The sequence below is a fragment of the Impatiens glandulifera genome, chromosome 1 (assembly GCF_907164915.1).
Source record: "Impatiens glandulifera chromosome 1, dImpGla2.1, whole genome shotgun sequence".
NCBI lineage: Eukaryota > Viridiplantae > Streptophyta > Magnoliopsida > Ericales > Balsaminaceae > Impatiens > Impatiens glandulifera.
Window position 1 is genome coordinate 37,115,353 of NC_061862.1, and position 71,081 is coordinate 37,186,433.

At 32.3% G+C, this 71,081-nt stretch overlaps 9 protein-coding genes and 2 non-coding genes across 13 annotated transcripts; 6 read left to right on the forward strand and 5 right to left on the reverse strand.

The window, feature by feature from the left end:
* The first annotated feature begins 16,974 nt into the window (after positions 1-16,974).
* Positions 16,975-19,713, forward strand: LOC124924787 (L-tryptophan--pyruvate aminotransferase 1-like). Its single transcript, XM_047464781.1, has 5 exons — positions 16,975-17,075; positions 18,344-18,647; positions 18,738-19,021; positions 19,109-19,401; positions 19,496-19,713. The coding sequence occupies exons 1-5, from the start codon at positions 16,975-16,977 to the stop codon at positions 19,711-19,713; spliced, it is 1,200 nt and encodes a 399-aa protein (XP_047320737.1).
* Positions 19,714-20,728: 1,015 nt separating this feature from the next.
* Positions 20,729-21,753, forward strand: LOC124924797 (peroxidase 1-like). Its single transcript, XM_047464791.1, has 3 exons — positions 20,729-20,905; positions 20,977-21,165; positions 21,535-21,753. The coding sequence occupies exons 1-3, from the start codon at positions 20,729-20,731 to the stop codon at positions 21,751-21,753; spliced, it is 585 nt and encodes a 194-aa protein (XP_047320747.1).
* Positions 21,754-24,092: 2,339 nt separating this feature from the next.
* On the forward strand, positions 24,093-27,148 carry LOC124922128 (glutamate--glyoxylate aminotransferase 2-like). The gene is made up of 14 exons (XM_047462855.1): positions 24,093-24,247; positions 24,379-24,572; positions 24,649-24,714; positions 24,792-24,909; positions 25,008-25,089; positions 25,194-25,281; positions 25,353-25,511; positions 25,616-25,789; positions 25,883-26,014; positions 26,115-26,180; positions 26,286-26,350; positions 26,421-26,512; positions 26,587-26,743; positions 26,866-27,148. Exons 2-14 carry the CDS (start codon positions 24,456-24,458, stop codon positions 26,993-26,995), a joined length of 1,446 nt encoding a protein of 481 aa, XP_047318811.1. The 5' UTR covers positions 24,093-24,247; positions 24,379-24,455; the 3' UTR covers positions 26,996-27,148.
* Positions 27,149-27,277: 129 nt separating this feature from the next.
* On the forward strand, positions 27,278-28,753 carry LOC124922130 (peroxidase 5-like). The gene is made up of 2 exons (XM_047462857.1): positions 27,278-27,661; positions 27,740-28,753. Exons 1-2 carry the CDS (start codon positions 27,410-27,412, stop codon positions 28,634-28,636), a joined length of 1,149 nt encoding a protein of 382 aa, XP_047318813.1. The 5' UTR covers positions 27,278-27,409; the 3' UTR covers positions 28,637-28,753.
* A 35-nt stretch (positions 28,754-28,788) lies between these two features.
* On the reverse strand, positions 28,789-30,814 carry LOC124922131 (protein POOR HOMOLOGOUS SYNAPSIS 1). Its single transcript, XM_047462858.1, has 8 exons — positions 30,547-30,814; positions 30,002-30,118; positions 29,811-29,876; positions 29,631-29,722; positions 29,301-29,500; positions 29,173-29,222; positions 29,065-29,092; positions 28,789-28,938 (listed from the first exon to the last, which is right to left on the reverse strand). The coding sequence occupies exons 1-8, from the start codon at positions 30,808-30,810 to the stop codon at positions 28,880-28,882; spliced, it is 876 nt and encodes a 291-aa protein (XP_047318814.1). The 5' UTR covers positions 30,811-30,814; the 3' UTR covers positions 28,789-28,879.
* A 1,140-nt stretch (positions 30,815-31,954) lies between these two features.
* Positions 31,955-34,401, reverse strand: LOC124922129 (ribose-phosphate pyrophosphokinase 4). Its single transcript, XM_047462856.1, has 7 exons — positions 33,983-34,401; positions 33,519-33,834; positions 33,335-33,430; positions 33,088-33,156; positions 32,608-32,736; positions 32,410-32,509; positions 31,955-32,316 (listed from the first exon to the last, which is right to left on the reverse strand). The coding sequence occupies exons 1-7, from the start codon at positions 34,348-34,350 to the stop codon at positions 32,183-32,185; spliced, it is 1,212 nt and encodes a 403-aa protein (XP_047318812.1). The 5' UTR covers positions 34,351-34,401; the 3' UTR covers positions 31,955-32,182.
* An 8,546-nt stretch (positions 34,402-42,947) lies between these two features.
* LOC124922126 (glutamate--glyoxylate aminotransferase 2) lies at positions 42,948-46,440 on the forward strand. Of its 3 annotated transcripts, none has more exons than XM_047462853.1 (14): positions 42,948-43,198; positions 43,642-43,831; positions 43,913-43,978; positions 44,070-44,187; positions 44,286-44,367; positions 44,459-44,546; positions 44,621-44,779; positions 44,874-45,047; positions 45,141-45,272; positions 45,373-45,438; positions 45,542-45,606; positions 45,677-45,768; positions 45,846-46,002; positions 46,146-46,440. In XM_047462853.1, the coding sequence occupies exons 2-14, from the start codon at positions 43,715-43,717 to the stop codon at positions 46,273-46,275; spliced, it is 1,446 nt and encodes a 481-aa protein (XP_047318809.1). In that variant the 5' UTR covers positions 42,948-43,198; positions 43,642-43,714; the 3' UTR covers positions 46,276-46,440. The 3 variants fall into 3 exon arrangements, with proteins under 3 accessions (XP_047318809.1, XP_047318808.1, XP_047318810.1); XM_047462852.1 differs by having other exon boundaries at positions 43,697-43,831; XM_047462854.1 differs by having other exon boundaries at positions 42,948-43,181; positions 43,697-43,831.
* Positions 46,441-46,795: 355 nt separating this feature from the next.
* LOC124922756 (cyclin-dependent protein kinase inhibitor SMR6-like) lies at positions 46,796-47,504 on the forward strand. The gene has a single exon (XM_047463464.1). It carries the CDS (start codon positions 47,061-47,063, stop codon positions 47,439-47,441), a length of 381 nt encoding a protein of 126 aa, XP_047319420.1. The 5' UTR covers positions 46,796-47,060; the 3' UTR covers positions 47,442-47,504.
* A 9,955-nt stretch (positions 47,505-57,459) lies between these two features.
* Positions 57,460-57,531, reverse strand: TRNAT-UGU. The gene has a single exon. It is a non-coding gene; the product is annotated as a tRNA-Thr (tRNA).
* Positions 57,532-58,463: 932 nt separating this feature from the next.
* Positions 58,464-58,535, reverse strand: TRNAT-UGU. The gene has a single exon. It is a non-coding gene; the product is annotated as a tRNA-Thr (tRNA).
* Positions 58,536-61,113: 2,578 nt separating this feature from the next.
* LOC124920502 (60S ribosomal protein L27a-3-like) lies at positions 61,114-61,773 on the reverse strand. Its single transcript, XM_047461001.1, has one exon. The coding sequence runs from the start codon at positions 61,707-61,709 to the stop codon at positions 61,269-61,271; it is 441 nt and encodes a 146-aa protein (XP_047316957.1). The 5' UTR covers positions 61,710-61,773; the 3' UTR covers positions 61,114-61,268.
* Between the last annotated feature and the right edge of the window lie 9,308 nt (positions 61,774-71,081).

The following is a 71,081-nucleotide window of genomic DNA, read 5'->3' on the forward strand; positions in this document are numbered from 1 at the left end:
AAATGACAGAGTTCCATATTTGAAAAAAAAGATGGATATTGTTCGTATCTGTTGTTTTTGGCACAATTAGAATCCCACATCAGAAGATGATGGAAGTGAAAGAAGTTTCTTAGTGTATAAAAGAAACTATATTCACAATTAGCATAAATCCCACATCGGAAGATGATGGGAGTTGGAGAAGTTTCTTAGTGTATAAAAGAAACTCTCCCCTCTTTTGTTTATTGCACCCAAATTTGTATCTCTTCTTCCTTATTAATTGATAGCCTTAGTGCTCAGAGACGTAGGCAACATTTTGGCCGAACTCCGTTATCAAATTCTGTTAGTGTTCTTTCAGTTTGTTTTTTTCTTTTGTGTTTCTATCAAAGGTTTTTCCCAACAAGTGGTATCAGAGCCGAAGGTTCGTCCTTGGCATGGTGGAGTCTTCAAAAGGGGCGTCAACTCCTTCGTCATCCTGGACGAGGACACCAATGTCGAATTTGAAGTTTGCAGTGGAAATCTTTGATGGAACTGGGCATTTCGACATGTGGCAAGGTGAAGTTCTAGATTGTCTTTTTCAGTAGGGTATAGATGTTGCTATTGAGGTCGGAAAGCCAGATGGTATAGAAGAAAAAGAATGGAGTGTCATGAATCGGTTGGCGTGCGGAACAATTCGATCATGACTGTCTAGAGAGCAGAAGTATGTTGTGAAGAATGAAACTTCTGCACAGAAACTATGGCAAGCATTGGAGGATAAATTTCTGAAGAAGAGTGGTAAGAATAAGCTCCTTATGAAGAAGCGACTGTTCCGGTTTGATTATCAATCAGGTACTTCTATGAATGAGCATATAACTAAGTTTAATGAATTAGTAGCAGATCTGTTAAACCTTGACGTTAGGTTTGAGGATGAAGATCTTGCGTTGATGTTGCTATCGTCCCTTCCTGATGAATTTGAACACTTAGAAACAACGTTACTTCATGGGAAGGGAAATATTTCTCTTGATGCTGTAAGTTTTGCTTTATATAGTCATGAATTGAGAAAGTAGGATAAAAGAAAAAGGCAAAGTAGGTACAACAGATGAAGCATTGATGGTCAGGGACCGTCAGCAGAGCAAATCAAAAGGGAAAGGAAGAAGATCTGAAAGTAGAGTTGCCAAAGATGAATGTGCTTTCTGTCGTGAGAAAGGATATTGGAAGATTAACTGCCCAAAGTTGAAGAAGAAAGAGAAAGATTATGAAGATGCGAATGTTGCAGAAAACAAATGTGATGCAGATTCAGAATACTCTTTATCGATGTCACACACAACATCACATCCTGATGCGTGGATATTGGACTCAGCCTGCACTTATCATATGACACCAGTTCGAAAGTGGTTCTTTGACTTTAAGGAGCTAGATGGTGGAGTTGTTTACATGGGAGATGCTAATACATGTAAAATAAAGGGGATAGGTTCAATCAAGCTGAGGAATGATGACGGATCCACCAGAATTATTAGAGATGTTCGGTACATACCGAATATGAAAAAGAATCACATTTCTTTGGGGGCCTTGGAGTCGAAAGGCCTACATGTGAAATTAGAAAATGGAGTTCTTAGGGTAGAGGCAACAAAGCTATGGCATATGCGATTGGGGTATGCTGGTGAGAAATCTATGCAAACTCTTGTCAAGCAAGGATTGTTGAAAGGTACAAAAGTTTGTAAGTTAGATTTTTGTGAACATTGTATTCTGGGAAAACAAAGGCGAGTAAAATTTGGCACTACTATCCATAACACCAAGGGTATTTTGGATTATGTGCACTCAGATGTCTGGGGACCTGTCAAGACTCCTTCTCTTGGAGGTAGACATTATTTTGTTACTTTTATTGATGATTTTTCCAGAAGAGTTTGGGTGTTTACTATGAAGAACAAAGATGAAGTGTTTGAGATTTTTCTTAAATGGAAAACTCAAGTTGAAGACGAGACAGGAAGAAAGATCAAAGTTCTCCCAACTGATAATGGTGGAGAATACAAGAATGATCCATTCCAGAAGTTATGTCAAGAGTGTGGAATAGTTCGACACTTCACAGTCAGAAAAACACCACAGCAGAATGGAGTATCGGAACGTATGAACAGGACATTGGTGGAGAAAGTTCGATGTATGTTGTCTAATGCTGGGTTAGACAGGAAATTTTGGGCAGAAGCTGTGTCATACGCTCAACATTTGGTAAATCGCCTACCATCATCTGCACTTGGTGGCAAGACTCCATTAGAGGTATGGTCTGGAAAACCTGCAACTGATTATGATTCTTTGCATATTTTTGGTTCTACTGCATATTATCATGTAGTTGAATCAAAGTTGGATCCACGAGGAAAGAAGGCTCTTTTATGGGATTTAATACGGGAGTTAAAGAATATCGCCTCTGGTGTTTGGATGCAAAGAAAACCATTATCAGAAGAGATGTTACTTTTGATGATTATTCAATGTTGAATAAGGTAACACCAGACAAGATTGATTGTACTCCGCAACAGGTGGAGTTTGAGCAGATAAAGATAAGCCCAACTAGAAGTGACTCTCCGACGAAAGACGAAGAGTTAAATGTGGAAGAGGTTCTGACCCAAGAACCTTCAGAACAAAGTGAATTAATTGCTGTGAATAGGCCAAGGCGAGTTATTCAAAAACCAGGTCGGTTTGTTGACATGGCGGCCTATGCACTTCTAGTCGTAGATGATGTTCCATCCACTTTTCCAGATGTCAGTCGAAGTACTGAAAATGGAAAAAGGAGAGGTTTTATGGAAGATGAGATGCAATCTATTCAGAAGAATGAGACATGCAAGTTGACGCATCTACGAAAAGGGAAGAAGGCTATTGGTGGTAAATAGATCTTTTCTAAGAAAGAAGGATTTTCCAAAAAATTGATGTTCCCTACAAGGAAAAATTGGTAGCTAAAAACTACGCTCAGAAGGAAGGAGGTGATTATAATGAGGTACTTTCTCCTATTGTTAAACACTCTTCCATTAGAATTTTGTTGGCCTTGGTAGCGCAGATGAATTTGGAGCTAGCTCAACCAGATGTGAAGACCGCAGACATACACGGTCATTTGAACGAGAAAATCTACATTTATCAACCAGATGGATTCAATGTTGCTGATAAAGAAAATTGGGTTTGCAAGTTGAACAGATCATTGTACAGGTTGAAGCAATCGTCGAGACAATGGTACAAGCGACTTGACAAGTTTATGATGGAGCACAAGTACACAAGAAGCAGATTCAGTTCATGTGAGTATTTGCGCAAATTGCAAGATGAGTCTTACATCTATCTACTCTTGTACGTTGATGATATGTTGATAGCATCAAAGAGCCAATATGAAGTTGACAAATTGAAGGCTCAATTGGGTAAAGAGTCCGAGATGAAATACATAGGGAAAACCAAATCTAATTGTTTAGATTTGGTAAACATCTTCCGCGTTTGAGTCGGCGCTGAAGAGTGCCAATTGGAAGCACTGAAGGTTTATTTTTTAATATTGAAGATTAGTAATTGGATATTGTGCCAAGGTGGAGATTTGTTGTTTTTGGCATAATTAGAATCCCACATCAGAAGATGATGGGAGTGAAAGAAGTTTATTAGTATATAAAAGAAACTATATTCACAATTAGCATAAATCCCACATCGGAAGATGATGGGAGTTGGGGAAGTTTCTTAATGTATAAAAGAAACTCTCCCCTCTTTGGTTTATTGCACCCAAATTTTTATCTCTTCTTCCTTATTAATTGATAGCCTTAGTGCTCGGAGACGTATGCAACATTTTGGCCGAACTCCGTTATCAAATTCTGTTAGTGTTCATTCAGTTTGTTTTTTCTTTTGTGTTTCTGTCAAGGGTTTTTCCCAACAGTATCCTCTTGGTGACACGATAAAGATGACAATCCAAGGACGAAACGACGTTGTTTTGAGTGAAAACTCAAATGCGGGACACTTCGTTGGCGTTCCATCAGCATCGAAGCGTTCCATCGCATTTTAGCTAATGGTGCTAACACTCGCGTTAAATTATTCCCTACTTCGGGGATGTGCCCTTGCTTCGTTGCAGCGGGCGACACGAACAACTCTTAGGTGTTGGATGAAAATCCAACGCATATCCGATGGCTTTGGTTTTGGCTGTAGCGATCCTTCTAGATTTTGGCTACACCTGATTACAGATTTATTCATGTATTTAAACCTTAGGGGTTTTTTTGAATTTTTTTTACCGTTTTGGCTTTGTTTTTAAATCTTTTAAAATATACAAAATATTTAAAATAAATATGACATTTATTTTGTCAATTTATTTTATTTTTGTATATTTTTGAGTTAAATAAATTATTTATTTGGGATAAAATGGATACAACATTTATCCTAAATTAGTTATTTTAATCCCTTTGATTTTTTCTAAAATTAATTTGAGATTAAATGGATATAACATTTATCAAAAATTATTTTTATTTATTTTCTATGGCCATTCTCTTAATTAATTTTGGATTTAATTATTATAATAATTAATCCAATTAATCGTTTAATTAGGTTTTGGCTTAAGGTTAATTGTTTTGATTTTATTTATTAAAAAATAATCAAAATAATCATTTTAAAATTTATAAATTGGGTATGTAGATTTTTAGTGTTTACAGAGTGCCCTCTCGAATCAAGTTTGATTACAACAAACTGGTTTTGAAAAAGCAGATTCGAGTAGGACATCTAATACTAAGTTTTTCTTATCCAATTTATATTATCGAGGGTGATGGAAAGATAGAACTTGTAGCAAATTGTCATTGGAGTGACCTAGTGTTGATGTATATAGAATTCGTTGAGGGGCTTCCAAGCGTTGATCAGGGATCTTTCCTTGGTGATTATCCTAACAATGACAAGTCTTGGAATTATGTTATATAGATCTTAACAAAGTATCAATAAAATCCATAGGATAATGATATAGAGATAATCATAGGCATTTTTTGAAAACCGACTCTTATTAGACATGAATATCAAAAGATTATTCAGGATAGTCATATATAAATGGCTAATGGTTAATGTCACTTGACGTAACATAAAAGAGACATGAAAGTTTTAACAACTTTTCATGTGGGTTACTAACAAGTAACATCATTTGATCGCTGAGTTTTATCTATCCATCATTTATTGCTTTTATAAATAAATGAAATAAGTCTAAGTATAAATTAGATTGTTTGCAAATGTAGTGTCTATGGTGTTAGACTTAGAAATACGTTTTCCAAAATTTGGTCGTAATTTCCAAGCTTTATCCAAGATGAGTATTTTGTAGACATCCAAATTTTACACCATAATTGTATATTTTTAATTTTTTAAATGGTCTTAAAATAAAATTATAACTATTTATTAATATTGTTTGTTTAAATTGTGTTTGTCGATGAAAAAAATAGGTCAAATAGGGCATATGCGTCTCAAACAACACTTACATCCTTTGATCAAACATGCCCTTATCCTTAAAGAGGGATCAGATCTGAACGTGACCAAACCATCCAGACCCAACGAAAGAAACAAAGAGAAAGAGGGATCAGATGATCGCTCTAGCAATTTCAGGTAGAGATGAGGCCTAAAACAGAAGGGGAGTTGTCTTTTTGGGAAGATTTTAGGTGGACTTTCGCTTAGAGTTTCGTCAGTCGATTGAAAAGGATCCGGTGGGAGATTTTGACAGACGAACCTCATATGGCTCAAGGCGAGTGACCGTACCGAGGCGGTCTAAAGGGTATGCTCTAAAAGGAAGACATGGGACAAGAAGGATTAAAAATGAGAAAGAAGATAAGAAGAATGGGAGGCTTTCTTTGGAAGAAAAAGAAAGGGAAGAGTATTCTTCTATAGTAAGAATAATTTCGTAGGGCTGGTTTTGAATACTGGAGTTGGAAGCTCCCGTTTGATTCATGGAAGCCTCTATTTGATTCATGGATCAATTAAGACGTCTTCCTTATGTGGGTTGTAAGCCTTATAACCTTCTAACTTCTATAAATTGGGATTTAATACCAAACAAAAAATTGATTGAATGATAAGCTATCTTTTTGTATGTTTTGTCTGCCCATGTTTTGATCTCATGGTTTAGTCTATTGTTGTATACACTATTTGACAATCCTAAGTGGAAGGGAAATCATGAAACAAACTGAAAACAAAAAAAGAACTTACAATATTTCTGAATGTTTGGATGTGTTAAGGCTGCAAATGAGTCGAGCCGAGCTCAAACCAGCTTAAGCTCGAGCTCGACACGATTTAGTATTTATTAGCTCGACTTGAACTCTAACTCAAACGAGTTTATAAATTTGAGCTCAAACTCAACTCAATTGTTTACCTACAAGCTCGACTCGACTTGAAAAGTTTGAACAAAAATTAAATTTACGAATTCGAGCTCGAGCTCGAACCAAATTTATTTTCAAAATTAAAATATCAAACTTTGATGCATATTCAATATTTAAAACATGATATTTCAAAATAAAAATATGAAACAATCACAACTATTCAAAATTCCAAAACATTAAATTATCATTCCTAATCAAAATTATAAAACATAAAATTCCAAAATCAATACATAACTATATAAATTGTTTGAACATTAAATATATTAATATTTATTAACTAATATTCTTCAATAATAGCACACGTACAATTACCTGCATTCAATAATATAAATGTTTAATCTTAAAAATAATTAATATAAAAAATAAATAACTAAAATTTAATTTATTTTAAAAAATAATACCAACAACAAAATATACTTTTATTATATATTATCTCCTTAAATATTATATATAATATAATCATTATTATATCTCTAATATTTACTTTTATTATATATAACATATTAACATTTTTTTATTGGTATAATATATACTTTTATTATATATAATATATTAAAAATTTTAATTCTTTTTTTTTTTGGAAAAACAACTTACAGTAAAAATTCTTTAAAAAGGAAAAAAATCTTTCAGTATTTTCCTAGACAAGCTTAGGAAAATTTAATTCGTAACAGTCTGAAACAAATGAATTAGGGCAACTCCAACCGACACGCATAACCCATTATGCGTGCCATTTTCTCCTCCAACCCACCGGCAAAAAAACCTAATGCGAATCTCTCTTCTCTCTCTTCAGTCCAGACGCAATTATGCGTATCGACGGTTCATTATCACCATTTTGGCCATTTTTGAAGAATGATCCTTACACTTTTTTTTCTTTTTTTTTTTAACTTCTAATTCTCATGTAAATTAATCATTTAATTTATATTTTTTTACTCTTAAGATATAAAATTATATTGTTTTTTAAATGTATAATTAAATCATTAAATTTATTATACTTAAATTTTATCTAATTTATTTTATATCTATGTATCAAGTGTTTTTTTATTAATAATGTTTGTTATTATATAATATGTTTGTTTATTTAAATATATTATTGAATTATTTTATTTATTATAAATTATTGATATATAATTAATTTTATTTTAATTTTATTAAATGAATAAGAAAAGATGGGGTTAAATATGTAAAGTTGATAAATATATAGATAATATTAATAAGGTTAAAAAGTTTGTGTAAGAAAGGAATATTCTAAGAATATTCTTTTGGGTTTGGAAATAGGTTTTGGGTTGGAGATGAATTACTGTTTGATGTGACGTTTACTGTATTTTGGGTTTAAAAATGGGTTTGTGGGTTGGAGATGGTCTTACACAACACATAAACAATTGAAAGCGTTTATCTAACTAAAATATTTTCTATTCTCGTGACTTCTTTGAATGTGATTTTCCAGTTCCAGCTTAGTGTTCAGTTTTGCTTAGTCATGAGTACTTGTCTCAACGTTTGTATATTTGTGTTGCTATTGAATACTATGTCTTCCATGTCTCCTCTACACTTCTTCTTATTCTCGAGTGCACCCTTGCGTTCCTTTCTCGCCATATGTGGTAGACGATTGTACTGAAATCGCTTTTGAAATTACTTTACTTGAAACTTTCTCCATTTTCTTTGTGTATGAATTCCTTTTTTTATCTTTTTCCATTTTGTAGGGAGGATAATCATTTCCATGCTTCTGGAAAACTTTTTTCATAGCTTCGATGTGTAAAGACAGCAGCCAAATAAGTGATTTATTGTTTCTTCATTCCCTTCACACAACAGGCAACTTGGATCCGGAATTTTCATGTACTTCCTAACGCGATCTCTCGTGTTTAGTCTTTCCCAAAATGCGAGTCATAGGATGAATTGGTGTCTCGGCATAACCTTTGACGACCAGACCAGATTATCACAATCTATTATTTTCTCCTTCTCTAGGATGGTGTTCCACACTTTTCTTGAAATCATCTTCCCATTTTCCTCGGCTTTCCATCGGTATACGTCTGTTTTTTCGTTGAATTGGATGTTACTGATATGTTCTAGAATGCGTCAGCCCACCTCTATTCGTCTAAGGAGCGAATTCCAAAGCACGACTTTAATGTCTCTAACCTGTTAGCTAGGTAGTCCCGTCTGATCCTCACATTTCTAAATTCCTCTTTATTGATTAGCGGTTGGTCCTCCTACCAGAGATCATGCCAAAATAGTGTGTCTGTCGTCTCCCCAGCTAATGTCAAAATGTCTTGTAGTATTGTTTCTTAGCTTAAATATTTTCTTTAACGACCATCCCATACCTTCGCTTATTTTGGATGTCCAAACGCTTGATTTTTGTTTCATAAACTGGGTGTGGACCCACTTGATCCAGAGTGATTCTTGTTTTCTCTCGATGGCCCATAGGTGCTTATACGTCAACGTTTTATTCCATTCAACACATTTCTTGAGCCCTATGTCGCCTTCTTCCTTTGGTTTGCAAAGTGTGGTCTACTTAACATTCTTCCTACCTCTCTCGCTGCTTCCCCAAATAAAGTTTCTCATTAGCGCGTCAAGTTCTTTCATTACCTTCTTCGGGAGCACGAGTTGCTGCGACCAGTAACCGATGATTTCTATTACCACACTTTTGACCACCTCAATTCTTTCAGCGTATGTAAGTTTCTTTGCTCCCATCCAGAAATTGAGTTCTTCACTTTCTCGATTAGTGGTCTGTAGTGTGAGATTTGAATTTGTTTTGCCATGAGTGGTATGCCTAAATATCTTACCGGGAAGCTTCCTTCTACAATGCCCATAATGTTGTAGATATTTCCTTTCGTTTCCTCTCTTACTCTTCCGTAGAATGCCAAACTCTTGTTCTCGTTGATAGTCAAACCTATAACCTCGGAAAAAATGTTAGTGCAACTCTTACAATTTTTATGGAATCAACGTCAGCATGCACGAGAATGAACAAATCGTCAGCAAAGCATAAATGGGTGATCTCCTCCTCCTCACAAAATAGGTGGAAGATGTATGGGTCAATTCTTTTGGAACGTCGTAAAGACGCTCTCAAAGATTGCCATGATGACGACGAAAATGTAAGATGATAGGGGATCTCCCTGCCTCACGCCATTTTCACCATTGAAGTAGCCTTTGTGGATCCCATTAACGCTAACTACAATAAAAGTATATTATATATAAGTTTGAGCTCGAACTCGACTTGACTATTTACATACAAGCTCGACTCGACTATTTAACTATAAGTCATCGAACAAACATTATATGAGTTCGAGCTCGACTCGAATATTAAACAAGTTGGCTCGAGCTCAGCTCAAACTCGGTCAAAGTCAAGCTCAAGCCGAGCTTTGACAGAGCGGATAGCGAGCGACTTGACTCATTTGCAACCTTAGGTTGTGTAGGTTTGATATTTTTGTTTATATTGTTTCTGGTTACTCTTAAATATGATAAACACGTTCTAACTAGTATTTGAGAATGCTTAGAATGTGAGAATAGTGTTGTAAATGTATGTTCTTGAGAGTCATAATTTTTCTGTTCAGACTTGTTTTTTTTTCATGGTTTGAGTTTATGACAATGTCTAGTTTATTTTTGGAAAGTTGTAATTGTTTTTTCTGTTAGTTTAAAGTTGCACAAGGGTTTGGTTCGATTTCAAAAGAAGAAGGGATGTAATGTAGAAAGCTCGATCAACTTGGATCGACCACCCGATCGTAGAATAGGAGGGCCACCGAAAAAATCTAAGATCGACCGATGAGCTAGGGACCTTTTCTGAAGAAAAAAACAAAAAAAGACACCCTAAAATCGAACCCATGGCCTACTTACCATCTCACACCAGCCTTCATCCATGTCCCTCAACACTGTGCCATACTTTATAAAATTAATAACTTGTCAAACAACTAAGTTTTCTTCACTGTCCGAAATAAAATTAAAAAATGTAGCTCTTGGGGTTTAACCTCGGGACCTCCACCACCGTTGTCCAACATCCAACTCTCGAGCCAACCAAGTATATGTATCTCTTTCTTGAGCTTTCACCACTCACCTACATGTACTAGCAATATTCTTATTTATTTTATATTTAGGACTCATGACAATGACGTAAACGCATAACTTAGGAACATAATGATACAAAACTAGAGAATGTTTATGTTTGTATTTACATTAAGATGAATGCTCTATGATTGAATAAATAAATAAATAAGGTGTAGAATAATATTATTTTAAATGACCAAAAGTTTAAAGTAGAGACTATCGGTTGGTTGATGAACACGTGAGATATAACATTGAAGTACTTTCTCAGGTGTAACTAATAACAAAATCTTTAAAATACGTTTGAACACGCGAACTATTTTTCTTTCCTTGAGTACTTTCTCACGTGTAACTAATAACAAAATCTTTAAAATACGTTTGAACACGCGAACTATTTTTCTTTCCTTATTTTCAAGGAGTAAATTAGACGGCGACTTTAAAAAAGGCAAAAAAAACTAATATAAATTGACGTTTTTAAATGTACTATAGTCAAACTTACCATTTTAGTTCTTCGTCTCACTCAATACTCGGGAGGAAGGTAAGTTATGGGGCGCGACTATCGAGTATTAAAAATTCATTTTTGAAAATGGTCGATTTTTGGCGTTATAATATCAAAGTTTAAATTTATATATAAATATATTAAAATATTTTTTTTGTTTATTTTTTAAACTGTTATTTAGAATATTACTTTTATCCAAGAATTATATTAAAATAGTTTAAATATTAATTATAACTTATAATATAAATTAAAAAAAATAATTAATAACATTAAAAGAACAATTATCGATAATAAATAACAAAATAAGAATAAATATAACTAAGTGATGACAATAAAAATATTTTTTTAAATTGGAGCTAAAATTTGTAATTCAATTTCAATTTCTAAGTTTGGTAGATCATCTTAAATTAAAAATTGTAATTAAAATTAGAATTCAATTAAATTCAAATTATTGTGTTTTTATTATTCTCAATTCTAGTTCGAAATTGTAATTATAATTTTTTTTATGCTTTTTAAAAAAATATTATTATTTTATCATATATATCACGATTAACATTTTAAACTGATAATTTAATTTTTTTTTTATTTAGAAAGTTAAAATGTCGTACCGATATATTTTAAAAAAATATTACTAAGTTAAAATTCGAACTAATATTTTTTATTTTTATTTGTTTTTTTAAGTTAGGAAGTTAACATGTCAAACAAATATATTTTTTATTTATAAAATTAACATGTGGAACCAACATTTTTTCTTCATGAGAATTGAACTCTACACAAAAACTAAACTCTTGATGTTTGAGTTATTATAATAAGTTGTGTCAAACAAATTTCTTAATAATATAGATAATATATATATATATATATATATATATATATAATTTATTTTTATTGTATTTTTTTCAAACATAAGAATTGAAATTAAATTAAATTTTTTAAAAATTTCTTAATTCAATGACAATTATGGTGAAATTAAAATTTCAATGTCAATGACAATTTCAACTTCAATTTCAATTCGAATTCTAATTTCACTCATATAAATCGTACTCTAAATAACATAAAAAAAAAAATCAAATAAATATCAATACTTGTGATAAGAAAAAAAATATTGATCACAATTTTTTTAATCAAAATTCAAACTAATACCCACTTCAATATACAACACATCAAACCCAATGTAATCCCTATCTTGGAAGATATTTTGAATGAATCTAGATGTGTATGGAAATCGACATCATAAGTTTTCTCATCAAATATATCCCACAAAATCGTGTCTTGTTTCTCTTTACCAAATATTCTTAAATGTTTAACAAGAAGCTTGTTCTCAAACCAAGCTTGATAAAAGAAGTCTTATTTTTTATAGTTTTTAGTAGTGATTAATTGACAAAATATATATATATATATATATATATATATATATATATATATATATATATATATATATTGTGACAATTATTATTTATTTTTTAAAAACAACTTATGTCATTATATAAATCTTAAAAATAACAATAAAACATACATTTATTTTTACAATAAAAATAAAAACTGAATTAAATGCGTTAACAACTAATTTCAAATATTTTCATTATATATAATGGAGAAGTGAATTAATGTATAAATTAACTCTACTTTTCCGTTACCATGATGACATAATATTTGAAATTGGAACAGAATTAAATCACAGTCAATTGTTAAAGTCAACAATACTTTCATATTTTCTGAATGAATTATGTCATCATCAATATAATTAATTCCCCAACTAATTTTAGTGATGGAATAATTTAATTCAAAAAATATTTTTTTTATTTATCATTTTATTTAATTAAAATATTAAAATATATTAAATTTAAAGGTTGTTAGGAGTTATGTAAACAAATATTAATTTACTTAAAAAATATTAAAAAATATTGAGTATGGTAATTTGAGAATTAAATGTAAAGTTTTTATTTTGATAAAAATATTAAAAAAGTATTAATATTTAATAATATATTTTTTTTAAATAGATAATATTTAGTTATAAATTGAATGATGTCATTGACTCATTGTTATATCTATGACATAGCTTTCAGATATAGTTGAATATATATATATATATATAGCTTTCAGGATAAAACTTATTTTAATTAATTTAACCGTAAAAATCTCTAACAAATAATGGAAAATTACTAGAAAAAATAATTCAATATAAATTATGACATGACTGGTTATAAGTTATCTACATACTAACTAAAACAAATATAAAAAAAAAAAGCGCCACCAACAATTATAATAATAATAAAAAACACATACATTTTATTTTCTTTTGCCTGTCTATCTGATTTATTTTGGATTTTAATATTAATTAACAAACTAGAACAGTAAATATATTCATTAATTACACTATTCAAAATATTAATTAAAATATATTTTTTATAAAAAAATATTTTTCATTAAATTCAATTGGAATTAGTAAATAATACAAAATAACATTTAAAAAAAAGTTAAAATTAATAATTGATAAACTAGATATCAAATTGTATAAATAATTTAATAAATAAAATAAAATAAAAAATAAAAAATAAAAAATATTAATGTAATTTTTTGTGGGTCAATTCAATGAAGAGTTCCTAAACGATAAATAAGTAGAGTAAATAACTGACCAATAAAATAATATTGGAAAAATCTCTACCAAATAATTCAAATATTATTTTTAAGTATAAAATAAATAATATTGATATAAGTCAAAATTATCTAACAAACCTTATTGCTAACAAAGTCAAAACTACATAGTTCCTAATAAAAACTAAAGATATGAAAACTATTGCATTTTGGGCATGCTTTAGTATTTATATTGTTTTAATTCTCTACTTATACTATTTTATCATTAGCCTTAGAGATGAGAATAATCAGATCTAACCACTATGTTTCACAGAGAATAGGAGATTTATTTTTGGTGGTCCTATATTTCAACACAATTTATTTATGTGTGTGGTAGGTTGATTTAAGATGAATCTTTTAATAATGTGTTTCTTGTTCATATATATCACAATAAATTCAGTTTTAATCAAATAGATATGTGTTCCATTGTTTTAGTATTTGAACAAGAACTTATTGGTTCCAACATTTATTTAAGACGACAAAGAACCTTTTCTTAAAGATACCACATATGACATTCATGTTTTCCCGAAAAAAAAAAACATTTTTCTTATTTTTTTTTCACATGTATAATTAGATTATTATTAAGATTGTGATTTAAAGATTACAAATCACAAACACTTGAAAATGGAAGCTTATTCTTAAATCTAGATTGAAGATGAATCTAACATGCCAATAAATGTACTCTTGTTAAATATTTTTTTTAACATGATTTATTGGAGTACACCTTATTCTTTATACTCCAATAACTTATTTTGTAACGTATTAGGCTAAACAAGATTATTTTAAAATAGCATACTAATTATCCAAATAATCCGAATCATGTATTAATTAAGTATTAGTATTGATAGAACTTACAATTATCTAGCTGACCTTATAGTTAACAAAGTCATAACTAAGATGGATTTGTTAATAATATGTCCATTGTTTTTGCATATGATAAAGAACTTATATTGTTTTAAATGAATAAATATGTTTCCTTGTTTTATACGATACGACAAAGAACATTATTTAGGAAATACGACAAATGAAATATTCATATTTTTAAGTCAATTGATTACGTAAGGACAAAAATCTTATTGTTTTTTCTTTCACTTGTATAATTAGATTATCATTAAGATTGTGATTTAAAGATTATCAACCACAAAAATAACTTGAATAATATATTTAATTAAAATTTAGTTAGTATTGATAAAAGTCAAAGTTATCTAGTCCACGTTATTATTAAAAATGTCAATATTACTATAGTTGTCACAAAAACTAAAGAGGGGAAACCATTGCATTTTGGGCATTAATTGATATTGTTTTAATTATCTAATATATGAGTTTATCATTAAAGATGACAATTAACAAATCACTAATCAAGCCAGATAGTGGTGTCCCATAATAATCACATCAGATAGAGGTGTCCAATTCTAATATTATTTACGTTCTTGCTTATCCATAAAGAACATAATATTTATATTTTTTTGTAAGCTAAAGGTTGATCTAAGATTAATGTACATGTTAACAATATGTCCATTGTTTCTAAGTACTTAAAAAAAAAATTGTTTTTAAGTTAATAGATATATATACGTCCTTTATTTTGGTATTTGACAATTGTATTAGATAATAGTGTCCCACACTAATGATTATTGACGATCTAGCCTATCATTCACAGAGAACACGAGATTTATTTTTGTGGTAGGTTGACGTAAGATGAATTTGTTAACAATGTTCTTTATTTCCGCATACGCATACGACAAATAACTTGTCTTATCTTAAGTGAATAGATATGTGTCCCTTGTTTTAGTATTCACCAAATAACTTGTTAGTTCTCTCTTTATACGAACACGACAAAGAATCCTTTTAAAAATACGACAAATAACTTATTTATATTTTTAAGTTATGTATCAACAAAAATCTAATTTTTGTTTTCTTTCACTTGAATAATTGGATTATATTATTAAGAAGAAAATGGAGATGGATTTACCATGCCAAGAAATATATGTTTTTGTTAAATAATGATAATGAGATCACTTAATATTGTTTGTGACCATGGACTTGTTCTCAAGTCCCTTATTTCTACGAGTAATTTATTTATTGTAAAAGAGTTTAATTTGTAAAAAATTGATTAATATTACATTCATAGTTCATTTGATGTATGTGTATAATGAATGTAGACGTATTTATTTTATTAAAATCAAATGAAGATAATCAATTCTCGTTTACAAAATATGTAAATATCTAGATGTTATTGATTCTCACTTAGAATTCATCTCATTTATGTAAAAATTATTTTATTTGGTTAATTAATTGATATCAATGTCAAAGTTGATCTACTTAGAATAAATGAAAGTTTTTTTTTTTTTGTGGACGATTATAATTTATCACAACTCACGTTTAAATGAATAAATCTCTTTTAAATGATGATGTTTCATCCAAAATAATTCATTTGAAAATGACCCATCATTTTTATACATATCAAAACAAAGCTATACACTATTATATATATCAAAAGAAATAAACATCATTAAACAAAATAAGATTTGAATTTAGAGTTTAAGATTTTAGGGAGGACTTATTGTGCTATACTCACCGAAGCAAGCTAGCTGTCCCAAACAAACAAAAAGATACAAATTTGACCAAAATCAAATGTCATGTTTTGGTACAAGTTCAACAAAAAAAGTAAACATATCAATTAATGAATTACACTAAAGAAAACTCCAAAAAAAGAGACCGAGTATTTTAAGGAAAAATATATACAAAATAGTCCCTGAAGTCTTAACATTTTTCAATATTGGTCTTAGTGCCTCCTCATTTTCATACATACCACCTAACTTATCAAAAATAAAATCAATTAGTTCCAAAATTTTATCTCAAAATTTTTTTAGTTTGATTGATCTCGGAGGCTGTGCATCTCAATTTTATTATATGCAAACATTTATTTAATATATTTATGCAATTTCATAATATATTAATTATATAAGTAAGAGTATATAATATATATATATATATATATATATATATTATGCAAACATTTATTTAATATATTTATGCAATTTCATAATATATTAATTATATAAGTAAGAGTATATATAATATATATATATATATAATATATATATATATAATATATATATATAATATATATATATATAATATATATATATATATATATATATATATATATATATATTATGCAAACATTTATTTAATATATTTATGCAATTTCATAATATATTAATTATATAAGTAAGAGTATATAATATATATATATATACCAGGATAAGATAGAGCATATATGCATATATATTAAATTTAATATATATATATATATATATAAAATACTAGAGAATATAGATAGATTTTAATGAAAAGTAGTAATAAAATAAGTATATACAGTTTCCTTAATTTTTATAGATAGATTTTAAAGATTTCGTCACCTTACATGTCTATGTGTGTATATATATTTCATTATTTCTAGTTCTCATCAACATATAACACAAGAGAGAAGATCCGAACAAAAAGAAATAAAGAAAGATGGTTGGAACTGAGGAAGCAACAAGCAACAACTTGAAAAATACGACGCCAAACGAAACAATGAGGGTTCCTTCTTCGGACAAAGTTATCAACCTCGATCAGTACGAATTTCTTTCTTCAAATCTCTCTCGATCTTGTGCATGCATATACTTTTTTTGTTTAATTAGAAAATAAAAACTTTTAATTCATGATGTAAATTAATCAACAATTAAGGTTGTGTCCATTAGAATATATATATGTTTTATTTTATCTTTTCTTAAACAAAATTTGATTTTATTCACTATAGCTAGTTTAATCAAACATGCATGAAGACCTAACTAGCTAGATCTGGATGCCCAATTTATAAATCAAATCGTTAACTGGATTTATATATATATATATATATATAACATGCAATTTATAAACTCATATGTATGAATGCTTAATTAGAGTTTTTCTGGCATTTATTTTTTCATATTTCTTCATATATATCTAATTTGTTCTTGGTCAATAGAAACTTTAAATTTTTTCTTTTAAATATTATAAAACTTACAGATAATATGTTTATGTATTATACATGAATTTGGTCTTTTATATATATTTAACGTTAAAAATATATTGATATTACAAAATAATCACTCTTAAGACTCATGACATAATAATATATATAATTTCCTTAATTAATTTACTTCTAATTAATATTTGGATTTCCTCTTTTGTTTTTTATTATTAAACATTATAAATATTTTAATATAAAACCATCACTCTTAAGATTCACAGAATATTGCAGTTCCTCTTTTGTCTTTTTTTATTATTTAACTTATAAATATTTTAATATTACAAAATAATACTTTAAGTTTCACATAATTTAGTTTCATAAATTTTATTCTTTTAATAAATATAATATTTTATAAATCAACTAACAATTCCGTTCCAACCATAAACGGGTCCCACAAGTTGAAAAAATCAAATAGATAATTTAAATTAATAAATAAAACAAATCACAATAACTCATAATTCAATAAATTTAAAGACATTCATTTTAGATTTGCGTTGGTTCTTACTTTCTAACATTGAACTATATGCTTCATTTAGCATCTACATTAATTAATTAATTAATTAATTAATTAATTAATTACAGTAAATTTATAGATAATTCCAAAAAAAGTTACATAATCACATTAATTAATATTTTATATTTTATATTTTATATTTTATATATGAGAGTTCATTTATAAGCTAAACGAATCTTCATTTATTAGTAAAATTAAAGATTAATTGCATCTAACTAATCTCAGTAAGTAAATTCCAAAATAATTCCAAAAAATACAATAAGTTATACAATTATTTATTCATTTTAATTAATTCATGTAACAAAATATGATAATAGGGGAGATCCAACGGTGTACGAGGAGTACTGGCAGAGGATGGGAGATAAATGTACGGTTGTGATATCAGGATCTCAATCACTGAGTTATTTTGCAAAAAGCAAGAGCATTTGTTGGTTTCTAGAATCTGCATTGGAAGATTCCATAAGACAATTGCATCGTACGGTTGGAAATGCATCGGCTGATGATCATTACATAGTTGTCGGGACAGGCTCGACGCAACTGATCATGGCTTCCCTATATGCTCTATGCCCTCCAGATAGGGTCCAGCCCACTCATGTTGTAGCTGCAACTCCTTACTATTCGGTAATGTTTTTTTTTTCTTTCTTGTTAAATGGTTATAAAGATCCCAATTTCACAATAGAGTTGGTTTTTGGTGTAACATTAATTTTGCAGTGTTATCCCGAGATTGGTTCGTTTATGCGCTCGACATTGTACGAGTGGGCAGGCGATGCGAAAACATACAAAGGAGAGGGACCTTTTGTGGAGTTTGTTACCTTTCCAAACAATCCGGATGGAGAGATGCGGGAAGTAGCTGTTAAAGGAACAACCGAGGGGAAGTTAGTACACGATCTTGCTTACTATTGGCCGCAGTACACTCCCATCAATGTTTGTGCCAATCATGACATAATGCTCTTCACCTTGTCTAAATGTACTGGTCATGCTGGATCTCGTATCGGGTTAGTTTACTTGTCTTCCAAGTTTCAACCTTAAACTCTAAATCATATGTTTTGTGTCGTGTTTTTAATGAAATATTGTTTGAATAGATGGGCTCTTGTGAAGGATGAAGTTGTGGCAAGGAAGATGATAAAATTCATGGAGGTTACCACAATTGGTGTGTCAAAAGAGGCTCAAATTAGGGCTGCAAAGATCTTGGAAGTTGTAACCGAGAGTTGCCCTTCTCTTGGACCGGAAAATTTCTTCCAGCACTCTCGCCTGATCATGGCGGATCGCTGGAAGAGACTAAGAGAAGTTGTAAAGGAAATGGAGTTCTTTAGTCTCTTGGATTACCCAAAAAGTTATTGTAACTTTGCAAATGTGTACTCTACAACTCAACCAGGTATATATGATCTTACCTTCCTTGCAAAAATATTTAAAATAACAATGATTGCGCTATTTTTGTTCATTTTTGTTATGGTTGTTGGAATGGACAGCTTTTGCTTGGATGAAGAGCGATGAAAACAAAATAAAAGACCTCGAGAAGCATTTGAAAGGAGAAAAGATTCTGACTAGAAATGGAAATCGATTTGGGACCGAGTCGAACTATGTGAGAATAAGCATGTTGAGTACTAACGAGGATTTTAACATCTTTCTTGAGAGGATGCTGGCAATGAAGGAGACCATGGAGGCTGTCCAATACAATGGAATTTGAATATATGGGCAGTAACATATATATCTATCACTTTAATGTTTGCTATATAATATTCCTCAAACTTGCAAACTTATGTGTATCAATTAATAAGTTCTTAAGGTTATTTATCCAATTTTAAGGGTATATATGAATAATAAATATTGAACAAACTAAATGAGAAAAACCTATGTTTTTAAATCCTTGATTGTATAAAATGCCAAACTAGTTTTTAAAATCAATTTTACAACAAGATCAATTATTTATATTTTATTATGTTGTTCCATTATTGGATTAGTTTATATTACCTAATGTTGGAGGAAATATAGTAGATCTTAGTTGAGAGACTGGATGATATGATATACTTTTTTTAAGAATGAAAAAAAAAATTCATCCCACTCTCTCGATAATAAAATCACCAAATGTTGCTCGACACCTAAAGAAAAGACACTCTGACCTAACATCAGTTTCCTTGCACGTTATGTGTTGCGGTCTATCTGAGATAAAGAGCATGAGGCTAGACTGGACATCTCTAATATACTAGCATGACACAACCAATCGTCCTCTCGATCCAACTTTTAAGAATCGAACTCTGATATTTGATCTCTTAGTAACACTTTTGTCACTAGAATTACTTTAATGAGTTACACGTTCAACATAATTAAACTATAGAAATAAATGAACTTAATAGCTTTGTTGCTTGTCTTTGATTTGACTCCATTAAGATTATGTGATTTTGTATACATAATTTAGTAAACTTAAAATAGTAAATGTATATTTGGTTAAATAAAGTAACAAACAGTTGTAAATTTTGGTGGTATCTAAGTTCACTCTTTTTTGTGTCTGATGGGTGTCCTGAGTTTCCTGTGCGTTGAAACCGGTGGCAACACAAAAGAAAAGAAAGGGTGAAAATGTGCTTAATTAATTTAGAGTGTATAAGAGAGATGATGAAGATCAATTAGAGTCATATGATCAGCAAATGATAATAACAACAATAATAATGGATAAAAGATCGAGAATTGTAATAATATGGACATCAATGTTGGTTATGATCCTCCCAAGTATAATATCCTCTGCAGAAAACAACGTTCTCAGTTTAAATTACTACCAAAACTCTTGTCCTCATGCTGAAGACATCATTGCCAAGGCTGTTATCAGACATCCCGACCTCGCCCCTGGCCTCATCCGCCTCCCTTTCCACGATTGTTTTGTCAACGTATGATCACCACTTCAATTTAAGACGTTTTTAATCGATATTATTGAATTATATTACGTGATGTGATGTAGGGTTGTGATGCTTCAGTAACGTTGGATTCAACTCCCTCTGGCAGAAGAGTAGAGAAAGACTCTGGAGTAAACCTCCCATTTTTGAATGGTTTAAACGTGATAGACGAAGCAAAAGCAGAGCTGGAGGCAGAATGTCCCGAAACCGTGTCATGTGCCGACATAATTCAGTACGCCGCCCGCGACGCTGTCGCTCTGAGCGGACACTCCCACTACGATGTTGCGGGCGGGCGGCGAGACGGGACGGTTTCACTAGAGACGGACGTGGGAGCCAACATGCCTCTAACAACATGGGACGTACAAAAAATGCTTGAACTATTCAAGAGGAAAGGACTAAACGAAGAAGATTTGGTTGTCTTATCAGGGGCACATTCCGTAGGATCTGCACATTGTCCTACGTTTTACTATAGACAGCAAGATAAAGACCCCAAGTTGAGCCCAATCATTGCTGAAAAGATCAAAGCTACATGTGACAAACCAAGCTTTCAGGAAATGCTTAAGGGCACCCTGCCCTTCGATATGGCTTCACCAAACAAGCTTGATTCGGGTTTCTATGACCAGCTAATTGCAGGTCAAGGGTTGCTCGAGTCTGATCAGGTTCTGAACTTGGACCCTAGAACAGCCAACATTGTCAATAAGATGGCTTCACCTAAAGGAAGATGGAAAGAAGAGAAATTTGCAAAGGCTATGATTAAGATGGGGAAGATTGAGTTGAAGACTGGAACTCAAGGTGAGATCAGGAAACAGTGTACTCGTGTTAATTTTCAAAAACATATCTAAGAGTTCCATATCTAAAGATATATATATATATAAAGTTCAAAAACCAAATTATCATGCCCACCATCTAGATCTAGCTTAAGAATTTGAATATCAAATTAAATTGTAACTATATTATTCATTTAATAACAATTACTCGTGTCATGAGTAAGAGTAGTATTTTCATTTTCTCTTCAAGCCTTATTATTTATTCAAAAACATTTACTCTGCAACTTGTCTCACTATTTTCTCTTAAATGGTTCTATTGTACATAGCAAGTAGTATCCACAATTAATGTATGTAAAATGAGGTTTTAGGTTCCTCTAAAGTGACACGTTTGGTTATATTGGTTGAGTGTGTTTGTGGTTTAACATGTGAGACACCACGGTTCCAACCCATAATCTACATGTGAACGGAAGGAGTTACAGTATTCGGTGACGAATTTATAACCTATCTGAGGTCCTGAGTTTGAACACGTCAGACAACACATTTGTCACGTCTAGTTAAATTGATTGAATCTGTTTGCGGGTTATATGCTGTAAATTATGCAGTTATGGTTCATATTAAAACACGGATTAAAAAGGATGGGACTAAACCTAAAAAAAATGATTGACCTTGGTCGTGACATTCATTAAGAGTTAGAAGAAATCATCCATTTAATCTATTGCAATAAGATCAAAGTAAAAAAAGAAAAGCACACATTTTGTTGTCAAACCTGCCAAGATTCTTCACCCTTGAAAATGTAAGGTTCAAGGACTTTGGTTACATCTGGTAATACAGTCTTATTCTCCCCAATGCACCTAAAATAAACTTTTGGTTTTGATGGCAACCATTTCTCTATGGAATTTAGTGTTACAACGTCTGAATAGACTGAATTTGAGCAACAAACAACCATGAAAATGAGAGGCAAGCTACATTGGGTAAAACATAATGAACTTTTAATCCTTCAATATTCTTTAAGTTCTTGACCTAGGCCCTAAAATGTAGCTTTCCTTATAACAAATGAACTATTAAAGAGAGGAGATTGAGATATTTACCAGTCAAGAAAACCAGTTTTCAAAAGTTATTCATTAAGGAAGAAGAGGTAAAAAGTATCTTCCATGAACAACTTCAGACAAAACACAAAGCTTGAAATATCACTAATAACAACCCATCTTTCTGCATTTAATCAACAGAAGTATTTCCAACCAACAATTATCATATATGAACTTTATCAGCTAAAAATGTGTGTTTGAAATTTTACAACACTGAGTTACTAATTCAGATGTTCTTATTATGAATTCATGGAATGCCCACAATAAGAGGGTGGATCTATGTACAAATGATTTTCTATGTAAATGACAATAACTTCAAGACAATATCGTCGCTGAAGAGAATTAACGATAGTAAACTAGACATATTTTGTTTGTTTATTTTATATTATTATCATTTTAGTTTGACTAAATTTTAAATTCTAGCTCTGCCTTTAAATCAACAAAGGAACTTTAGGATAGCTATGAAATGAACTCATAATTAGACGGTTCGAAACTGGACGGAAAATTATATCATTATACCAGAATATGAGGTTAATTAAACGATAAAAAAATTAACAAAATTCTCCGACTACAAGACCAAATTTGTCTAAGCTATAAAGAAAATAAGTAACAAATTAAGTTAAATTAAATTGAATAGTTTTAACATTAAAATATTGTATATTTATATTATTTAAAAAAAAAGGAAAATAAAAGTTCCATAAAAAAAACCCAAAAATGAAAAAGACAAACCTCACTAGTTAAGGCTAAGGATATGCAGCTTAAACAAATTCGGTTGTCAAGATAAAGTTGATGGTAAAAATTGTTCAAATAAAATCAATATGATCTTTATTCATATGCTTTTTTTTATATATATTTACTTTTAATTAAAAAAGATCATTTATAACTTTTATTTTTATTTTTATTTTTATCCAAACTTTTGACATAGTTACAATTGTTGACAAATTTTATTTTTCATTGTTCCTTAGCCTTATTCACACTGTCATCATCGTTGGGTTCAGGCTCCCTGTCTTACATCTTGTTCTTAGGTTACATTATTGTGTGTTGTGCGGAATTTCTTTCGTTGTTAACGAGAAAAAAATATGAGAGGTTGGATGATAGAAATTGGAACCACAAAGTCAATCTAGAAGGAAATGCAAGTAGAGTGAAGACAAATAACAATTAGCTAATCAATCAATGGTATAGCTTGAATCGAAGAAGCTACACCACTCTTTTTTCTTTCACTATATTTATCCTCCAAAACCCAACAAACAAAACTAAAAAAATATCATAGGGGGGAAAAGGCCGAAATTTAATCCCTTTTTCTATTTTCAGTGGCTCTGCTCTCTCTGCTGCCACATTTAACACACAAAACCCAAACCTACCGACAGATAGTCAGACTTCCATTTCGATTTTACTCAAAGCCCATCATCACTTCCCCCAACTTCTTTGCTTCTATCTATCTGGCAGTTAATACAGCTGAGAGCCTTGCTGGTTCGACCTCTCTGGTGAGTATATTATTACATCACATCAGATTGTATTGAATCATGTTAGTCATCAAGTTTATGCTTATGATATACAAGTATGCATGCGATTGTCTGTTGTTTATCAGTAGTTTTGAAGTGGTCTGATGTATCAGATTAATTCAGAGGTCTTGAGGGTTGAAGAACTAAGTTAACAATCTTGTGGAGTCACTAGGAACATATCTGTTCAGTAATGGCCACAGGAGGACTTGATTATGAATCTTTGAATGAAAATGTGAAGAAAGTTCAATATGCTGTGCGTGGTGAGTTGTACCTTCGAGCATCTGAATTGCAGAAGGAAGGGAAGAAGGTATGTAATTAGATTTCCTGTAATGGGTGGGCTTTATCGAAATAAAAAACGATTTTATTGTCTTCTTCTCTTGCAGATCATTTTCACAAACGTTGGCAACCCCCATGCCCTTGGCCAGAAGCCTCTAACTTTCCCTCGCCAGGTTCATGATAGTTCAGAAGATAGTAATTCTTGTCGGTATTACTGACTCGAAAGATTTAACTCTTTCTATTTTTGCAGGTAGTTGCGCTTTGCCAGGCTCCATTTTTACTGGATGATCCTAATGTGGGACTAGTTTTCCCTGCTGATGCAATTGCAAGAGCTAAACATTATCTTTCATTGACCAGTGGAGGCCTAGGTGCATATGCTATTTCAGATAAGCAAAATTTGTGACAGTAAAATCTTCTAACTTGCAACATTTAAAGGTTATTTTTTCTTGATTTTCCAATGGAATAGGTGCCTACAGTGACTCAAGAGGACTTCCTGGAATTAGGAAAGAAGTTGCAGATTTTATAGAAAGGCGTGACGGACACCCAAGGTACCATAATTATGCCTATACAGCCAGCCAGCTAGCTAGTAAAATGACCATAAAATGTTGATATTGATTCATTCAGTAAGTTCCTTTGTTTATTATCAATATAGTGATCCTGAGCTCATATTCCTCACGGATGGAGCCAGCAAAGGAGTCATGCAGATGTTAAGCACTATTATCCGAGGTCCACATGATGGGGTAAGTATGTTATGTTAACTGTTATATCTCGGAAAAATAACTCTTTAATGGGTATATATTTGTGCTACCAGATTTTGGTTCCAGTTCCACAGTATCCACTCTATTCTGCTGCAATAAGCCTATTCGGTGGTTCTCTTGTTCCCTATTATTTGGAGGAGACGGAAAACTGGGGCCTCGATATAACCAACCTTCGAGAGTCAGTGGCAAGTGCTCGTTCTAAGGGAGTAACTGTAAGCACTTTTGATCTCTTTTACCCAATTTTGTTTAATATTTGAAGGGGGAGATCTTTTCAATTGTACACTAACTTCTTGTTGATGTTGTTGTGAATGATAAGGTACGAGCTATGGTGATTATAAACCCTGGAAACCCAACCGGGCAGTGTATCAGTGAGGCAAATCTGAAAGAAATCTTACACTTCTGTTATAAAGAAAAATTAGTCTTGCTTGGAGACGAAGTCTATCAACAGAACATATACCAGGACGAGCGTCCCTTTATAAGTGCAAGAAAGGTTGGTTTGTGTTTCTTGTCAGCTATAAGTAATGAATTAACAGTGAGTGTTGTCATTTTATCATACATTATTGTCTCCAATGCCAACTTGAAGGTACTATTGGACATGGGAGGTCGAATTAGCAAGGAGTTGCAGCTCGTTTCTTTTCACACAGTGTCGAAGGGATACTGGGGTGAATGTGGACAGCGTGGTGGATACTTTGAGATGACTAACATCCCACCACAGGTTGGACTTTCTTGAGATTGTTCAATTTCAATGAAAGGCGATGAGTTAATTGTTTATGTAGATATAGGCAAGAAATGACTAGTATTATATGATTCTGCAGAGTGTGGATGAAATATACAAGGTGGCATCGATATCACTCAGTCCAAATGTCCCTGGACAGATATTTGTAAGTTGGGGCATAACTACACTTCTATTGACTAACATCAGGATGTGAATCTAAATGTTCAATTTCTACATCACTTTTTTTATTTATTTAGTAAATTATTTGCAGATGGGACTGATGGTGAACCCACCCAAACCTGGAGATATTTCATATGATCAGTTTATAAGGGAAAGGTATGCAGTGTGCAGAGAGAATATGGAATTATTTATGAGGTTTCTAAATGCCTTCTTCTTTTGAAAACAGCAAAGGAATACTCGAGTCACTAAGGAAGAGAGCACACATAATGACTGATGGGTTCAACAGCTGCAAGAATGTGGTTTGCAATTTCACAGAAGGTATTGGTTAGAAAGTTTATGGTGTAAATTCGAAAGTGAGGAACCTTCTTCACTAACTAGTTATTTTCTTTCAGGTGCTATGTATTCTTTCCCACAAATTCGCTTGCCACCTAAAGCAATAGAATCTGCGAAAAAGGCTGGAAAGGTTCCGGATGTATTCTACTGTCTCAAGTTGTTGGAAGCCACTGGCATCTCCACTGTCCCTGGTTCAGGATTCGGTCAAAAAGAAGGGTAACTACTACTAAAAAATCCCACCTTATGTCTTTTCATTATATTAGCATATTCTAATCAAATTGAGGTTTTCTTGATTCTTGAATGACATTTAAGAGTGAGTCTCAATGTGTTTGTTTCAGGGTGTTTCATCTTAGGACAACCATCTTACCTGCTGAGGAAGACATGCCTGCAATCATGGACAGTTTCAAGAAGTTCAACGATGAGTTCATGTCACAATATGAAGACTTCAGAGGCTATTCAAGGATGTAAAGACGTCTTCTTCGAAACTTCCAGTCATTTGTATAATTTACTTCACTCTTGATAAAACTATTTCATTGTCACAGTCAACTCTGGACTGAAATGATGCCAACATTCTGTTAATATACTATTACCCTTCTTAAGATCTGATCTCCTTTTCAGTCTGTTCATATACATCCAAACGCTTCATAGTGACACCCCTAGGCTAAATAATATATTATTATTATTATTATTATTAAGTAAAAAGAAAAATAAAGGCCCCCCTAGGCTAAATAAAGTAATAAACAGGTCTAAATATTGCTGGTACCTAAATTCTCTCTCTGCCTGAGTTTCTGTACGTTGAAACCGGTGGGCGGCCAAATCCGTTATTTATACAATGTGCAGAGGTTATTGAATAGAAGCTGAGGAAAGGATATCTAATCAGAGATGATGGAGAAAAGATCAAGAATTCGCTATTCAATTATAATATGTATGCTCCTCCTCCTCCTCATTCCTACATCCTCAGCAACTAATAATAAAGCTCTGCAAGCATCAAAAGACCTCCGTGTTAATTTCTACCAAGAATCTTGTCCTCAGGCTGAAGACATCGTTGCCAAGGTTGTTATTTCCTCCTTCCGCAACGATCCCGCCATTGCAGCTGGCCTCATTCGCCTCGCCTTCCACGATTGCTTTGTCAATGTCAGCATCATCCACTCTATTATATCTATCTATCTATTCTTATATGCATTGATTAACTAATGAGGCCGCCCCGTGCAGGGTTGTGATGCGTCAATACTATTGGAAAAAACTCCCACCGGGGAGAAAACAGAGAGAGATTCCCCTATCAACGGTCAAAATATGAGAGGCTTAAGCGTGATAGACCAAGCAAAAAAAATGATTGAGGAAGAATGTCCAGGCATCGTGTCATGTGCGGACATCATTCAGTTTGCTGCCCGCGACAGCGTTATTATGACCGGACTGTATCACTACGACGTTCCAGGCGGCCGCAGAGATGGACTCGTGTCTCGAGAGAAGGACATCGAAGCCAACATGCCTCTAGTGGTTTGGAACGTAACGAAAATGGTTGAAATATTTAACGAGAAAGGACTAAACAACGAAGATTTGGTAGTACTCATGGGCGCACATTCAGTGGGATCTGCACATTGTCCTACATTTTACTATAGAGCGCAAAAAAACGACCCCAAATTGAGCTCCAAGATGTCTGAAAAGATGAAAGCTGCATGTAACAAGCCAAACTTTCAAGATATGTTGAATAGCTCCCTACCTTTCGATTCAGTTTCACCTAACCTGTTGGATACCGGTTTCTACAACCAGCTCATTTCAGGTGAAGCCCTGATCGAGTCTGATCAGGCATTGTCCTTGGACTCTAGAACATCCAAGATTGTCTATATGATGGCTTCACCTAATGGAAGATGGCGAGATGAGAAATTTGTCAATGCTATGGTTAAGATGGGGAACATTGAGGTCAAGACTGGAACTGAAGGTGAGATCAGGAAACATAGTCAGTATGTTAATGAACCATCTGGATCTAACGCAGATTCTGGATCTGATGCATATTCTGGATCTGACCCCGACAATGATTCCACTCCAGATATAAATATGGGACCCTTTGGCAATCTCTTCCCTGGACTCATCCCTGGGATCCCTCATTGATCTTATGCTCTTTCTGTCTTATAAACTTAACAATTAAATCAAATCAAGGATACACTACTAACACTAAATATGATCAGGATTAGATTATCTTGAATTTACTTCTAACTATTACAGTAATGCCTTGTTCAGGTCAAATTGTTAATTATCATCTTCACAAACCAAGAAAATATGAAAAAAAATATTGTTTCATTTATGTAAACTCTGTAAACCTAACAGTTGATATCTGAATACATAAAAAGCAACTTACAGTAAAAAATCATCTCCTATTTCATGCATTACCTTCTCCACTTGGCTCAATATATCTGATTAATAGCCCCCAAAAGAAAATAAACAAATTTCGAAAATTAGACCTTTGATCTGGTTATCTTTTTTAGCATTTTATTCAACTTCGCAATTGTGACTCTTATAGAAGAAAAAAGAAGACATACCTTGGAAGGAAGACTCTCCCAAATATTTCTACAGCAACAAGAAAGAAAAGAACATCATCAGATCACAAACTCTAGAAATTTATTCAATTTTAACAAACTTTAAGGTACCTTAATCTGATGTCGGAGATCATTAGATGATCCAGTTGGTTGTGCTTCAGCTGTTTCAGGTAAATGAAGGAAACATTTTACTCAAACCATGAAATTTAACTTTAGTTTACGACTCAAACTATATATACCTTGTACAATCGGGAGGTGACAACTCATCAATAATGAAGTGAAGCTTGGAGGCATTTCTCCAAATAGTCCTTCAGCATCAGGGCTTAAGATACAAGGGGAGTTATTCTGGGAAGCTTCAGAATTCGAGTTTAATTGTTTCGGATGAGTACTGGTCTCAATAGTATCAACAGAAGTCGTAAAATGCCAGTCTTCCTTAGGCCTGCGCGCAAAACAAAAGGCCAAGTTAAGATTTTCTTCTAGACTATATGAAGTATAAAAATTACAACAGGTTAAATAGAAGCATAAATCATCCTAACTACTTGAATTTGTTGCAAGGAAACCTTGTTCACCTGTAAAGACTCTCAATAGAAGGAATACACTCAGACTGAGACGAAATCTCTGGATCAATCTTGGATAAAGGAACGACACAATGAATTTTTTCCTGATAAACCAACAGAAATTGTGGATTTCAAAGGTCGGAAAAGTGTTATATTGAAAAAATCGTAAGTTAGTTCACCAATATATTAAACCTTCAAAGTGTTCATAAATGATTCTACTTCAGAACTCAGCAAAAACCGCAAGGCAAACTTCTGAAGCTGCAATAAGAATTCGTCTTACTTCTTTGTTAAGTGCTACAGGAAGACGGTAATGCTCTAAGGCAAAGTGGTTAAATCGACATGTAAAGGTCTTGAATGATGCAACTGATTGTTTAATTGCTTACCTGACCAATACAATCTTTGAAGCTTACTATAAGAACTCTGCTACCTCTAGAAGCAAATCCAGACATACATGAAACATGAGGCCAAGAGAAATGTAGTGTGTGGATGTAATGCTCTTCCTGCAATACCACAAAAAAGTCTGAACTGTCTATTCGAGAGAAGACAAATAGCAGATCTAGTCTAGACTCTTAGATATACCAAGCCGACGCCTAAAGGAAAATAAGACACGTCCAGCTTCATTAGGATAATTCAGATGCATTTCTTAAGATCGCAAAGCTAATCAGGAAGAGTACTCAGCAAATGAGAAACAAATCCTTTGTAAATGTATAGAACAGTTATATCAACTAACAAGCGAAAAAATCTCAACCAAAGCATGATTTCTTAGGCAAAGGTTCACGAAGATCTAGATCCATATGTTTCTATACTTCAATTAAGTATCTATGTAAATGAACATTAATGTATCTGAGTTCACATTTCGTGAGAATAACTAGTTCATAACTTCAACAATAAAACTGCAAACTCAGGAATTAAGTTGTTGATTACTCACAAGGATCTCGCTGCGTAATGTGATGGTGAGAACAAGTTCGGAATTGGAAGGTCGAGTGTTTAGTGCGAGTAAGGCCGTGGAAGACGAAGAGATCCAGTTTCCCAAGTGGCGACGCCTATGGACATCTCCGTATGAGGAGAGAGAGGCGTGAGAAGAGGAAAGAGGAGGATAATTGAAGAATCGTGAATAATGAACCTCCCACTGCAGGTCTTCAATGGCGGATTTTTGAATCTCGCTCTCAATAACGACCAGTTGTCCCGCCATTATTTCTGTTTGAACTATTCAGATCAGAAGGTAAATAAGGCACTGTGGCGGTGTCTTAAATAGGCGGAACACAATCGATTTCGGGACAATTTTTTATGAATGCGAGTTAATGGATTAAATCAATTTTAATTATTTTATGTACTTCAAATTTATAAATATTAAAATAATATGTCTTAACAATATATTGATTTAAATTATAAGTATAATAAATAAAATTTTAAAATATCATTTCATATAAATAATTTTGTTATTTGACAATAAAATCTATTAAAAAAATCAATAACTTACCGGTTTATCAGTTAACTGGTTTTAACTATTCTGGTTAATTGATTCTGGTTAATTGATTTTACTAGTTAAACGGTTCAGTTTTTGATTGAATTATTTTATAAATAGTTTAACCGATAAATTAATAATAATTTAATTATATATCAATATTTTATAAATTATATTAATTATTACTTTTTTTAAAATTTAGATATATTATAAATAATATTTAATATATATTAGTTATTTTTAAATTTTAAATTATAATTTGTATAGAATTAATTTTTTTAAATAATTTTAATTTATATAACTATTAATTTAAAAATAAAGACTAATATAATATGTACTATAGTATAACAGTACATAAAAAATAATAATTTTGAAAAAAAAAATTACTAAATATAAAAATATAATACTTAATTAAAAAATTGAATTATCGATTCTCGGTTAAACTCGTAACCAGTAAAAACAGAACCGATAAAATTGATACCAATATCGTCGGTTAAATCTGGTTTTACATTTTAACGGACCGACCAACCTCTCCTGCATATCAATAGTTAATAATCTATTAAAAAATCAATATCACAAAACAGTGATATAAATATATGCCCAAATCAAACTAATTTGAAAAATAATCTAAAAACATAAATCATAATCTAAACGTAATTTTTATATAGAAAATAAAACAAAAAGTTACATAAATTGTTCATAATTCAAAAATAATTTAGATAAAGATCTAAAAATAAATTTATACCAAATCAAGATAGAAAAGAAAACTAAAACATTTAATTTTTCTTGAAAACAACTAAGAGCCGCTTCCTAAATTAAAAGAAAAAAAATCTCATTTTCTTCAACATCTTTCAGAAACAAGTGGAATATCCATAAAAACTCATTTCTCCTTATTTATTATAAAGCCAAAAACTGGATGAAAACAAATTGTTTATTGTACAAAATAAACAAAATATGGTTCTTCTGCTTGGGTAATCAATTTATTAGCTACACTCATACATAAACATTTTAAGAACACTAACAATATACTTGAGGATCAAATCATAAACAACTCTCAGGCAATCTGTAGTGGGGATTGTATTATTTTATTAGTAAAAAATCAAATCTGGAGAGTAGCAGCTATAGATGCAGCAAGACTAAGAACTTCAAATGGAGCCCTGTTTTTCACCTCTTTTACTGTCTCTGGACATGAATCTGTTATCCAGAAATAACTTAATCCATTCTCAGGCGATCCTAAGCCACACAACAAACAGAGCCACCCAGAATCAGAAACATGGTAATCAGCATACATACCTTTGAATAAATACTAAACAAAAACATATATACCTCCATTATCGGGTTCAAATCGTTCGAAGGACCTGTTGGGGAAAATTCCATGTGTTACGTAAGCACTGACTTTAGCAGCTCCATGTTTTGCCAACACTTTCTAGAATAGACAAAATATAATCCAAGGGGAGAATGAATTAGGATTAAAAAAAAATCACAGATGAAAACTATTTTATGATTTCAAGACATTTGTTGTACCTGGCATTCGATAAGAGTGCCACCAGATTGTACTAAATCATCAACAATCACTACGTGACGTCCTTTAGGATCCCCCTCTTTGAGGCGCACTATTCGTTGATCGCCTTCTCTCACTTTTGCACAAACAATCTGAGTATAACACAGAAAGTAAGTGAACTAATCATACTTGAACTAAATTTTAGATTAATGAACTAAGAGCTTGTTTGATGTGGACCCATCAAATGATCAATAAAATCTTTTGGAAACTAGAATTAGGTAAAGACATGATTAAGAAGTTTATTTATGGTTTTGTATCCGAATCTGAAAACAAAATATAAAAGTCTTTCCAAACCAAGAAGAATATGAAGATGGAGATAATCAATTAGGTTCAAATAACCAACTCATTCAAAATATCATTCTCAAGAAAGAAAAAGTTCGTTAATTTGTCAAGCAGCTTGAACCAAACCAAACCAAAGACCGTTAATGATGCCAAAAGCTTACTGTTGGAAAATGTTGCAGCTGCTTGTGAAATCGCTTCCATGCACCGTCATCTGGGAAAGCAATGGATATCTAAAGAGAAATAAGAATAAGAATGACTTAAACAAGAAGGAAGTAATACGTGTATGCATCCTTTTGACCTCCAATGATTCAATTTCTTTTTCTAAATTTTCTCACTTCCATGACACTCACTCTTGTTCAAGACTCTTGCGACTTGACCTAAGATTATACAACTAATAAGAAATCTTACATTGTCAGAATCAGGGAGCTGTTGAAGCCTATTCTTAAGCAAAGGTATCCCACTCTCAAAGCATGACAAAACATTGTCACCAAAGTAGAATCTCTCCTATTGCACATCAAATTTCAAAAAGTAAAAGTGAGATGATCAAATCAATAAAAAATTTGCAAATCAGAAAAAATCAACCATGATCAACCTGCAATGCATGAATATCAAATATCACCAAGCTAGTTGGTCCTCCACTTGAAATTGGCACATTAGACAAGATTCTCGAGAGGGTAAAAGCCGTTGCAATATCTCCTTCCTCTTCTATCCGCTCCGATGTTCCAGTAGGAAAAAAGGGGAGCACTAGTGTGAATGAGGAAACAAATAACTTGGGCAGTGCATAGATGACAGAAAGTTGTTCAAAAATCACTCCTGGTGAACTAAACGAGGCAAGAAATGCTACATGTTGTCCACGAATTCCATGAGCATTTGATATGAACAAGTTGGGAAATCCATCCTCAAATGTCCTAAAACAATCACATTCGATAAAAAGCTTCATCTCCATCGCTAAAACTATATAGTAAATGCATAGAAATCTCTCCTAAGAAACAAACTTTTTCGGCAATTTCTGTAAATTTAAAGCTAAACCCATTTGCATGCATATACAAAGAATACCTCCAGGAGATGTTGCGGAGCTCAATTGCGTCGGACTCGGAGGCGATTCGTTCGGCGAGGGATTTCATTTCGTTGCAATAGAATAGACAAACCCTCTTAGCGTTCTTGAGAGAAGATGAGGTGGTCATTGTTAGAGAAGAAGAAGGTGGCTTGAGGATAATGTGAATAGGATCACTGTCCGAAACGCAATCAACTGTCCATCTCTGTGGACTAGCGAGGTTTCTAACATCGCATCGGATTCCATTGCTGGCGAAGCATCGAGGATCCAAAAATCTAAAGGATAGAGAAGAAGGAGATGAGGAATGGATGTTCAGGCCAACGGATTTTCCGGTGGTCGGAGACGGAAAGGGCACAGCTGCGGCCGACATATGATATGTAAACGGCGTCGTCTTTTCAGCAGCCGTCACTGGTTGGTATGCTAGGGAAACTGAGTTGTTAGAGTCAAAGATTGTGTAACTCGATTAAATCCCTAAATTAGTTTTTTTTTTTTTAATTATTTTTCAAATTGATATAAAATTGCTTTTTAATTTTTGGGATGCATGTAACATTTTAAAAGTAAACTTGCTTTTTGTTTTGTTCGAGTCTTTTCAAATTGGACCAATCAACCTATTATACCATATTGTGTTAAATTGAACTATTACATATTAATTAAATTAATGGCTTGCAACTGTTTTTATATTTATCTTATGTATATAATTAATAATTTAAACTAAATTAGTTAATGTTGACTCCTTAGGGTGTTATAGATAAAAGGCTCACAAATTCACAATCATGTGACCCTCAAATTTGCGTGTTATTTGATAAACAAGTGGGATAACACAATTGGAAATAGGAGGGGATAACTTTGTTGATCTTGTCTAGAGTTGGACATCTTGTCTATAAAGTCTTGGTGTAATTTGTGTCAAAACTTTCAATCGTGTTGTAATGATACTTAATTTTTAAAGTGTACGAATTGTCGAATCGAGAGATGGTCGGATTGTGGGTTGACTCGCCCATAAATTTAAAACGATTAAAAAAAATTAAAAATGTTATAGGTATGTTTCGAACTTGTAACCTAATAAAAACAAGTATAACTTTTTAACCAACTAGGCTAATAAGACTTTATATTTAAAATTAAACACCAAATTTGATGAACGCGGGACATTCTTAACAATATAAGTTCAATTTTTTAACTGGATTGTCGGGTTGAGAGCTGTGGTTAATTTGATTATATAAATGTGAGAGTAAATGGATACTTGGATCGGATTGTGGGTTGATCCTCCCATAAACTTAAAACAATTAAAAATAAAATTAAAAATTACTATATGTATGTTTTGAACTTGCAACCTAACAAAACAAGTACAACCCTTTAACCAAGTGTGATTGAGATAGTGATTTATCAAGAGCTAATAGGCCGGTATTAATTGAAAGTGATGAAAAAATATAAATTAAATATTTAATTGACCAAAGTGTGAGGTCATGATACTAAATATTAAAAAATATGAATCAGATATTTGATAATCAAAGTGAAAGTGTAATGTCACGAGATGAGAGGTTTATTAAAAAAAATATGTGCTGAGATATGTAAGAAGGTGGATTTTTTACTGAAGTGAATAAAATGTGAAATTAGAGTGTTCTATTTTTTATTTTAATATATTATTCGTGATTTATTAAGAATTTTAAACATTTAATACATATTATTATAATTTTTTGTTTAAAATTTTTATTTGTGTGGATCGCACGAGAATTTTTCTAGTTAGTATAAAAATAGTATTAACTAAAATTAAAATAATTAGCATGAATCCCGTGCATTTGCACGAATAAATATGTATATAAAATATTAATTATTTATAAATATTTAGATAAAATTAAGTTTAATCTTAAACTTAATATTAACATATATTTTATCCCTTCGGCACCCACTTAATCCCTCAAATTCAATTGACCCTCATTTTGTGACTCGCGCTTTTTCATATGCATTTTTTATCCCTTCGGCAAATCACCCACCAATTTTAGTCGACCTAAATTGATGACACACCTCTTATATCTCATCAAACTCAACTAACAACCCTCTAATTGACCCTCATTTTATGATTCACACTTTTTCATATGTCTCTTTATTCTTTCGACAAACCACCCATTAACTTTAATCTTGTGACTCACACTTTTTCATATGCCTCTATCCCTCAATAAACCACTCACCATTCTTAGTCAACAACCACTAACCACCACCAAACCTCAATCTTGTGACCTCACACTTTCAAATGTTTGTCAAACCAACCATTAATTTCAACCTCACACTCGACAAACCACCCACCACCCGACTTTCATCTCGTGACCACCACTTGACTTCCATTTCGTGACCTCACACTTTTAAATGCTCGTCAAACCAATCATTAAATCCAAACACTCTATAAAACACCCATCACCCAATTTCCATCTCGTGACCTCACACTTTCAAATGCCACTCACCACTCAACCTCCATCTTGTGACCACACACTTTCAAATTCTCGTTATACCAACCACTAATTCTGACAAATCACCTACCACCTAACATCCATCTCGTGACCACACAATTTCAAATTCTCGTTATACCAACCACTAATTCCGACAAATCACCTACCACCCGACCTTCATCTCATGACATCAGACTTTCAAATGCTCGTCATACCAACCACTAATTTCGACCTCACATTTTCAAATGTTTATCATTTGTTTAAAAGTTGTGTCACCATAATTTCGACCTCATTGAAAATATAAATTTGCATGTTTTGGGATTTGAACCCTAATCATCAGCATGGAATGTGAACACTTAAACCTCTAGACCACTTACAATTGTTGAAATAATTTTATTATTTTGTGTATGTAAATATATTTTTTATTTAATATTTATTAGCAATTAGTTAATTTTTACATTAATATCAAAATTATTTATACTCATAAAGAAAATTATATATATATATATATAATGAGAGAAAAAAATATATTTATATAAAATTAATAATGAAAAATAATATAATATATATATATAAGGTAACAAATAAATATAAAATTATTAAGGTAAGTGCATTTATAACAAAAAAATAAATGCTTATATTTTAAATTAATATTAATATAAATAATATTTTAGATGATACATGATGAGGAAATATATATATATTGTGTTTAATATTTATTATCAATTAATTAATTTTTATATTAACATAAAATTATCAATACTCATAAAAAAAATATTATATATATATATGATGAGAGAAAAAATGTATGATAAAAGATAAAATATATTTATATAAAATTAATAATGAAAAATAATATAATATATATAAGGTAATAAATAAATATAAAATTATGAAGGTATATACATTTATAAAAAAAAAAATGTTTATATCTTGAATTAATATTAATATAGATAATCTTTTATATGATATATATAGTAAGGAAATATATATATATATATGGTAATGAAAATAAATTTTAATTAAGAAAGAGAATAGGAGAGTGATGACATGGATTAAGATTAATATATATAATTAGGTAGTGTTTGGTATGCGATACTAGTTATGTAGGTATAAATTGTAAGAGGTATAAATTGTAAAGAGATATTAAGAGATATAAATTATATAGGTGGTTAATGATTGATTGAGAGTATAAAATAAGTATAAATTTTATTATTTTGTGTTTTGTTAGTGGTATAAAAATATAGTAAGAAGTGTAAAAAATTATTTTACTCTTATATTTATATAAATTATTTTTAATTATTATTTATCGTAGTTGTATTATTAATTATATTGAAATTAATAAAAAATTATATATAATTATTATATAAATGTATTTTTTAAATAAATCATATTATTATATTATTTACTTTATTATATATATAATTCTTTGTAATTTAACCTTCATAATTATATAAATACTATTCACAATATATAATGCAATAATAAACAAAATAATAAAAAAATTAGTTGAGAAAAGATGGAAGAAGATGAAGTAATGAAGATGAATAAGGATGGAAAAAAATGAGTTATAAAAACATAAATATAATAAAAACAATATACAAGGATAATAAGGTGGAATATAATTTTAATAACGGTTTATCTCATAAATGACTATTATAGTTACGAAAGGTTTATCTCATAAATGACTATTATAGTTACGAAATTGCTCAACCAAACAATTAATCAATTTTACTGTAAGTATAATTGTAGTATAGTGCTATACGAGTACTTAATATATATATATATATATATATATATTATAATATAGATTTTCATTGAAAATATAAATTCTTTTGAAACTTATTACTTTTTATATTGAAAAGAAAAGCAAACTACTTTTATGTTGTTTATCCTTTTAATTTTAAATGTGAATGGACGTGACTATGTTAGTTTACTATATTAAAAATATAATAATATTATTTTCATTCATTTTTTATTTTTATTACATATCTACATTTAATTATTGTATCATTTTCAATCAAACCTCAATACTCTCTAGTTGAGCTAGTTTAATTTTGGTTAAAAGATTTCAATTATTTTGTGCCTATACAAAACTTAATCACATTGCTATTGTCTATGTGCTGTAATTAGGTCTTCTATTATGCCTACAAGGGGATGCCCCCAAATGTTTGGCCATCTCATTTTTGTTGAATCAATCACGGTCTTATACTAGTCCAATTTTATGAAATAAAATAATTTATTATTTATTTAAAAGCAAGGTTTAATTTGAATTATTTAAATAATTTAAAGTCTTTTTCAAATATGCACTTATCAATCAAATTATCAATTATCTAAAATATCATCAACTTATTTTTGTAATAAAGTTATTCTTTTATTATTTATTAATACTATTTAATTTTTTTACTCAATTTTTCATATTTCCAATTTAAAATAATAAAACCTCTCAATTGAATGATATTTATTTCAATTAAAATTATTTCAATAAGATTCGAATTTAAACTTGAACCTCTAAAATTTAAATTTTATACATTTGAGCTTCTATATATAAGACACTTGAGCTTTTTTTCAGTCTCTCTCAACTGAGTCATGAAAGTGCTTAAACACATCTAAAACTTGATCTTTAGACTTCAAAGTATAAATCCATAACTTCCGGGAGTGATCATCAATGAATGTAACAAAATATGAGCAACCACCAAGTGTTTTTGTCTTCATAGGACCAAAAACATCGGAATGAACAAGATCAAGTATGTTCTCTCTTCTGTAGGGAGGATGGCTCTTGAAGGAAACTCTGTTTTGTTTACCTGCAAGACAATGAGAACACCTCTTCAACTAGACATCATTTACACCTGATAACACTTCCTTCTTTGACAACAAAGGCATGCCCTTTTCACTCATATGACCAAGTCTCTTATGCCATATCTCAGTCATGTCAGTATTCTCCACAGCATTAACAATGCTCTTGGAGATCTTCGATTGTACCACATATAACTTTGAACACCTTTTACCTCTTTCCACGATTAAAGAACCACAAGTGAGTTTCCACAAACCATTACCAAAGTAGTTGTTGTACCCATCATCATCAAGTAAACCTGTAGAAATCAAATTTAATCTCATATCCGGGACATGTTTTACATTTTGTAAAACCAACTCCATCCCAGTATCAAATTTCAAACAGACTTCTCCAATGCCAACAACCTTTGATAGCCCACTATTACCCATCTTGACATCCCCAAAATCACCTGGAGTGTAAGATGAATAAAAATCTCTTTGTGATGTAACATGACACGAAGCTCCACTGTCAATAACCCAACTCGCCTCATCATGTGCAAAGTTCACCAAATTATCATCACAACAAACAAAGAAATCATTAGTGATAGTATTCACTTCAACCTTGTCACTGCCATCGTCATATTTCCTTTGATTGTTGTTTTGGTTGTTGTAGTTTTTCTTCTTGTTCTCTTTCTTTGCTTGTCTGCAGAACATTACTGTGTGCCCCTTTTTACCACAATAGTAACACTCAATATTAGCATACTTCCCTTTACCAGAGCTGCTAGTACCACGCTGATTTCCTTTGTTACTCGGACTTCTACTCTGACTTCTCCCCCGCTTTTCAAAGACCAAGACATCTGATTGTGAAGAGGAACCCTGTGACTTTCTTCTCATCTCTTCATTCATAACACTGCCCTTAGCCAATTCCATGGTGATAATACCATCCGGTGCAGAGTTGGACAAGGATGCCCTAAAAGTCTCTCAAGAATCCGGTAATGTACCAAGTAGCCATAGACCTTGAATCTCATCATCAAACTTGATACCCATTCCTGAAAGCTGATTCACAATGCCCTGAAACGCATTTAAGTAATCTGTAACAGGAGTGCCATCTTTGTACTGTAACTTGATCAATTGCTTAATCAAGAACAGTTTATTGTTCCCAGTCTTCCGAGCATACAACTGTTCAAGCTTGTTCCACAAAGTACGAGTATGTGTCTCCCCAATAATATGATTCAGCACATTATCCTCCACCCATTGCCGAATATATCCACAAACCTGTCTATGCAAAATAGTCCATTCTGCATCAATTTTATTCTCAGGTTTATCAGTAGCAAAAACAGGTAAGTAATAATCTTTCACATATAGGAGATCTTCCATTTTTGCCTTCCAAACATGATAATTAGAACCATTCAAATTAATCATCCTACTTGTATTAGTTTCCATCGTTCAAACAGTTCAATTCACAAATAAGCAACCAAAGCTCTGATACCACTTTGATGGAAATGCACCACAACGGTAAACTACAAACTGCGGAATTTATCCTTCGTTTGGTAACACTTTCCCAAACTGTTTAAACTTGTGAGGAAGATAACAAATAGGTATGCACAAATGCAATCAACACAGCCCCTAAAACAGTGAGTAACACACCAAGCAAGCACACACAAACAACACAGAATTTTAGCGTGGAAAACCCCTAAATGGGTAAAAACCACGGGACACCTAGTGCCGCTTAAAATCCACTATCACCAGCAAGGGAGTAATACAAAAGTCTTCTCTAGACAATACTAGAGACATACAAATTCATAATACCCTTGAAAACATGCACATCGAGGATATAGAAACAATCAAAGAACAACAAGAAAGGAAGAATATCACCAAAAACAACTGCTACTATTCCGGCAACGAAACCCCGACCTCTAGACCTCAGAATCCGATCTCCACCGTCCAGAATGTTGGCCCAGAAGTTGTGAAGCTGCTGTCCAAAAATTAGGACGATCCAACGGTGCAAACTTCGGCAATCATCAAAATACTAAGGCTGCTGAAATTGAAGTTTTTTCCCTCTTTTCTTTCTTGATTTTCTCTCTCTTTCTTTTGCTCTTATTTCTTGCAAAAGAAGATTTCTCCCCTTTTATATTACTCCCAAACAAGTGAATCAAGTGGGGGCCCAAGATGAGCCTATTTGTTGGGCTTTTTCTCATGGACTAAGGAAACAAAAAACCCAACACGTACCTGAATTATCACTAGGTTTCAACGAAAATGTAAAGCAAAAGAACTTGAAGATTATTCACAAAATAAGGAAAGGACTTTTGGAATTTTAGAATGAGAAAGAATAAGAGGATATGATGGTGTGAAATGAATAGAGAATTAGTATATATTGCTGAGAACTAAACTTATTAATTATAATTTAGATTAAATTCACTGTTAATTTGGATTGACGGTTTGAATTTAGCGTGAAATTTATTTAATTTTATTACTCACAATCTTATTTTCATTCATTAATTGAATTAACATAATTCCAATAACAAATGCTATTAGAAAAACCGCTAGTCTAAGAATCGAATATGTCATTTATAGTCACATTTTTACACACACTTAACCCCACACCAGACATCATCCCAGAAACTAATCGAGGTTCCGTCCCTCATAGTGAATATGGATTGCTCTCGATAACTATTTCATAAAAATATATTATTTCACCCCAAATATTACATCCCACTGGGCAATTAGACTTTCTGGTGAACCATCAAGACCAATCATTACTATATGATTAACGATGCCCAAAAGACTAATCAGGTTTAGATGTAAATTTACTACACTATTTTGAGAGAAGAGTTTTATTAAAAGAAACAAAATCCCGAATACCCAGACCCCCATAATCCTTATATCGCTTGACTTTATTCCAACTAACCAAATCATCGAATGCAGAATTAAACGATCCTCAAATGAATTTACACATAATTCTCTCAATTTTCACCGTCACACTCTTGGCAAAAAACGAATAAAGACACCATATAAGTAGGCAAAGAGGTCAAAACACTCTTGTTGAGAACAAAATGACCCCCTTTCGATATCATCTTGTGTTTCTAAATTGATTGTTGACCTTCCATTTTAGTGATAATCGAGTTCTATGAGACTTTAGAATGAACTTTAACACCCAATGACATACCAAGATCGACGGGAGAATACCAATAATGAACCCAAAATATTGGCGAGCCTTATTCTTCTCCTCAACGAAATATAGTCCGAAAAAAAGATAACAAATTTACTAAGATTAACCCGTAGATCGGGAAATACACAAAATATCAAATGATATCATGAAGGTGCTTGAAATTTCTGTAAGTGGTTTGAATCATGTATAACTAATCATCGGTAAAAAGAAGTAGAAATGGAGAACGGAATCCTCCTTGCACTAAATCCACACCACTTATGTAATTTGGACACGCCAACAAAGAGTAAAATAACGACGTTTTCTATTGTTAAGGACGATAAGAATTGTAGTGAAACAAATCAATTCTTTTAAACATTTATTTGACATACTAGGAAGCCAAATAAAAAAGCCCCAACAAAAATGGGAAGACTATTAATATGGTATGGCTAAGCTAATGGTTAGAACGAAGAGTCAAATAAAAATGGTGGTTAGTATGTTGAAAGGAACTTGATGATGAGGAAGGAAAAGATAGCTTGAAGCTGCGCCACTCTTTTTTCTTCCAGCCCAGCTTATATTATCCTCTCCTCTCCAAAAGGAAATAAAAGAAAGATCCAAAAATACAAATCCATTTATACCACTTTTCAATGGCTGTAATGCTGCCCTGAACTCCTCTCAGTCCTGACACCATATTTGCATCCTTTTTACCCACTTACTTGCCCACACACAAAAGGCCTCCACTTCATTTTGGTTTTGAGAACCACACGAAGCCCACCATTCTCTTTTGCAGTTAATACAGCTCAGACAGCATCTGCGGTTCCAGATCAGAATAGACCATCTCTCCGGGTAGGGAATATTCACCGGTAAGCGTTTCATTTTCGCTACTTTAATTAATCAATCTCAATGAGACGCTTTATTCCTCTGATCGCATTCCATTTTCTTCGATATCAAAATGCGTTGATTTTATTCGATTACGACTGAATTCAAACTGGGTTTTCTGGAAAATCAATTCTTGTTGCATGTTAGTGGATGTCCACCCTGTCTGATTTGATTCACATCGTTTATCAGAAAGCTTCAACTTTTCTAAGTATTAAGAGTCTATCAAGTTGATTTAAGCTCAGATGTGTCAAATTTAAGCTGATATTGTGGAGCTCGGGATTTCATCGAATTAATATTGCTCATACACAACTGTGGATACATTTTAGACAGTGGAACTTCAACTTTTCAGACCAAAATCCAAACTAAGACACCAATATTCAGAATTTCTTAATTTTACAATAACCAAACCAATTTTTCATTAATTCAGAGGTCTTGAGGGTTGAACTCTACGTTAACAAACAAATAATCTTGTGGATCAATAGGAACATATCTGTTCAGTAATGGCCACCGGAGGACTGGATTATGAATCTTTGAATGAAAATGTGAAGAAGGTTCAATATGCTGTGCGTGGTGAGTTGTACCTTCGAGCATCTGAACTGCAGAAGGAAGGGAAGAAGGTTTGTAATTAGATTTCCTGTAATGGGTGGGCTTTCGTTCATCCAAATAAAAAACGATTTTATTGTCTTCTTCTCTTGCAGATCATTTTCACCAACGTTGGCAACCCCCATGCCCTTGGCCAGAAGCCTCTAACTTTCCCTCGCCAGGTCCATCATACTTCAGAACATAGATAGATATATAGTAATTCTTGTCGGTATTACTGACTCGAAAGATTTAACTCTTTTTCTATTTTTGCAGGTAGTTGCGCTTTGCCAGGCTCCATTTTTACTGGATGATCCTAATGTGGGACTAGTTTTCCCTGCTGATGCAATTGCAAGAGCTAAACATTATCTTTCATTGACCAGTGGAGGCCTAGGTGCATATGCTATTTCAGATAAACAAAATTTGTGACAGTAAAATCTTCTAACTTGCAACATTTAAGGGTTATTTTTTCTTGATTTTCCAATGGAATAGGTGCCTACAGTGACTCAAGAGGACTTCCTGGAATTAGGAAAGAAGTTGCAGATTTTATAGAAAGGCGTGATGGACACCCAAGGTACCATAATTAGGCCTATACAGCCAGCTAGACCTTAAAAACAGTTGATATTGATTCATTCAGTAAGTTAGTTTGTTCATCATCAATGTAGTGATCCTGAGCTCATATTCCTCACGGATGGAGCCAGCAAAGGAGTCATGCAGATGTTAAACACTATTATCCGAGGTCCACATGATGGGGTAAGTATGTTATATGTTAACTGACTTATCTCGGAAAGATAATTCTTTTAATGGGTATATATTTGTGCTGCCAGATTTTGGTTCCAGTTCCACAGTATCCACTCTATTCTGCTGCAATAAGCCTATTCGGTGGTTCTCTTGTTCCCTATTATTTGGAAGAGACGGAAAACTGGGGCCTCGATATAACCAACCTTCGAGAGTCAGTGGCAAGTGCTCGTTCTAAGGGAGTAACTGTAAGCACTTTTGATCTCTTTTACCCAATTATGTTTAATATTTGAAGGGGAAAATCTTTTCAATTGTACATTAACTTGTTGTTTTAATGATAAGGTACGAGCTATGGTGATTATAAACCCTGGAAACCCAACCGGGCAGTGTATCAGTGAGGCAAATCTGAAAGAAATCTTACACTTCTGTCATAAAGAAAAATTAGTCTTGCTTGGAGACGAAGTCTATCAACAGAACATATACCAGGACGAGCGTCCCTTTATAAGTGCAAGAAAGGTTGGTTTGTGTTTCTTGTCAGCTATAAGTAATGAATTAACAGTGAGTGTTGTCATTTTATCATACATTATTGTCTCCAATGCCAACTTGAAGGTTCTATTGGACATGGGAGGTCGAATTAGCAAGGAGTTGCAGCTCGTTTCATTTCACACAGTGTCGAAGGGATACTGGGGTGAATGTGGACAGCGTGGTGGATACTTTGAGATGACTAACATCCCACCACAGGTTCGACTCTCTTGAGATGGTTCAATTTCCATGAAAGGCGATGAGTTAATTGTTTATGTAGATATAGGCAAGAAATGACCAATATTATATGATTCTGCAGAGTGTGGATGAAATATACAAGGTGGCATCGATATCACTCAGTCCAAATGTCCCTGGACAGATATTTGTAAGTTGGGGCATAACTACGCTTCTATTGACTAACATCAGGATGTGAATCTAAATGTTCAATTTCTACATCACTTTTTATTTATTTTGTAAATTATTTGCAGATGGGACTGATGATGAACCCACCCAAACCTGGAGATATTTCATATGATCAGTTTATAAGGGAAAGGTATGCAGTGTGCAGAGAGAATATGGAATTATTTATGAGGTTTCTAAATGCCTTGTTCTTTTGAAAACAGCAAAGGTATACTCGAGTCACTAAGGAAGAGAGCACACATAATGACTGATGGTTTCAACAGCTGCAAGAATGTGGTTTGCAATTTCACAGAAGGTATTAATAACAAGAAAGTTTATGGTATAAGTTAGAAAGTGAGGAACCTTCTTCACTAACTAGTTTTTCGCTTTCAGGAGCTATGTATTCTTTCCCACAAATTCGCTTGCCACCTAAAGCAATAGAAGCTGCAAAAAAGGCTGGAAAAGTTCCAGATGTTTTCTACTGTCTCAGGCTGTTGGAAGCCACTGGCATCTCCACTGTCCCCGGTTCAGGATTCGGTCAAAAAGAAGGGTAACTACTACTAAAAAAATCCCACCTTATGTCTTTTCATGATATTAGCATATATTTAATCAAGTTGTTGTTTTCTTGATTCTTGAATGACATTTAAGAGTGAGCTCTGTATACACTACTGAGTTTCAATGTGTTTGTTTCAGGGTGTTTCATCTTAGGACAACCATCTTACCTGCTGAAGAAGACATGCCAGCTATCATGGACAGTTACAAAAAGTTCAACGACGAGTTCATGGCTCAGTATGAAGACAACAGAGGTTATTCAAGGATGTAAAGGCGTCGTAATCTTGGATGGTCTTGTTGTGGTCGAGTTACTTGTGTAATTTTAATTTCCTTTACTACTACTACTCTTGCTTGAAACTATTTCATCAATTAAAACAATACCCTACATTCTAATTAATATATCAATTACCTTCTATAATTGATCTCTTACTATTTCAAATGTAATGGTTGAAACCCCAAATAAATAAATAAACTTTATGCATGTATACTTTGGTGGGTGAGAATGATCCAAAAAGGATATATAGAAAACAACAAAAATTACATTCTTTATCTCATTTTCATTTACTTAATTATACATATTTAGTAATAGAGTCATATAGACAAAGGCAAAACGTTTACCTAATGACCAACTCCACTATATATCCCCTTGGCTTTAAACTCTTTGTTTCTCCCATAAAATGAGAAACCAATTAAGAAATTAAAACTAACCCACATTTTCATTTCCAAAAACTTGCATGTACAATTGAGTAAATTAATAAAAAAAAAAAAAAACATTTACAAGGTCAAAGGTAATTAAAGTGGGTTTCTGTTATTCTATATTATGATAAAGGGCAGCACTTCATTTGGCTTTTAACCTTCCTTTACATTAAATGGTGAGTTCTTATTCTCTTTCTGAGTGCCCATACCCGTGTGACATAATATTCAGAATATTAAACATCACTGGTTATTTAATGCTTTTTTCAAATAAAACCTTATTTATACTCTCCATAATTTCCCCCATGAACAAACATCTCTAATTTCATTCCCCTGTTTTCATTTCTTCAGCAGAATTCTCTCATGGAGTTTCATACCGATGTTGGAAACATATGGGCAATGGCTGGATTAATAATACCACACATGAGAAATGATCATGAAATACTAAAACCGACAGTTACTGTCCCATCGCCGGCGGCGGTGGTGGCGCCGGAGAAGAAAAGGAAAGACCGTGGTGATGATGATGATGATAATGATGATGATGAAGTAGTGCCCACAACGCCGCAATCGGAAGAAGCGAGGATTCCGATCAAATTGGAGTGTCCGCCGGCGCCGAAGAGGAGGAAGCCGGTGATAATATCTCAGGCTTATAGTCGCCGGCGACTATTTGTCTCTCCGCCGGACTTGAACACTGTATTTATTCCGATCCGGCGAGTTGGTGGTATGAGGATTTGCAAGATATAACCAACTTTATTTAAAAGTCTTTTCTTTTCCTTTTCCAATCCAACATCCGTTTCTACTATTTTCTTTCCCTTTTTTAGTAGATGCTACTTACTATGTATAAATTGATGTTTCATGTTCAATGAATAAACTTTAATTAGTTTTATATGTTTTTGCTGTTTTTTGCATTTGATTGTTACTTTAAAACTTACATTTTAAGTTCAATTATAATTTATTGAAACATACCAAATTAAAGTAAAAAGTTACTATAGTAAGTTATGTTTAACTTCTTTAAAATTTGAGGAAAACTTACTAACCAAACAAAGAGGATAAAAAGAAAAATGATCACTAGTTTAATTTTGTAAGAATTTTTTTCACATCAAAACTTAAGAGATCATTTAAGCAACAATCATGAAAAATATCCATAGAAAAGTGCAAAGAGTATAGTAATTAAAGCAAAAGTTGAATTAATCAAGAACAAAATCAATACATTCATACTAAAAGAGACTCCCAATAAAGAAGCGATTAGATTAACCGTTTTTCTTTTGAAAAATAATGAGTTTTGCAACTTTTTGAAATGCGACTAATTCCCGTCTACCAGTTTAACCCGTCTACCAGTTTAACCCGACAGACTTAAACCTAGGACATGAGGCTGAGGATATACACGTATTTTTGTGGTTACAATGGTGTAACTCATATAGTGAGGAATTCCAAGTTTTGTAAGGAGATCCAATGTACAACCGACAAAGTAAATCATCCTAGGTTCTTAAAAATCAATTTATTCCATTCAGAAACCCTAAAAGATCCTTGGCATACCAACCAGTTTATTGTATTCCCTATTTAAGGGATATATGTAAAAAAAGAATGTCATCTTTTACAATTATTACAGTCAAAGTAGATTATTAGATAATGGGTAAAAAAACTTTGGATCCCTTTCTTTTTACTCACTGGCCAATGGCCATGGATCTCTATCCAACCACTGAAAGTGAAAGTTTTCCAAAAGTGATGTAATGGTTTAGGAATAAAGGAAATTAACCCTTTTCCCAATGGTATGAGAGTCAATAAATAGATGATGAACGGATGGTTATAGAATAATTAATTAGATTGACTTGAGAGACATATCCCTTATTAACCTCATAAAGCTAGACTCTTTTCCCAATCTCCATATTATTATTTCTTTTCCCAATTTCCTTTGAGACTTTTGGATCAAAAATTCAAACTCAACATATAAACTAAATTGAAAAGTTATTACTTCCTAAAAAAAATATATATATACATACAAAACTAATCAAAATCATACTATGTGATTTGTCGGTTAACCAAATGTAGTGAGATAGATCTTTATGAACTAAACCTTTTTGTATTGATTTTATATTATTTCAATAATGTGCTTGAATACATGAAATTGCATTAAAATGGGGGCAAAATGCAATATATGTAGTTTATAATTTTCATGTTGATGCCACCGATAGTCCAAAATAAATCGGCAGGATCGTAGGACCCCTAACTGTATTTTCCGAATCAATCACTCTTTAGGGCTATTTATAGAAATAATAAAGAATAAAATTAAAATTAAAATTCCAACAAAATAAAATCATTATGATCTAGTCTCACACCCAAACAAGTTTGATGTTCACCGATAGTCCAAAACAAACCAGCTAGTGTGAAGACCAAATCAACGCTACTCCACAAATTCAAAATCGAAAAGTATAAATGTACGACCTAAAGATCGTCACGAGACTCGACATTTAGTATAAAAATATTTATCATAAAGAAACATGTAGGTTTTGTTAGTATTACTTGTAAAAGAAATGGTTTTGAAACTTTCTTCTTCTTGTTATATCTCTTCATTCTTATCTTCTAATTTTCTCGAGAAGAAAAAATAAAAACATTCAAACTTTCCATAATTTATATCTAATTGCCCTATAATTTTTCCACAACATAACATAGCGAAGTTATCTCTTTTCTTACAAAATCTAATCACAAAATATCTTTACTTCATCTAGTTGTCAATTACTATGACAACTACCAAAATACTTTACTTGACATATTCTACAGGTCTATAGGCCTTGCCAAGCACATTATCACATCACGATCACTTATCTTCGACTACACTTAAACATCAGAATGAGATTTAGCATCCTCACCTACATCAAAAGTTGAACTATTAGCTTATTGCTAAGTAAGCGATGTAAAATACAGCTATATATTTACTTGTGCATAATGAATCATGATAACATCTTTGTTATTTACTTTACATTTTACTTAACGTTAAGCAGTTTTAGAAGAAGTAGGAAATACATAACATAATGTGCATTCGACTAACGGAAGAAAAACATAACATGAATCCACTAAGTGGAAGAAACGTTTGCCTACTAATTTTTACCCACATTTAATGATTTTACACATACTATTATAACTTGTCTTTATTTGCTTTATAACTTAGCATAAAATTATTTTACATGAACATACAAGGCATGATAAACATAGCTTCACTCATATTACATAGCCACAACATAAGAATCACCGTTAAAACAACCCATAACTTACCTCGACCAAATCAACATTAGTATATATATATATATATATATATATATATATATATATATATATATATATATATATATATATATATATATATATATATATATATATATATATATATATATAAATACTCTCCAAGATCAACACAATATTCCAATGTAAACCAGAAATCCAAACATAAAACAAGACGAATAAGAAGAAGACACAAGATTTGATATCGGAGTTCATCCCAAATCGGACCTACGTCTCCGTCAAGCTCAGCTTGGAGCTTGATTCCACTATAGAGAAAAAATGTATCAGATTACAATCACTCACACACTATCTTTCCTTATCTTACACACCTTTCTTTGTAAAATTCTTCACTAAAATCTCTCAAGAAAAGTAATCTCACTCTCAAGAAAAAAGAAAAACAGAATACACAAAGACTTAACCACCTATCCTCTTATTAACAACATAAAATGAATGACCCAGTTTTTATAATTAATTAAACCGGACCAAAAACAGCTCAAACACCGGTTCAACCTAAAATCAACAATCTCCACCTTGGGTTATTTGATCATTCTTCAACTTCTAGTGGAATAAAAAAACTCAGATTTGCATTATTGCTTGAAGCCACCCACAGTTCAAGTTACTTCAACTCTAAGCAGTTTTAAACAATGTTTAAACTTGATTAAAGTTAACACTTTTGTTCCAACATCAGCAGGATTATCTTCTGTTCCAATTTTACCAATTGAAACTACACCTTGTGCTATCTTTTCTCGAATGAAATGATGTTTTATGTCCACATGTTTTGTTCTATCATGAAACACAGGGTTCTTGCACAAATGAAGAGAACTTTGGCTATTAGTGTAGATAGTAGCAGGCCCCTTAAACAACTTGAGTTCTTGAAGTAGACCTTGAATCCACATGGCCTCTTTTACAGCCTCTGTTGCTGCTATGTACTCAACTTCAGTGGTTGATAATGCTACCACTGATTGTAATTGGCTTTTCCAGCTGATGCAATTTCCATTTATCAGGAAATAGAAAGCAGTAGTAGATTATCTAGTGTCTTTGTCACCTGCAAAGTCTGAATCCACATATCCGATGACTATTACTTCAGGAGTATTTTTTTTCTTGTAGCATATACTTGTATCGGTTGTAGAGGCAATATATCTTAATAGCCATTTCATAGCCAGCCAATGATCCCTACCTGGATTTGCCATAAACCTGCTTAAGGTGCTGATCCCATAAGCTAAATCTGGTCTGGTACAAACCATGGAGTACATGATTGATCCAACAACACTAGAATAAGGAACTTTTTCCATATATGCTTGATCTGAACTGGTTTTCGAAGAACTTGCAGCTGTCAAAGGAAACTGATTTGTAATAGGCATTTTAGCTGGTTTGGCTCCTCTGATCCCAAACTTGTCTATTATCTTTTCAAGATAACCCTTCTGACTGAGAGTCATTAAGCCTTTCACTCGGTCTCTTACTAACCTTATGCCCAGAATTTTTCCAGCACTGCCTAAGTCCTTCATATCAAATTCTGAATTAAGGACTGTCTTCAAATTCTTTATTCTTGAGAATTCTTTGCTAATCAGTAGCATATCATCTACATAGAGTAGAAGATAGTCAGCATCTTGGATTTTCGATCATCTAAAATACAAACATGTATCGTAGCTGCTTCGGATAAACCCTTGCTAAGAAATGAAGGCATCGAATCTCAAGTACCACTATTTTGGAGATTTCTTGAGGCCATACAATGATTTTTGTAGCAGATATACCATATCTTTACCTTTCTATAATTTGAAACCCTCTGGCTGTTCCATGAAGATGGTTTCCTCCAGATTTCCATGGAGGAATGCTGTTTTGACGTCCATCTGTTCCAGTTCTAAATCAAAATGTATTACTAGTGATAGCATAATCCGAATAGTCTTGTACTTGACAACATGTGAGAAAATCTCATTATAATCAATCCCTTCTTTCTGAGAGAAACCATTTGCCACCAACCGAGCTTTGTACTTGACCCCTTCTTTTATAGTATTTCCTTCCTTGATCTTATAGATCCATTTGAATTTAATCACTAACTGTTTTTACGGTCTTGGAACAAGTATCCATGTCTGGTTAATATGTAGTGAATTCATCTCTTTTTGCATAACATTAATCCACTTCAGCTTATCCTTTGAGTTTAGTGCTTGCTTATAGTCTTCTGGCTCCACCTTACCTATTTCAACTGCAGAAACAAACGCATAAGCTAATAAATTAGTATAAGCAGAAAAACCATACCTTTGTGTGGGATTAATTTGTCTTATTTCCCGATCCCTTGTGAGTTGATAGTCGGTATCAGGTTGCCTTACTTCATCACTTTGTTCATCTGCTAACTCTGTTTCAGTGGTGGCTATTGTTGAATCATGAACTAAGACTGATGACTACACCTGATCCATGTTGCTATAACTCTCCTCCACCGAATCAGTAACTACCTGTTGTTGAGCCATCATAGAAACATAGTCAACACTTGTTCCTTGCTTGCTTGTACCTGAACCCCCTTAGGTGGTGCTAAATGTTTCTTGAGTAAGGCACACAAATTCTTCCTCATTGAAGATTACATCTCGGCTTATTATAGTTTTAAAACCACCTAATTGTTTTAACCAAATTCTGTAACCTTTTACCCCTTGAGGATAACCAAGAAACACACCCTTTAGACTTTTAGGCTCTAGTTTTCCTTCCTTTTGATGTGCATATGCAATACATCCAAAAGGTCTGAGATGGGATAAGTCTAGTGGATTTCTAGACCACATTTCTTCAGGAGTTTTAAAGTCAATTGTTGTAGAGGGACACCTATTCACCAGATAGGCTGCTGTCATTACAACTTCTCCCCAGAATGTCTTAGGCAATCCTGCCCCAAACAACATTGAACGTGACTTTTCCATCAAGGTTCGATTCATGCGCTCGGCAACACCATTCTGTTGGGGTGTGTGTCGAACTGTCCGATGTCTCTGAATTCTTTGCTCACAGTAGTAGCTATCAAATACTTCATTGAAAAATTCTAACCCGTTGTCAGTTCCCAATGTCTTCACCTTTTTATCGGTAAGATTTTCAACTAGAGTCTGCCAAACTTTGAATTTTTCAAATGCATCACTTTTATGTTTTAAAAGATATACCCAAACCTTGCGAGAATAATCATCCACAATTGAAAGGAAGTATGAGTTACCTCCTTGTGTGGGTGTTCTCTCAGGCCCCCATAAATCTGAATGAACATATACCAACACTCCCTTGGATTTGTGAATTTCGATCTTGAAAGATTGCCGATGTTGTTTTCCCAATACACAATGCTTGCAGAAATTCAACTTAGTCACCTTGTCTGAACCAAGAAGATTGCTTTTACTGAGTATATGTAATCCATTTTCACTAATATGTCCAAGCCTATGATGCCACTTTGTTGTAGTCTTGTCTTTATTTGTGACAACAAATGCAGATTGTTTTGACACTGTCCCACCAATCAAATGATATAAGCCCCCTTTTTCTTGATGCCCTGTATCACAACCTTGTTCTCTTTCATAATTCTCATCTTCCCTGAACCAGTTTGATAATTGTATCCTAAATCATCAAGCACCCCGAGAGAAATTAGATTCTATGTAAGTTGATGCACAAACCTTACATGTCTCAATGTCCTCACAACACCATTAAACATCTTGATGCTGATATCTCCAATGCCCTTTACTCGACATGTATTACTATTTCCCATCAGAATCTTGCCCCCATTTTTATCCTGAAAGTTTGATATCCAATCCTTGTTGTGAGTCATGTGGAATGTGCATCCAGAATCAAGAATCCATTCGCAATTTGCAAATTCCATTGAGGCCATTAGAACCTCTCCATAATCATGTCCATCACCATAGTTCGCTGATTCTTTGACATGTCCTGGTATTGAATTACCCCCTTGTTTCTTCTTTGATTCCCTTTGCCACAAATAGCAATTGACCTTTAGATGATCTAATTTTCCACAATGAAAACATTTTCTGGATTCCATTGATTCAGACTGGAGTGTCCTGTTATTTGGCTCCTTTGAATTGTTGTGGCTAGGACGATGTTGAGACTTCTTGGAATTCTTCCCTTTAGCCATATAGTTTTCCCCGTTTGAGCTGATCTTCTTGTCAGTTTTCAACTCCAACTCTCTCGACTTTAGGGCAGATATTACCTCTTCAAGGGTAATACTAGTTCGACCATATTTGATTGCATTCTTGACCTCCTTATATTATTCTGGAAGAGAATTGAGAATGATTATGGCATGATTCTCATTGCTCATTCCTTCATTTTCTCCAGAATTGGACAATTCAATATTGAGCTTCAAGAATTCATCAAGATTCTGTGTAAGAGTCTTATTCGGCATCATCTTATAACTGAATAGTCTCTCCTTCAAGTAAATCTTGTTGGTCAGAGACTTGGATTGAAACAACTCATCTAGACGTTTCCACATTGAAGCAGGATTTTTTTCACTATCTATCATCCTAATAACAGAATCTGATAAATGAAAAATGATTTACCTATTGCTGATTCGATCATTTCATCCTTTTGATCCTCACTGATCTCAGGTGGCCAGGCAATTGGTTCTTCTAGGGTACGCACAAGTCTCTATTGTGCAAGAAGTTCCCTAATCTTCCGCTGCCAAATTAAAAAATCGCCGTTTCCATCGAACTTGTCGATATCTATCTGCATCGTCGTAGTTGGATGCCAAAGAAATACCTTATTTGCAGAATCCTTCGTTGAGTTCTTACTTGACTCTTGTTGAACCCTGTTAACACGATTTTCACTTTCGCTGGAGCTGGAATCACCCTGTTCCCAATCACTCGCCAGCGTTGAAGATCTTCACGAAATTCCTTAGTTGATCTGTTTCTTGCCCTAACTCAGGCTCTGATACCACTGTTGATAAATACTCTCCAAGATCAACACAATATTCCAATGTAAACCAGAAATCCAAACATAAAACAAGACGAATAAGAAGAAGACACAAGATTTGATATCGGAGTTCAGCCCAAATCGGACCTACGTCTCCGTCAAGCTCAGTTTGGAGCTTGATTTCACTATAGAGAAAAAATGTATCAGATTACAATCACTCACACACTATATTTCCTTATCTTACACACCTTTCTTTGCAAAAATTCTTCACCAAAATCTCTTAAGAAAAGTAATCTCACTCTCAAGAAAAAGGAAAAACAGAATACACAAAGACTTAACCACCTATCCTCTTATTAAAAACATAAAATGAATGACCCGGTTTTTATAATTAATTAAACCGGACCAAAAATAGCTCAAACACCGGTTCAACCCAAAATCAACAATATATATATATTACCTGAAATTTCCTTAGCGATGTTGGGTGCTTCCTCTCGTTGTAACTCACCTTGTAGACTTCAACTTTGAAGAAAATAGAAAAAAATTCAATTGAAATGGAGATGGAGAGGGCTTTAGGGTGAAGAACAAGAAAATGATATGAGAAGATAATCCTAAACAAAGAGAGAGAAATGGGTGAAAGAACATGCACCCATATTTATCATACATAAACATGTAGGTTTAGTTAGTATTACTTGTAAAAGAAATGGCTTTAAAACTTTTTTATTCTTGTCATATATCTTCATTATCATCTTCTAATTTTCTCAAGACGGAAAAGTAAAAGAGTTCAAACTTCCATAACTTACACTTTTAATTGCCCTATAATTTTTCCATAACATAACATAGTGAAATTATTTATTTTCTTACAAAATTTAATCACAAAATATCTTTACTTCATCTAGTTGTCAATTACTATGACAACTACCAAAATACTTTACTTGGCATATTCTACATTTCTATAAGTCTTGCCAAGCAAAAAACCACCTCACGGTCACTTATCTTCGACTATACTTAAACATCAGAATGAGATTTATCATCCTCACCTGCATCAAAAGTTGAACTATTAGCATAATGCTAAGTAAGAGAGGGAAAATACAACTATATACTTGTGCATGAAGAATCATGATAACATCTTTGTTATTACTTTAATTTTTACTTAACGTTAAGGGGTTTTAGAAGAAGTAGGCAATACATAACATAACGTGCATCCTAGTAATGGAAAACACATAACATGCATCCACTAAGTGGAAGAAACATTTGTCTAATAATTCTTACCCACACTTAATGGTTTTACAAATATTATTATAACTTGTCTTTCTTTGCTTTATAACTTAGCATAAAATTTATTTTGCATGAACATACAAGGCATGATAAACATACAACTATAAACATAGCTTCACTCACATTACATAGCCACAACATAAGAATCACCCAACGTTAAAACTACCCACCACTTACCTCGACCAAATACACCTTAGTACTTTTTGAATGTAGGGCCCTAAAAGCCAAATATATACATTCACTTACCTAAAATTTCATTAGCGATGTTGGGTTCTTCCTCTCGCTGTAACTCACCTTGTAGACTTTAACTTTGAAGAAAATAACAAGAAATTCAATTTAAATGGAGATGGAGAGGGGTTGTCGGGTGAAGAACAAGAAAATGATATGAGAAGATAATCCTAAAAAAAAAAGAAATGTGTTAAAGACACCATGCACCCATCTTTCTTTGCAAGATTGTCAAGTAGCACTTAAATAATTGTCATATCCTTAATTCCTACTTAATATTAGTATTCAACCCCCCTTATCCCAAACTCAACTTTTTACTCCAAAATCTTAATTCTTCATTCACAATTTAATAATGTAATATCAATAATATTAAATCTTGGGTATTACAATAAAATTGCCCAAAGATCAAACTACAGACTTTTAGTTTACAATACTAACGCTCTACCACTGAGTTATACGAGCTATTTATAAAAATAATAAACAATAAAATACAAAAACAAAATCCCAACAAAATGAAATTGTTATGGTCTTGTCTCACACCCAAACAAGCTAATGTTCATCGATAGTCCAAAACAAACCGACTAGTGTAAAGACCAAATCAACGTTGCCCCTCAAAATAAAAAATAAAAAATTTTCCCTCATGAGGGATCGAACTACATATATTCAGTTACAAGACTGACTCTCTACGGGCTATATGCTCTACACCCAAACAAGCTAATATTCATCGATAGTCCAAAACAAACTGACTAGTATGAAGACCAAAGTTGACCCACAAAATCAAATATTGCCCCCATTCATGATTGAACTACATTCAGTTTACAAGACTGATACTCTACCACTGAGCTATATGGGCTATACACTCCACACCTAAACAAGCTAATTTTTATCGATAGTCCAATACAAACCAACTAGCGTAAAGACCAAATCAATGTTGCCCCGCAAAATCAAAAAATTGCCCCTATGCAAGATCAAATTACAACCTTCAGTTTACAAGAATGACGCTCTACCACTGAGTTATACGGGCTATATGCTCCACACCCAAACAAGCTAATGTTAATCGGTAGTCCAAAACAAACTTACTAGTATGAAGACCAAATCAATGTTGCCCCATAAAATCAAAAATTGCCCCCATGCATGATCGAACTACAGACCTTCAGTTTACAAGACTGACGCTCTACCACTGAGCTATACGGGCTATACACTCTTCATCCAAACAAGCTAATGTTCATTGACAATCCAAAACAAACTGACTAGTGTAAATACCAAATCAACGTTGCCCCACAAACTCAAAATCGAAAATTAAAAAATTACCCCATGTAGGATTGAACTACAAACTTTCAGTTTACAAGACTGATGCTCCATCACTGAGCTATACGCTCTACACCCAAACAAGTTAATGTTCATCGATAGTCCAAAACAAACCGACTAATGTAAAGACCAAATCAATGTTGCCCCAAAAAATCAAAATTAAAAAATTGCCCCTATGTAGGATTGAACTACATATCTTCAATTTAAAAGACTGACGCTCTACCACCAAGCTATATGTTTACACCCAAACAAGCTAATATTCATCAATAGTCTAAAACAAACTGACTAGTATGAAGACCAAAGTTGACCCACAAAATCAAATATTGCCCCATGCAGGATGGAACTACAGAGCTTCAGTTTATAAGACTGACGCTCCACCACTAAGCTATACGGGTTATACGCTCTACACCCAAACAAGATAATTTTCATCGATAGTCCAAAACAAACCGACTAGTGTAAAGACCAAATCAACGTTGCCCCACAAAATCAAAATCGAAAGTTAAAAAATTACCCAATGCATGATTGAACTACAAACCTTCAATTTATAAGACTGGCGCTCTACCACTAAACTATACGGGCTATATGATCTACACCCAAACAAGCTAATATTCATCGATAGTCAAAAATAAACTACTAGTGTGAAGACCAAATCAATGTTGCCCCACAAAATCAAAATGAAAATTAAATAATTTTCTACTACAGACCTTCAGTTTACAAGACTAACACTCTACTACTGAGCTACACCCAAATAAGCCAATGTTCATCGATAATAAACAACCGACTAGTGTGAAGACAAATCAAAATAAAAAATTAAATAATTGCCCCCATGCAGGATCGAACTACAGACCTTCAGTTTACAAGACTGACGCTCTACCACTGAGCTATACGGGCTATTTGTTTCAGTGGCATTATAAGTTCATATTTCCTGAAGTGGAATTTATTAGTTCGTGGTAAAATGCTTGGTATGATTGTTCTAGCATGAAGTGTTTGTTTCTAGACTTGGCTGCTATTGTTATGTGCAACGAAGCGTTTATTTGAGAGATGTTTGATGTGGTGTCCAACTGCTTCATTCTATGTATTGGAGAGAGCGACTCCCATGCTTGTCTGTCTCATATCTTAACATCAATTTGTCCCGGGACATTCTCAATATTGGCAGGATATGAATGGTTCAATATGAGCCATTTCAACCATGTGGACATGAGTCATGGAGTGTGTTTAAGCTGGGGAGAAGATTTGGGTCTGCAAACTTCCTTCTAAGATCACTTTCTTCGAGTGGTGTGTAGTTTATGATAACATCTTGACCGATAAATGTATGCGCAAGGACTTTGACTTGGTTAGCATGTGTGATATGTGTTGTAAGGATGCTGAGATTTACCTTGTATAAGGACCTTGATGGCTTGAAGTCATGTTTTCTTGTGGTGGATCATTTAGCAATAGGAGAACTATCAACTACTTTAGCTGACCCATTATGCCATCTACCTAGCCTTGTATGAAGACTTAAGAGCATCTTTGATTATTTATTATATGAAAACCTAAGAGCATATTAACCTTTTGCTTTTCTTCATTCTTTTTATTTACTTTGTCAGCTAGTAGCTGTACTCAAATGAAATGTTCTCATTCTTAATGCGTTCCACTTTTTTTAAAGTAAAAAGAAATAGAGTGATAGGTTATATTTTCAATTATCTATATTTCTAACAAGCTTTTGAAAACCGTTCCGGTTTATGTTTCGAATTCTTAAACGAATACCGGTTTGAGCGGTTCTACCGGTCCGACTGGTGTTCGGAACGATTTTTATTTTTTTATTATATTAAGACATTAATGGTCTAATTATAGATTTGATTGACAACTGGGAAAGGACAACTGACAACATAATTTAATATATTTTACTTTAAATTTATTTATTATTAATATTTATAATTTTGTATATTTTTCTATACATCTTTCATTTTCTCTCTCACTAGTTATCTTTGATATTTGTTTGGAACTGTCACAGACCGCCGAATCCATTTTTAATATTTGATCGGAGTTGGTACGATCGTAGTCTTGGGGAGGATGGTTGCCCTGTTTGTTTGGAACGGACTGAAGCACCCACAATCATAGAGTGGAGAAAGAGAAACGCATCAGCAGGTAGAAGATAACCTTTCGAACCGGAAAATTCCGGTTTGGATATTCAGTCGAACCGTCCAGTCTAACCGGATTTTGACCGGTTCGTAAGGTAACGGTATTATTGTTAAAAACCGGACCGTTCATCTAACCGGTTAGCGGTCGGACCGCCGGTTCAACCACGTATTTTAAAACGAAGTGAGGTCCTGTTAACTTATAAAAAAAATATGAGTTGTGTTTGTCAATTTATATATTCAAGCTCAATTTTTAACTAATTTATGTCTTAACTTAAATAATATGTTTTCCATGGGTTAAAAATTTAGAGAGAAAAAAAAAATTAAACTATTTTCATTTGGACTCTCAAATTACATTTGCTTTAATTTGAGTTTAATTGCAATACTTTGTTTGATGATGTCATTATTTTATAAGATTAATCACCTAAATTTCAAATTTGGCGTGCTTAACACTGAGATATTATTCAAACTGAGATATTATTCAAACATATTTTTGATTAAATACAAGAAGTAGGGTTCATAAACATAAAATGTGTTATTCTACAAAAAAAAAAAAAATAATAATAATAAAAAATAATAATAATAATAATAATAATAATAATCCGTTCACAATTAACCAAGCAAACAGAATTTACCGAGGCTCGCTCACCATGGTTAAACAAATAGTCCACAAACACAATTAACCACTCGAACAGAATTTACCAAGGGGATATTCTATACTAAGAGATCCACAATACTTAAACACCAACTTCCGACTGCTTAACTCAGCCAAAGTCACCATAAGAAAACTTTAGAGAAGTTTGACATGTCTAAATACAGCAAGATATCCCATCTAAGAGACAAAATTGTTTGACAATCACTTGTGCTTAAGTGTAGAACCTGATGATTAGCTCACCAGATGAAGAGTTGCAGCTTGTGGAGCATGATTTGTTTTCAAATAAGTGAAAAACTGACAACAAGAACCATGATTTGAACTCAGATAAGTGAAAAACTAGCAACAAGAACCTTGATAAGAATTGTTTCTGACTTACTAATGTGATAATATATATCTGTCTTTCTTTATCTTCTGATTGTGTAACTTGTTACATCTCTAAGAGTTGGTTGGTGCTGCCATATCAAACTATGATTGATTCTCAATAGTTTTTATTTTCATTAAATTCACATGTGATGATTTGTTAGTAAACAAACCCTAATCCCTAAAACTCACATGAATTTAAATGAAGAAGAAGAGAGCTACTTTAAACTAGAGACAGATTTAAGCTATTTTCTTCAAACAATTAACACAAACACCTTCAAATCCTATTCTTTCAGGGACAATTAACAAGAACACAAGTTCATAAAACCAAACAAAATGGGAAAAATTGAAAATTTTCATCTCAAAATTATCCAAGAAACAAAGCATCCATAAAGCTATAAACTATCAAATGGGTTTGATTGGAAAAAACTAAAGATCAAAAAAACAAATGTTACTGAAATCGATGATAATGATAAAAGAGAAATGCAAACCCTAAGCAGTGAGAATAACAGCCCCACCCGCTTCCTTAATCTTCTTCTCAGCGACCTTCGACACCAATTTAGCCTTGATGACAACCGGACGGTTTTCCGGCAATACTCCCTTGCCGAGAACCTTGAAGAACCCATATTGAGTGACATCAATCACCGGAACCTTGTCGGCGGTTGCATTTTCCTTAACCTCGTTAGGAACAAGAGACCATAGCTTGTCGATGTTGACGATTGGACAGTAGAATTTGTTACGAAGCTTGTGGAAATACCTCATACCCACCTTTCCAAAGTATCCAGGATGATACTTATCGAAGAGGATTCGGTGATGGTGCATACCTCCGGCATTACCACGACCTCCTGGATGCTTGCGGTGCTTGCCGATACGACCGTGACCGGCGCTGACATGACCTCTCTTCTTCCTGTTCTTTCTCAATCTCGTCGTCATGGCTGCTCAATCTCCCTTTCGCTTACCAGCCGCCGCGAAGATATAGATGTGAATTGTAGGCGGCCGCTTGAAAATAAATGGAGAAAGGTTAGGGCTTGGATGAGTTGTTCATGAAATGGGCTTTCTTTTCTGGACCCTAGTCTTATTTTTATCACAAACTGGGCTTTCTTTTTAATACTAGTCATTTATTTAACTTTACTTAACTTGGACTCTTATTTTAACAATATTATATATATTGAACTTTAAAAAATAAACTATTTGGACAAATTAAAACATTTTTTTTATTACACTATGCAACAATCAATTTTCTTATTCTCTTTATCTCTGTAAAAAAAAAATAAAGTCAAGAGTAGTTGATTGGTAAATTTTGTATGGTCTCTCTTGATTTTTTATTTTTTTTTATTTATTTATTTTTTTGTTAGTAGTGAAGGATGTTTTTTTTTCATGAATCAATTTTTAGTCGATACTGCGTTTTGTTCGGTCCGACATCCTATTTAGCCAGATCGATTTTTTCGTCTCGGATTCTTATAATCCGAATAATATTTTCAATCGTCGGTAGGTCATTTGTTGCTCATACTCTCCGACTGTGTTGGTGATCATTTCTCGAGTCCGTATTCGTCGTCCCCTTCTTAGCAGCAAATGAGACGAAATAATTGGATCTGGAGTTATTTTTTCTTTTTCAATAAAAACTTACTCGAGTTGATATTTCATGTGGAGGACGACCTTCTACATATATTCTCTCATAATTTGCATGAATTTCTCACTATTTCGGTCATATATGTAGATGGTTCATTTTCATTTGGTAGGATATTGTTCGGCGTTGCTTACTAACCATCGGCTAAGGATAATATTAATTGTCGCTCAGAATTTTTGGTAGAGATTCTTCTGACATTGTTTCATTGGTTCGTTCGGCTTGCTCTACTACAACGGTCATCGTTCAAGAACTTAAATGAATTTGTCTTTAGAGGAATTCTCAATAAATCGCATAATCGTTGGATATTTTTATTGAGAGTTTTATTTTTGTAAATTGTTTATGCAATTTAATATCTAGATTATAAATTATTGATTTTGATTTTGATTTTATAAATGATTATCTTGTATTATTTACTAATTAATTTATTACGTAACTTATATTTGAATTTAATAAGAATTAATTCTTTATAAAAAAAAATAAAACATTTTTTTTTGTGTGAATTGGACGAGGGATGAAGCATAAATCAAAATAATCAATCATAGATACTAGAAAATTTTCCATGATTGAGAATTGGGTTTTACAATTGATAATTAATTATCTACCTATGTCTAATAAAAAATAATGGGATAATACATGTAAAATACCTCCAACTCAAAAATCAATCTTAGTGACTTTATGTGACTTTTAGTGACTTTTCTTGAAGAAAGAAAACTTCAAGTAACTTCATTTCATCTCCGTTGTTATTAAGAAATGAACAAACGCAGAAGGTATAAGAAGCAAAGCATTCACTAACAATTGAGAATAGTATTCAAATTATAAAAATATATAAAAATAGAGTAAAAAAATTATAGTTAAAATTTGATAACATTTTTAATTTACTCTCACATACATATCCAAATTAACCATAACTCTCGACCCGACAATCTGAACACTTTGAAAATTAAGCATCATTTTTTATTTATATATATATATATATATATATATATATATATATATATATATATATATATATATATATATATATATATTAGTTAGTTAAAAAATTGAACTTATATATTAAAACGTCCCGTTTTCATCAAATTTGGTGTTAAATCTAAAATCTAAAATTTTATTAGCTTAATTTTAACAAAGGTTGTACTTATTTTTGTTAGGTTGCAAGTTCGAAACTTACATATATCATTTTTAATTTTATTTTTAACCGTTTTAAGTTAATGGGCGGGTCAACCCACAATCCGACCCAAATATCCATTTACTCTTATATATATATTCAAATTAATCACAACTCTCGACCCAATAATCCGGATATTTTTAAAATTAAATATCGTTATATATATATATATATATATATATATATATATATATATATATATATATATATATATATATATATATATATATATTTAGAATAAAAAATTCGATTCGACTAAACAAGTTGACTTACTAAACAAATACACCACCAAACTTAAATATTAGTTGTGGAAAAAAATAGCGAATCACTCTCCTATGCTAAAAATGTCATATAAAAATAAAAATAAAACATGTTTTTCCAACTTATCTTCAAAACTTTCTTTAGGAGGATTTTTTTTTCAAATATCACTAACCCCAACTAATGTTGTTTTTTTAGATTTTTAATGAATATATATATATAATTGAACTAATAGAAAATTTCCATTTAAGATTATTCAGATATGAATCTAATTAATTATAGTCCTTGTTACCATGAAACACCATTTATTCCCAATACACAATAAATATATATAAACAAAGGATTCCAAGATAAGGGTTATCCACAGGCCATAACTCAAGTGTGGGGGTACATTCCCTTAGATTCGGTTTCAGGTGGTCTCAGAATGATGATAGATCATCAGTTCAAAGAATGCAATCGAAAAAACCACCCCAATTCCAGCCATTCATCCATCCATCCATCCACCATCCAAAATATATGTCCCTTTCTTCTTTCTTCCCTTCAATTACCTATGTTTCTAATTTCTATGTCTATAGTTATTTGAAATTATTTTACACACAAAAAAGGTCATAATGAGTACTTAAAGTTTAACCATACAAATGTTTCATTAACTTGCAGCCACATGTACATAGCCAAATTGTTCATGTCTGTGTCAAATCCATGTATTGATCTTCTGTGATAGATAGTTAGGCAGCTGTTTGGCTTAAATAAATAAATAAATATTTCGAGTAGAAAAAGACTTTAAAACAATCCATATTTATTATTATTATTATGTCATCAGGTTTATTTAAATTAACAAGTTTATATTTAGAGGTGGATAAATATGACGGGCCCATCAATTCATGGAGCTACTAGCCACATAAGCATGTATATGTGGAACCAGGGATTGGATTTGCTATTGATAAATAGGTACCACGAGTCAGCAATTAATGACGTGTCGACACTGCCATGTCAGAACCGTGAGAAACTTGACATCTTATTTATCAACAACGAATTAATTAATTAATTAATTCCCAGAAGATTCGCATATAAATATATCCCGGAATGGATGCTTTCACAATTATAATTACCCTTGTTTCTTTTTGTTGTCGATGATGACATGGCAACCCACTCATATCTCTTGTTGAATGATGACATGGCGCTAATTAGTTGTTGAACCGTGATATAATAACAAAGTTATGAGCCTAAACAAGGCAACAAATCTGATATGTCATGTCAATGGTATAGGAAAGAAATAAAAAAAAATTATACTAAAAAAAATTAAAAATTAAAATGTCCCCAACATGACCATTTTTTAATTTATTATTAATTTTTAGACATTATTATTTTTTTTATTTCTCTAATGCACATGTAAGTCATGCACATTGTATTCATGATATTGCTTTGTTATATTTTCGATGTCTAAATGATTTCTTTTACGGTTTACTTGTATCTTACTTTAATTTTTTATGACCGTAAAAGATGCGTTAATTACCATTTGGGCTCGAACTTGGGGCGTTTTTATTATATGGGGCTCAAACTTTGATTTAAGCCATATGGGGCTCGAACTATCAAATTTTTGGTCATTTGGGCTTTTTACGAAACGGGACGTTAAGTCCGTCTATTTTAATTGACATGATAATAAAATATTTTCTAAATGTCAAACACGTCATTATTTATCAACTGTTTTTCTTTCTTCTCCGAGACGTCTTCTTCTTTAAATCCTACTAAAACTAAAATTGTTTATGCCTCTCTAATAACTTATTTCGTCGCCGAATCATTCTTGTTTTCCACCTTCTTACTACCTGTGGTTTCATTTTGAGGGTGAACAATTGTATTCTCTTTCACTTTTAGTAGAATAACACCATAGCAATCTTTAATCACATTGGAAACAGAATTGACATAGAATTTATTCATAGTAACAGAGAATCCACGTTTACAGTATGCAATTACTGTCTTTTGAGATAACAAGTTCTTTGAATGATGCAATGATGTAGAAGTTATGTCAAAATGATTTATTAATGTTTAGTTATACAGAATTTTTAGGAAACATTGATCAATCACATGATCCAATTACATACAAACAAGCTGCAATAAATTCAGAGCTTATTGCTTTATACAAAAACAACACATGGACTTTTACACAACTATCAAAATGTAAAAAAGCTATAGGTTGCAGATGGATTTATAAAACAAAATTTAATTTTGATTGTAGTATAAATAAGTGTAAAGCACGTTTAGTGGAAAAATGATACAATCAAATTGATGATGTAGATTTTCACCAAAGTTTTGCTCCAGTAGCAAAGAATGTAACTATTAGATTATTATTAGCCTTGACAGCTACAAGTAAATGACATTTACAACAGATTGATGTAAATAATGATTTTTTGCATGGTTGTCTTGATAAAGATGTGTACATATCTATACTTGAAGATTTGAATTGTGAATATCCAAACCAAGTATGTAAACTTAATCAGAGTTTATATGGATTGAAACAGTCTTCAAGACAATAGCACTTTGAAATTTCTAAAAGTCTTTTAGATATTGGTTTTTTTACTATCACAAAATGATCATTGTCAATTCATTAAAAGAATAGAAGAACAAATCACTTGTTTATTACTATATGTTGATGATATTTTGTTGGCATGTAACTCCTTACAAGATATTGAAACATTAAAAACATTATTGGTTCTAAATATTCTATTAAGGATCTTAGCAATGCTAAGTTTTTTTAGGATTGGAAATCATACATAATGTGGATGGTATACATGTGAATCAAAGAAAATACATTTTGGATCTTGTTTCTGATCTAAGTTTGATTACTTCCTAACCAGCTGCAACTCCTATGACAAAAAGAGTAAAACTTGTTAATGATCATATTAATGATGATTTATGTGATGTTAATCAATATAGAAGACTTGTTGGTCGGCTGTTATATTTAAACTTCACAAGACCTAACATTGCTTATTGTGTTCAACAATTAATTCAATTCATTAATAAACCATTTAAATCACATTTTGAGGCTGCCATACAAGTTGTCAAATATCTCAAGGGGACTCCATCTTTTGGATTATTTTACTCATCACATACAAGTTTTAAATTATCTGCATATTCAGATAGTGATTGAGGATCCTATTTAGATTCTAGAAAATTATTAACAGGGTTTTATATATTTGTTGGAAATTCTCTTGTTGCTTGGAAAACAAATAAACAACAAACTGTTTCTCGTTCTTCAGCCGAAGCTGAGTATCGAAGCTTGGCAGTGACAGTTTGTGAACTACAATGGCTAACATATTTGCTTATTAATCTTCAGATTAAAGTTGATTTGCTAGTTACACTTTATTGTGACAACAAGGTGGCGGCTATACACATTACAGAAAATCCATTTTTTCATGAACGAACAAAATATATCGATATTGATTGTCACGTGGTAAGAAACAAATACAAGTCTGGTTTTATTTCACTAACACATGTATCATCTAGTATGCAGATATCTTTACTAAATCATTTGAAACGAATCAATTTTTAAATTTTTGACACAAGCTACAACTACAAGATTTTCATCTTGAGAGGGAGTGTAGAAGTTATGTCAAAATGATTCAATAATGTTTAGTTATAATCTTGTTAGATAGTTAAACTGTTTTGTTAATTTGTTATAACCATTAGTAATTAGTTAGAGTGGTTATAACCATTGTTATGTTAATTAATACTAATATTAAAGTTGAGGTATAATTTGTACATATATTTTGTTGAAAGACTGATTTAGACTAGGTTGGAGTTTTTTGTACCTGTAATGGATTTGTGACACTATTTATACATAATAAAATATCACAAATCCTCTATCGGGTTTTTCTCTCATTCTTGTGTTCGTTTCTGATTATCTCATCAACACCATATCTTGACCTTGATTCTTGTTAAGTTCTACATGGTATTAGAGCCAATTGATCTACTACGATTGCTAAAGAAATCAATATGGTTAATATCGACGAAATACCAAGCAACTCAAACCCTAAGTCCCTAACACTACTCAAAATGCTAATCCAGCGATCAACACTTCTCGGCCTCAATCGATTCATCCAACAAAGAGGAAATACAACAATGATCATTTGGTCATTCATCCAGCAGATCATCAAGGGATAACTCAACTACTCTTGTTCTCACTAGAGAGACCTATTACGAATGGTGTCTTAGCATCCAACTTGCCTTATCAGTTAAGATAAAAATCGGATTCATAGATGGATCGTTCTCAATACCTACATATCTTGAAGATGGAAGACAGTGGGGAATCGTCGACTCTATGGTTCGTTCCTGGATGATGAATACGATCGACGTGAGGCTTCAAAGAAGGTTTCAGTAAACTAAAACAAGTCGCGATCTCTAGTTGGAAATTAAATCAAGATACGAAGGAAACAACGGTCCAAGAATGTATTATCTCCAAAAGGATATTGTCATACTACATCAAGGATCAAATGACCTAGAATAATATTACTCTAAGGTTAGACTCTTATGGGATAAAATGCTTAGCTTGAAACCACTTAGAAGATGTAGGTGTAAATGAACTAAGATAGATTGCGATGAATGTTTTCTGGACTTGAAATAATTCAAGATGACGATGAGAATAAGTTACTGTAATTTCTGATGGGACTTAATGATCAGTATGAATATGTGAAGGATCAAATACTGATGCAAGAACCATGGCCTACTGTTTACAAGGCTTTTACAATGTTATAGAATGTGGAAAAGAAAATCTATCTAAAAAATGTCAAACAAGACAACTCCATGTATGCAAGAGAAGGAAGAATTAATTCGGACAGGTCTAAGTCCAAGAATTTTCTGTGTTTTCATTGCGGAGGTATGGGCCATTTAAAGGAAAATTGCTTTAAGATTGTTGGTTATCCGGACTGGTGGAAACAACTTAAGTAAAATAACAAAAAAAAAAGAGGAAGCACAAGTACAATCAACAATATGAGTATGGAGATGCGACTCTTGAAGAATACAGAATGTACAAAGATTTTCTGAAAAACATGAGAGATCTCAAAGGAAAGGTAGCAGTCGGAGCATCCTCAAGTGGTACTGTTATACGTAAGTGCTCTAAACTTATATCTCATTTATATACATTTTTTGAGTTTAACATAAGCAAAAACAGCTTAGTTAAAGATAAAAACGAATGGATAATAGACTCAGGTGCATCATGTCATGTATGCAATATCAAGAATCTAATGAAAGACATTAGGAAATTAGAGACTCATAGGCTTATGTATTTAGCTGATGGGTCATGTAAATCAATTTCAGAAGTATGAATAGTTATAATTTCAAATGAGTTAATACTTAGTGAAGTTCTATTTGCTCCATACTTCAAATATAATCTGATATCAACAGCTAAGCTTATTGATGATAACAAGAGAAATTATCTTTTCTAAAAAACAATGCGCATCTTGTAAGGCCATAAGCTTGCATCAAATATTGAGATTGGAAAGAGGATAGGGAACCTGTATTTCGTTTCTAGTAACACGTTTACAAATAATATTTCTGATGTTTCTGATATTTTTTCTTAGTTCTAAAGACAATATATCTGATGTACTTGTTTCAATCAAACATTTAATAATTCAGTAATTGATTCTGAAGTTCTTCATAAAAGATTTGGTCATCCTTCAGATCGAGTTATTAAATCCATTTATCTGAATACCTTTGAAAGAAATAAACATTGTTCTTCATGCCCATTATCTAAGTCAGTTAGATTACCTTTTAATGATATTGTTACTAAGACTGATAAAATCTTTGAATTAATTCATGTTGATTTATGGGGGCCCTATCGAGAGGAATCAATTTTAAACTGCTCTTACATAATTACCATTATTGATGACTTTTCATGATGTACTTAAATTTATCTTATTCCTCATAAGACACTTGTATTTGAAAAACTGCAACAATTTTTCATACTTGTTAAAAATAAATATGAAACAAACGTAAAAATAATTAGGACTGATAATGGAACATAATTTATTAATGATAGGTGTTCCAATCAATTTAAATATTTTGGTATAATTCATCAAACAACATGTTCCTACACTCCACAACAAAATGGAGTTGTATAAAGAAAACATAGGCATCTTGTTCAAGTAGCGAGGTCTATCATGATTGATTCTCATTTGCCTTCAAAATTTTGGGCACATCCATTACTCACTGCAACTTTTTTGATTAATCGAACACCAATGAAGAAATTTGATTGGAAAACTCCAATTTATATGCTTAATAAAACAATTTTTTATCATAGTTTACTTAGAGTATTTGGATGTTTATGTTATACAACTAATGTATTATCATATAAATCAAAGTTTACACATAGAGGGAAAAAATGTGTCTTTATAGGATATCCCATGAATCAAAAAGGGTATAATGTGTATGAACTAGAGACTGGAATTATATCATTTTCTAGAGATGTTGTCTTTCATGAGGAAATATTTCCATTTATGAAAGATAAAGTTTCATTTGATTATTTTAAAATAAAATTGAAAGATGTTCCAACTTTCTTTGATGATGAAATGGAAGATATAATTGTGGAATAGTTAGAACAAAATAATTTATCTCAACCATGTCATGATCTTTATATTAAAAATGATTTATCTCAACAATCTCATGATCTTTATACTGAAAATGTTTTTCCTGAACCTGCATCTCATATTCAAAACCCTATGTTCAACAAAATAACACTAAAAATATTTTAAGGAGAAGTTCTAGAATTTCACATACACCAACATGGATGAAAGATTTTACAAACCATGCAAAAACAGTTCATAAAAGAATAAATGTTTTTATGCCTTCAACTTTTCCCTTTACAACTGTTTGCAATAATTTAAATTATACAGAATTTAGGAAACATTGATCAATCACATGATCCAGTTTCATACAAACAAGCTGCAATGAATTCAGATTGGGTTGAAGCAATGAATTCAGAACTTAATGCTTTAAACAAAAATAACACATGAACTTTTACACAACTACCAAAAGGTAAAAAGCTATAGGTTGTAGATGGATTTACAAAACAAAATTTAATTTTTATGGTAATATAAATAAGTGTAAAGCGCGTTTAGTGGCAAAAGGATACAATCAAATTGATGGTGTAGATTGTGACCAAAGTTTGGCTCAAGTAGCAAAGAATGTAAATGTTAGATTATTATTAGCCTAGAAAACTGCAAGTAGATGGCATTTACAACAGATTGATGTAAATAATGTT

What these genes read in the sequence shown, in the direction of transcription:
- LOC124922126 (XM_047462853.1), top strand. Translation starts at nt 43,715, where the DNA reads ATGGCCACCGGAGGACTGGATTATGAATCTTTGAATGAAAATGTGAAG. An exon ending in ATGTCCCTGGACAGATATTT is followed by an intron (nt 45,439 to 45,541) that starts GTAAGTTGGGGC and finishes AATTATTTGCAG; the next exon opens with ATGGGACTGATGATGAACCC. An exon ending in GGATTCGGTCAAAAAGAAGG is followed by an intron (nt 46,003 to 46,145) that starts GTAACTACTACT and finishes TGTTTGTTTCAG; the next exon opens with GGTGTTTCATCTTAGGACAA.
- LOC124922131 (XM_047462858.1), bottom strand. Translation starts at nt 30,810, where the DNA reads ATGGCGGGACAACTGGTCGTTATTGAGAGCGAGATTCAAAAATCCGCC. An exon ending in CATTTATGAACACTTTGAAG is followed by an intron (nt 29,723 to 29,810) that starts GTTTAATATATT and finishes TTGGTTTATCAG; the next exon opens with GAAAAAATTCATTGTGTCGT. An exon ending in TCTATTGAGAGTCTTTACAG is followed by an intron (nt 29,501 to 29,630) that starts GTGAACAAGGTT and finishes TTTTGCGCGCAG; the next exon opens with GCCTAAGGAAGACTGGCATT.
- LOC124922129 (XM_047462856.1), bottom strand. Translation starts at nt 34,350, where the DNA reads ATGTCGGCCGCAGCTGTGCCCTTTCCGTCTCCGACCACCGGAAAATCC. An exon ending in AGCTGCAACATTTTCCAACA is followed by an intron (nt 32,737 to 33,087) that starts GTAAGCTTTTGG and finishes TGTTATACTCAG; the next exon opens with ATTGTTTGTGCAAAAGTGAG. An exon ending in ATTTGAACCCGATAATGGAG is followed by an intron (nt 32,317 to 32,409) that starts GTATATATGTTT and finishes TGTGTGGCTTAG; the next exon opens with GATCGCCTGAGAATGGATTA.
- LOC124922756 (XM_047463464.1), top strand. Translation starts at nt 47,061, where the DNA reads ATGGAGTTTCATACCGATGTTGGAAACATATGGGCAATGGCTGGATTA.
- LOC124924797 (XM_047464791.1), top strand. Translation starts at nt 20,729, where the DNA reads ATGTTGGTTATGATCCTCCCAAGTATAATATCCTCTGCAGAAAACAAC. An exon ending in TCCACGATTGTTTTGTCAAC is followed by an intron (nt 20,906 to 20,976) that starts GTATGATCACCA and finishes GATGTGATGTAG; the next exon opens with GGTTGTGATGCTTCAGTAAC. An exon ending in ACGCCGCCCGCGACGCTGTC is followed by an intron (nt 21,166 to 21,534) that starts GCTCTGAGCGGA and finishes TTCTATGACCAG; the next exon opens with CTAATTGCAGGTCAAGGGTT.
- LOC124920502 (XM_047461001.1), bottom strand. Translation starts at nt 61,709, where the DNA reads ATGACGACGAGATTGAGAAAGAACAGGAAGAAGAGAGGTCATGTCAGC.
- LOC124922128 (XM_047462855.1), top strand. Translation starts at nt 24,456, where the DNA reads ATGGCCACAGGAGGACTTGATTATGAATCTTTGAATGAAAATGTGAAG. An exon ending in CTCGTTCTAAGGGAGTAACT is followed by an intron (nt 25,512 to 25,615) that starts GTAAGCACTTTT and finishes GTGAATGATAAG; the next exon opens with GTACGAGCTATGGTGATTAT. An exon ending in GGTTTGCAATTTCACAGAAG is followed by an intron (nt 26,513 to 26,586) that starts GTATTGGTTAGA and finishes ATTTTCTTTCAG; the next exon opens with GTGCTATGTATTCTTTCCCA.
- LOC124922130 (XM_047462857.1), top strand. Translation starts at nt 27,410, where the DNA reads ATGATGGAGAAAAGATCAAGAATTCGCTATTCAATTATAATATGTATG. An exon ending in TCCACGATTGCTTTGTCAAT is followed by an intron (nt 27,662 to 27,739) that starts GTCAGCATCATC and finishes CGCCCCGTGCAG; the next exon opens with GGTTGTGATGCGTCAATACT.
- LOC124924787 (XM_047464781.1), top strand. Translation starts at nt 16,975, where the DNA reads ATGGTTGGAACTGAGGAAGCAACAAGCAACAACTTGAAAAATACGACG. An exon ending in CTGCAACTCCTTACTATTCG is followed by an intron (nt 18,648 to 18,737) that starts GTAATGTTTTTT and finishes TTAATTTTGCAG; the next exon opens with TGTTATCCCGAGATTGGTTC. An exon ending in GTACTCTACAACTCAACCAG is followed by an intron (nt 19,402 to 19,495) that starts GTATATATGATC and finishes TGGAATGGACAG; the next exon opens with CTTTTGCTTGGATGAAGAGC.